At 39.0% G+C, this 71,311-nt stretch overlaps 5 protein-coding genes across 5 annotated transcripts; 1 reads left to right on the plus strand and 4 right to left on the minus strand.

Moving 5' to 3' along the window:
• Positions 1-1,213: 1,213 nt before the first annotated feature.
• Positions 1,214-4,145, minus strand: LOC128380289 (small integral membrane protein 28-like). The gene is made up of 2 exons (XM_053340050.1): positions 4,047-4,145; positions 1,214-1,630 (listed from the first exon to the last, which is right to left on the minus strand). Exons 1-2 carry the CDS (start codon positions 4,143-4,145, stop codon positions 1,214-1,216), a joined length of 516 nt encoding a protein of 171 aa, XP_053196025.1.
• Positions 4,146-10,299: 6,154 nt separating this feature from the next.
• On the plus strand, positions 10,300-20,175 carry ifngr1 (interferon gamma receptor 1). The gene is made up of 7 exons (XM_053340064.1): positions 10,300-10,354; positions 16,548-16,665; positions 17,374-17,555; positions 17,639-17,772; positions 17,874-18,036; positions 19,514-19,668; positions 19,765-20,175. Exons 1-7 carry the CDS (start codon positions 10,300-10,302, stop codon positions 20,173-20,175), a joined length of 1,218 nt encoding a protein of 405 aa, XP_053196039.1.
• A 2,561-nt stretch (positions 20,176-22,736) lies between these two features.
• ltv1 (LTV1 ribosome biogenesis factor) lies at positions 22,737-33,526 on the minus strand. The gene is made up of 11 exons (XM_053335161.1): positions 33,395-33,526; positions 32,463-32,594; positions 32,171-32,371; positions 31,939-32,026; positions 31,005-31,137; positions 30,309-30,528; positions 28,237-28,364; positions 27,986-28,131; positions 26,997-27,049; positions 26,232-26,432; positions 22,737-23,588 (listed from the first exon to the last, which is right to left on the minus strand). The coding sequence occupies exons 1-11, from the start codon at positions 33,395-33,397 to the stop codon at positions 23,475-23,477; spliced, it is 1,419 nt and encodes a 472-aa protein (XP_053191136.1). The 5' UTR covers positions 33,398-33,526; the 3' UTR covers positions 22,737-23,474.
• A 3,151-nt stretch (positions 33,527-36,677) lies between these two features.
• On the minus strand, positions 36,678-46,869 carry capn9 (calpain 9). Its single transcript, XM_053335120.1, has 20 exons — positions 46,663-46,869; positions 45,406-45,475; positions 45,190-45,308; positions 44,358-44,491; positions 43,642-43,810; positions 43,444-43,527; positions 43,038-43,123; positions 42,542-42,619; positions 41,845-42,005; positions 40,715-40,872; positions 40,152-40,360; positions 39,878-39,914; positions 39,711-39,791; positions 39,392-39,449; positions 38,738-38,802; positions 38,419-38,487; positions 38,240-38,318; positions 37,880-37,996; positions 36,951-37,009; positions 36,678-36,770 (listed from the first exon to the last, which is right to left on the minus strand). The coding sequence occupies exons 1-20, from the start codon at positions 46,867-46,869 to the stop codon at positions 36,744-36,746; spliced, it is 2,067 nt and encodes a 688-aa protein (XP_053191095.1). The 3' UTR covers positions 36,678-36,743.
• Positions 46,870-48,983: 2,114 nt separating this feature from the next.
• taf5l (TAF5-like RNA polymerase II, p300/CBP-associated factor (PCAF)-associated factor) lies at positions 48,984-54,718 on the minus strand. Its single transcript, XM_053335119.1, has 5 exons — positions 54,587-54,718; positions 53,080-53,221; positions 52,443-52,547; positions 51,443-52,203; positions 48,984-50,860 (listed from the first exon to the last, which is right to left on the minus strand). The coding sequence occupies exons 2-5, from the start codon at positions 53,216-53,218 to the stop codon at positions 50,063-50,065; spliced, it is 1,803 nt and encodes a 600-aa protein (XP_053191094.1). The 5' UTR covers positions 53,219-53,221; positions 54,587-54,718; the 3' UTR covers positions 48,984-50,062.
• Positions 54,719-71,311: the final 16,593 nt, after the last annotated feature.

Raw genomic sequence — 71,311 nt, forward strand, 5'->3', positions numbered from 1 at the left:
TTGGCGGCACTATGTGGCGTTAAGAGGTAATTGCAGGTATTTTTTTTGGGCTTCACTTGACCTCTCCCAGTGATCCAAACAGTGTTACTGGGTGACATTATGTTGGTATAAATCAGGCACGTCCATACTATCTCATAAAGGGCTGTATACCCGTGGGTTTTTGCATGACTTGACCAACCAACTGTCTGGAGAATCAGTTTATTAAATGAGTCGAACCTGGTGTGCTTCTGCTTGATTGGAGTGAAAACCTGTAGCCACATTATGGTCTCGTTATGGAATAGTTTTGACATCCCTGGCTTTACTGAATTGAGCGAATCTGTTGGGTTACATTACAAATAACCTTTCTGGTGGATCAGTCACCGTGTGATCACTAACTGCATCGCTTGTAATTTAAATGCATGGCGAGAAAGTCACCACAGACACCTGGTTCATAATAATCTTAATACTGTAAATACAAGGACTTTCATCAATGGGCCATAGGCTCAGTTGTGACTGTGTTACCATTCAGCAATAGATAGCAACTAACAGACATTTATTTAAATAAAAGTCTTCCAGATTATAAATTTAATACCTGGGACAGTCAGAACTGTAGAAGCAGCATTGCCCAGTTGCCCTTGATTTAACTCTATTGAATAATGTCTCAAAATTCTCTATTTGCTATTGGTCAAGTGATAGTAAAATGAGACATGTGACACCTTTTTAAAGCTGCATTTATTGATATTTTGGACAATAGAGGGCAGAAGAACAAACTGACAGTAGACAGATAGTTGCTTCTTAGACATCCAGCAGACGCAGAGCAACAACGTCAGCATCACATTGAAGTCGTGCTTGTGTTCACCAATAATCCTTCTTTGTTCAGCTCTGGTTTGGCTCTTTGGCTGTTTGATCCTTCACTTTCTTCACCAGCGAGTCCATTACTTTGTCTATCTGTTGTTTGGTGCTGGGCAGGTAGTGGAAAGTGGGTTTATCAGAGCTTCTATGTGGAAAACAGCTGACTGCTGCTGGTGGAAATGAGGTAATGAGAGCAGATTGAACCATACAGTAAATGTAACATGAAACCAAAACTGTAGGCTGAAAGAGGTTCAAAGTCTCTGTAAAGCTGCACAGTTGGGTGACAATTAAATAAGTATCATTTACAGACAACAAAGTAAAAAAAAACCACACCAAATATTGGGGTTATAAAGTCTTTTTACACTGCAGGATCAGCACCTTATCACACATAACGGCCGCTGGACTTGAGCTCTGGACACAACTTCGCCTCCAGATCTTCTATCTTTATGGACTCTGCATCTTTGGAGCTGGAGAGGCTGGCAGCTCGGGTGATCTTGGTGAGTGTGTCCTCATAGGGTGGAGGCAGGTAGACCATGACAAAGACCCCATCTGATCCATCGGAGCTGGTGCTAGTGTGGCGCTCTGCGTTCCTGGTGAGGGAAGAGAGGAACTCAGCGCTGCTCTCTGCATCCTCGAGGTCCAGGGCGATGATGTTGGCCAGGCTTAGCTTGCTGCGGGAGCATCGGCGGTAGACCAGGCCCACCAAGAGAGCCAGTAATAGGACGGAGACGATAGGGAGGACCACGTAGATCACCAGCTCTGGTTTTCTGTCTTCTCCTAGGTCATTCCAGTTGTGGCCCTGGAGATCAAAAACAAGGGTTGATTAAGAAGAAAAACCTTTATTTGACTTCCTATTTGCCAAATGCCAACATAACATACTGTATTACTGCTGTAAATTAATAATTATATGATAAGATAATCGATGACTAATTGTGATTCTTTTTGCTGTTAGTTGCGTGTATTACTAAGTCGGACTAGTCAGTGATGATGTTTACATGAACAAAATTTTCCAGTTTTTGTCCTGATTCTGAAAAAACAATATTTCTACTAAACTGTTTACATGGGCAATTAAAATATATACACCACTAATATTCCCATTTACATGCCACTGTATGTACTCTGATTCGTAGTCTCATTCATTCAATCACTTTTTTTGAAAAGGTTAGTGTTGGGATGTTTGAGCATATCTGGAAACCTGTTAATATCCAAATTTTTCAAAATGGGCATGCATCTTCCCTAATGCACAGAACTGACTGTAAACAGGCATGAGACTGAGTTCAAGTGATGGACTGGTGTGCATTCAAGATTTCAAGATATGACCATGTCACAATCACAGTTTCAATGGACTCATCTTTTATTTGCAGTAACATGAATGTTTTACAGATTCAGAGTCATCCTCTGTGAGAATGAACCGAGTCACTAATCACGTATTACAAACACGTCAAAGTCTGCGTTTGATCCCATCAAGAAGCTGTGAGAGAACAACATGTGGCGGGGCTGCTTATGTCCACTCACTCGTGTCCCAAATTCCCCCTGCCTCAGTTTTTCTAGCAATTAGTTAATGCTGCCTGGGTGACCCAGCACCCTGCAGACTCCTCTACAGGACTGGACAGTTTTAATGCTCAATCCGTCTGAGTGTCACCCGGCTGCTCTCACAACAAACTAAAATCTGAGTGTGTACGTCTGACATAGGCTACTTCTGGGGACAAATTTCAGATTTAGGACCCTTTCAGTAGGGGCAGCTTGAGATTTTTGGGTCAGTGGTTAAAGTTAGGGTTGGGGTAAGTCTCCAGGAAATGAATGTAAGTCTATGTAATGTCCCCAGAAGTGATGGTGAGCTGATTATGTGTGTGAGAGGGGCTTAAAGGACTTTCAAGCGACTAAAGAAGCACAGAAAGGGCTGTTTTTCCCCCATTTATGCCAGATGAATTCAGACACTTTTATATCAGTTCTTAAATGCACTGCACCTCTTTCTTTTTGGTTTCTCTTATTGAATTTAGATTTTTGATATTTTCACCATTTTAAATAACAAAGTTCCATCTAAGTATCTATAAATCGAACACAGACCTGTGCTTTCTTCACACTGAATTGTGCATTTTGTTTTCACTTTTGAATTAAACCAACAATATAATCAGCCCATTTTGCTGTAGAGTTTAATTTACAAGTGATATACAGACCTTTATTTATTCTATTGTTCACTGCACAAAGTTACACCACATTGTGTACAAATGTCAAACTATTTTTAATTTAATATATTATATATCTATAGCAAACAAATGTCAATACAGTGTGTCAGCTTTAGAAATCTACTGTGACTCTCAACTGCATTTATTGACCTCAGGTGGTCCAGAGTCAAAGGTTAACTAACTAACTAACTAACTAATAATACTTCTTCAACCATGCAGAGCAGATATATTCATCATTATTAATACATGTTGATATTTTATGACCATTTAACATGATTTAAAGCCACAGGTTGTTATTATAAGATCCTAAGAGTTCTGAACAAACAGATATTTTAGGCTGAATTTTAAGGTAATTATTGGAGTTGAGGGTCATTTTGTTTGATTTTTCCTGACTCCTCCTTTTAGCCTTTGTTTAGCACCTTTTAAACAGTCTTTACCCACATGTAAGGTATCTTTATTTTAAGCATAAACTCAGCTGTAAATGGAATTTAGCAATTTAAAGTTCTTCTTGAGTGATAATGACTACAAATATTATTATACATTACATATGAAAAGTTGTTGAATGTATTGTTTCACTATTTATACACACACATACAGCAGAAAAATGCATGAAATAAAGCTATAATACAATCTATTTGCATGTAAAATGATTTTATCCCATATTTGTTTGCCATTTTAAATTCTAATAATTCAGTCTGCACACATTGGAAATACTGCTCCACAACAACCCTTTCAACCAGCTTGTCTCCTCATGTTGCTATAAATAAAACACACTTTGCATTTTCACTGATGAATAGAAAGACTAAAGAGTAAGACTAAGACTAAAGAGAGTTTTACAATGATGCACAAGACATCTAACATATTTAACATTTGGTTGAATAGTGCAGCTTCAATGGATTAAACCCTGAAATGAACAGAAACACAAGGTGATGTGGAGTTTACTGTAATTTTAAACACATGTGGAGATTTTAAAGGTAAATGTTTAAATCTGTCAGAGTGAGCACAGTGCTGAACCTGAACTTTACACACCTGCTTCTCCTGTGTTGAAGGTGATCCTGTCACCCAGTCATACGAGCCTCTGCCAGCCGGTCCAAACCTCATCCAGCTGCTATCCAGTAGCACCCGCATGATGCTCAGGTGGTGGAGGTAGATTGGATGGACAGGGAGATAAATATGTGTGAAGGTTGTAGATTGTGATCAGCTAAAGCATCCAGTTGTTAGGCCAGTGGATTCAGGAGTAAACAGAGCAGGGAGGCTGGTGGTTGAGGGGGGGTGGGGGTGGGGGGTCTGGGGTGGGATGGGCGGGGTTGGGGGCCACCAGCTAAGCAGCTGCTCACATGCACACACATGCAGCAGAGCAGCATGATTCAGGCCAATGATGGGATTTAGAGCTGTGCAGCTGGCCTATATCATAGGAGAGAGTGTGTGTGCTTGTATATACTGTGTATGTATGTATGTATGTGTGCGTGTGTGTGTGTGTGTGTGTGTGTGTGTTTGTGTGTATGTATGTATGTGTGCGTGTGTGTGTGTGTGTGTGTGTTTGTGTGTGTGTGTGTATGTGTGTGTGTGTGTTTCCAGTTTGTGTGCCAGTAAAGCTCTGTGACAGAAAAAGGCGGGACTCCTCTTCACAACAAAGCTCAGGCACGTGGAACACACTTAAGGAAAAACACACACTGATAGTAAAAGTACACAGCTGTTGCACTGCGTGTGTGTGTGTGTGTGTGTGTGTGTGTGTGTGTACTTGTATTCAGGAGACATCTGAAGATATATCAGTTTTTTAGCAGTGGAGCAAACCAATAGACCCTCCAATAAAAGAGTCTTTAGATAAGGGTTGACATTTGCTATCTATCTCAGTAGGTATCAAACAACATTACATTCAGTGAAATATTGCAACAATAGTTTGACTCGGTGTGAGTCCTGGAGTCACAGCTGTCAATCAACGCCCACACAGCAAACAGCAAAGCTATGAGTCTTCAAATGTTATTAATGGAGCAATAATCAGCACAATGATTGGAGGGCCTGAATTTAGAGAGTGAGACCAAAATGACTTCCAAACTCAGCGTCAATTCAAAGTCAACTTTATTGTCAATTCTACCAAATGTACAGGACACACAGAGGACTGACATGCTGTTACTGCCCAAGTGTGTGTGTGTGTGTGTGTGTGCGTTAGTGTTATATAGGTGAGTAATGCTATGTTCAGTGGCACGTAGAGTGAGAAGGATGAGTCCACACAGGCTGCAGATATACAGTACATGTATGATGCTTGTGGTGTCATCACTTCTACGCCTTCTGATTGGACGGCACCACCTGACAGGAATCTGCTCATTATTGGTCGATACAATCAAGAGTTTCTCAACTATTTCCACCATTTTTAGATGCCAAAATGGTCTGTGTGTGTGTACCAGGTGTTCTTCATGTTATGGGGACATAAATCTGTCTGTCATAATCTTTTGGGGACAAAATGCAAGTCCCCATGAGGTAAATCATTAATTTTAGGTTGTGATGGGCACACACACACACACACACACACACACACACACACACTGCGGATGGCGTGTGGCCTCCTTACATTAATCCTCATTGAAATATTGCATGAGAGAGAAAATACCTGGAAATGTATTTTGATGAAATATCTATAGGATGGATTAAACACGAGATTTAACCGCACGTTTCACCGTCTATTAAATGTCTGGGTGTTAAGGTCAGGTCATCGCTGTCAGTGTCAGGATGAAAATAATCTTTGATCAGAGGAAAAAACATTGATTAGAACCAGGAATGCTTGTTTTTAATGCTAATTTCATATTATTATAAACTCTTACAGGGTTAGAGTTAGAAAGAACATACTATATATACAACATGCACCTGAGTACTTCTTCCACCTCTGGATTTGAACAATATTTTGTATCAGCTGAGAACATCCTACCACAGCCTTCATCAGACGTCACATAGAAGCTTAAGAAGCCTGATGGAGGCTGTTACTGTCACGAAACATAGCTGGAGCTGAAGTTTGACTTTCCAGCCAGATTTACAAATCAGCAGAATCTTAACTCACTCTGGCCTAAATCCTCAACACGCCTTCAATCAGCGGATTTAAAGAAGCCATCAAAGCTCTCACTGCTGATGGAGAGATGAGGACACACACACACACACACACACACACACACACACACACATACACACACACACACACACACACACTAACCCTAATTGACGTATAAACATGACTTCTTGCATCAGTATTTGGTGGAGCTGTTCTCACCTCATAGACATCTGAAATGTGAGTCGACTACACACTGCTTTTTGGTTTCATCTTTAATAATGTGTTGTATTTTAAAAGCTTGTTATATTATCCATTGTGTCAAATCTGCATCTGAAAAGTAACTAAAGCTGTTAAATAAATGTAGTGGAGTAGAAAGTCCAATATTTCCCTCTGAGATGTAGAAAGTAGCATCACATGGAAATACTACAGTAAAGTACAAATACCTCAAAATTGTGAATAACTACAGTTCTTGAGTAAATACTGATATTTACTTTTTAGTTGGATATTGAGTTTTGTCGGAGCGACTTGTTCAGACATCAATCAATCAATCAATCTTTATGTATAAAGTGCCAAATCACAACAAAGTCATCTCAAGGCACTTTACACATAGAGCAGGTTCTAAACCGAACTCTTCAGGTTTTAATTTTAAAGAAAAAATGATGAGAACAGTCGAACAAAAAGAGAAGAAAATTGAAACTGGTGCTTCAGTTGAATGAAACATCTCTTTATACTCTTTTATTACCTTTTCATTGTTGAAATGCAAAGATTGTCACCTTTGAATCGATGTTACTGATATACTCGATGACACATTCCAGCGAAGTTGAGCGTATGTTTGTGATTTCAGCAGCGACTTTTTTAATCAATCAAGGTTAATCTGAGCTCTGATGCTTTTAGCAGATGAAATAAATGGACAGATGGATTATCACCAAACACATTTCTGTCTGAGTAATCAGAAAAAAAGTCCCCCCCCAAAAAAACAACAACAAACAACTGTTACATTCCTCGATCACACTGAGGTCAATGATAAACTCCCTCCCACACTGGTGCACAGCTAATAATGATTAGCCTGTCTGGGTTGAGCTGTGAGCTTATTAGCCTACAGACGGTCTATCAAGAAATCATTGCTTCAGAGTTTTATATGTTTAGATAAATTTGGTTAATATATCTTTCTTTCCTGCTTTTTGGGCGCCTTATTTCCAATAATGGAAAATCTGAAAGGGCAGGTTTGCAGTTTTTTCTTGTGTGTGTCTTAAAACAACAGTCAGGAGTCAACATGGAGTTAATGACCATTAGGAAATAGCACATTTCTAAAAACTGGAGAGAATAAAAAATAATACAATTTGTTAAGTCACAGATGTTAATATGTATGTGCTGATTGTGGTGTTGTGACCTGAGTGTGAGTATACATGCTGTTGTGTAGGAGAGATGAGAGGTGCTTTTATTGTGAAAGTCCTAGAAGGGTTGTTGAACATGGCGTTTGTCCATAAAGTATTTGTTGGCCAACCACAAAAAGAGTAGTCTTCTTTCATGCAACATAAGTGACTACATGTTGCAGCTGTTGTGTAATGTTCAGGTTTACATGGACTTTAATGGAAAGCATTACATTTTAAAAAGATTTAGAGACACCTCTACATACTACATACTACTACTTTAAAAAAAAGATTGTTTAATGTGTTAATTTTATATTTGCTTCATCTATTTATGCTTGATGATTGTTTTTCTCAATTTTATTGTACTTTGGTTTACAATATTCTGTTTAAATGGTGTATATTGTATTATGTGGAGCACCTTGTAAGTTCAGGTTGGAAAGATGCTACAGAAATTAAGTTTATTATTATTATTATTTTGTCAATATGTATATTTATAAATTGGATGAGGAACAGGTCTTAAATTAGGGCCACCATCTATTTGTAAATACACATTTCTACTGCAGTGTATTTTAAATACATATAAAATTATTCTAAAGTTTTTTATGAATGCAACCTTTCTCTTAATAGAACAAATTGTGTCTGATGCATCACTCCAGATGTTACCAGTGCTGATGTGTCCAGATCAAAGACTCGCACTAACAAGTCCACGATCCAGCTGTCAGGTTCAACATCTGTCTGGAATCGACCCAGCGGGATGCTCGGTGCTCTGGGGGCTGGAGGAGAGGGAGGAGAGGGGGGGGGGGGGGGGGGGCGGTGAGATTTGTCCCTGCAGGATTACCGGCCTCGGAGGCGGGCAGACAGCAGCTGTAATTACTGCTCACGTGGCGAGCTGAGTGGACAGAAAAATATGCACGCCGTTTTCAAGTGTAGGATGCGAGTGGAGAAGAGGAGGATCATGGGTAGTGGCAGACCTGTCATGACACCACTGATGGAGGCCTGAGTAATCCCACCGAGCCCTCCGTGACACTGACATGCACAGAGTTCATCTTTCTACCAACTGTCACACAACTCTCACTTCAGACCTCTCTGTCATATTTATGTTTCTCCCATTTTTGAATCTATCTATCTATCTATCTATCTATCTATCTATCTATCTATCTATCTATCTATCTATCTATCTAATCTCTTTCTTTTTGGCCAATATGTGATATTGAATTAACCAGATGAGGGAATTTGTTCATAAAGCAATGCTTGTATTGTCTTCTGTTGCACAAAAATATTTATTTATGTATTTATATATTTTAATGTCTTTTTATGAACTAACACACACAGAAACATAAAGGAGCAGAGGGGTTGTGGAGAGAAAATAAAGCATATAATAATCCAACACACACGTGAACCAGCAAACAAACAAACAAAATCAATCAATCAATAAAAAGACCTTACTGTAACAAGTGGACAAATGTGAATCAGTCTGCATTACTAAAAATGAAAAGAGAAGAATGTTTTAAAATCACACTGAATGTATTTCTGTGATTTATTTCCCTGTTTGCAACCATATGAGTGAGAATAAGACGAGTGTGCAAGTTTCCTGTAGGTCCTAGTTATTCTCATCCAGAGCGGTACTTCTGCCTATCCAACAAATCTACACCTTTCTAGATTTTTAGGAACAGTTCTTAGTTTATTCTATTGTACACTACACTTCTACACTCCTACTACACTCCTACACACACTGGTCATTAAAACAAACAAATAAACAAGCAAACAAACAAAACAACAAGAAAAAAACAATTGGTTTGCAGTGATCCCAGACTTATGTGGCCGTTGGGATCTCTGTCTTTTTACTAAGCTTTTTTTTCTTCATATCTCTAGGAGTGTATAAAATCCAGCCTGTAGGCCTAAATAAATGTCATGTTGCAATGTGATCAGTAGGTGGCGACACAGATCAGCTTTCCTCACCTGCAATTAAAGGACCGGAAAGTAAAATATGTCTTTGCTTTCACAAATAAAACATCTACTAAGTTGTAAACCGTGAGTTGTCAAACACGAACCACAACATAGAGGTCCAGATGGGTTGTGGAAAGAGTAATAAAGCATATAAAAATCCAACACACACGACCGATTTGACTAATTCCCACGAGTTAGCTAGCAATGCTAATCAGCTGCTTCATTGGGACGTGTAGTTTAATGTCCCTTCAAAACAGTAGGAGCCCAGAGTTACATAAACAATATGAAGATATCACCTAAAACATCCAGCTAATACTAAAATAAGACAAAACGCCTCCACACAAAATAGGTCTTACTGTAATTCTTTATTATTTATGTTTTTGTGTTTCTATAGCCTACTTTGCTGTTTCTACCATGTTAAATATATCACTGTTTCTGGATGTCTTGCAATATTTTAATTGAAAAAAATAAATAAATGATGTAGCCTAGGTTGTGAAGTTTTAAATAAAAGTCATGTCTATTGGTTTAAATTATTCATTGGTCTATCCACATATTTTTCTACTTGATTATTTATTCTTCTTTATTCATTTCTCCATCTGATCAGTTTTTTCTGAATTGGTCTGTCTACAACTCTTATTTTGAAAGGAGTTTGTCGGTGACTCACTCAGGTATGTTTACAGATCGCGCAGGTGTGTTAGAAGACACTCATTGCCGGGTTTCCTGTACACACACCTGAACGTTCAGTTAACAGTGTGGTTGATCCTGACAGAGGGATTTTTTAAAGAGGAAATAAAGAAGTAAATTAGAACCTGTGCTGACCCAAAGTTCAACATGTTGGTTTCACCTGAGGTCCACCTGGGTTTTATTGATTAGTTCTGGACTCCTCTGATTGGGAAGGAAACCAGATCGACCGACGGCCTGAACCATGCTGCTGTACACTGCTGTGCTGCTTCTCATTGCTGCAGTCTCTGCTAAGATTGGTAAGTAGACTTAATTATAAGCAAGTTTAGACCTGCGATGATTAGTCGATTAATCAATTAGTTACCAATTGTTGAATTAACCTCCAACTATTGAGATATTCGATTAATAGTTTGGAGTCCATTTTTAACAAGAACATGTCCAAGTTCTCTGGTTCCAGCTTTTCAAATATGAATATTTTCTGGGTTCTTTAGTCCTCAATAATATAAAACTGAATATATTTTTGTTTGTGGACAAAACAATAAATTTGAAGATTCTACCTTGGGTTTTCAGAAACAGTGAAGAATATTTCCTGACATGTTATAGACCAAAGAACTAATGGATCAATTGACAAAGTGCTCTGCAGATTGATTGATACTAAAACATCAAAGTGCTTGTTGATGAACGGGCAGTGGAAATATTCAAAGCAGAAATGTCATCCTCTTCCTGGATCTGTATGAACTGATCACATGTTCTTGACTCACAGATGTAATCTGCCGACTAAATTAAACCTGTAACTTCCTCCAGGAGTAAAAACACAACTCACAGATTTGATAAATGGATTTATAAAGTCAAAACACTGTAAACGTCTTAGTTTCAGCCTCTGAAATGTGAGGATTTGCTGCTGTTGTTTGTCTCAAAGTAGAGACTTGTGATTGGCATCAGCACTGAGAGCAGTGGTGGAAAGTCCCTAAAAGTACCAGTAGTTTACATTAGTACTGAACTGAATACTGCATACTACATAATACTGCAGTACTTTTAATGTAATACTACATACTACATCACTCATAATACTGCAGTACTTTTAATGTAATACTACATACTACATCACTCATAATACTGCAGTACTTTTAATGTAATACTACATACTACATCACTTATAATACTGCAGTACTTTTACTGTAATACTGCATACTACATCACTCATAATACTGCAGTACTTTTAATGTAATACTGCGTACTACATCACTCATAATACTGCAGTACCTTTACTGTAATACTACATACTACATCACTCATAATACTGCAGTACTTTTACTGTAATACTGCATACTACATCACTCATAATACTGCAGTACTTTTAATGTAATACTGCATACTACATCACTCATAATACTGCAGTACTTTTACTGTAATACTGCATACTACATCACTCATAATACTGCAGTACTTGTAATGTAATACTGCATACTACATCACTCATAATACTGCAGTACTTTTAATGTAATACTACATACTACATCACTCATAATACTACAGTACTTTTACTGTAATACTGCATACTACATCACTCATAATACTGCAGTACTTTTACTGTAATACTGCATACTACGTCACTCATAATACTGCAGTACTTTTAATGTAATACTGCATACTACATCACTTATAATACTGCAGTACTTGTAATGTAATACTGCATACCACATCACTCATAATACTGCAGTACTTTTACTGTAATACTGCATACTACATCACTCATAATACTGCAGTACTTTTAATGTAATACTGCATACTACATCACTCATAATACTGCAGTACTTTACTGTAATACTGCATACTACATCACTCATAATACTGCAGTACTTTTAATGTAATACTGCATACTACATCACTATAATACTGCAGTACTTTTAATGTAATACTGCATACTACATCACTCATAATACTGCAGTACTTTTACTGTAATACTGCATACTACATCACTCATAATACTGCAGTACTTTTACTGTAATACTGCATACTACATCACTCATAATACTGCAGTACTTTTACTGTAATACTGCATACTACATCACTCATAATACTGCAGTACTTTTACTGTAATACTGCATACTACATCACTCATAATACTGCAGTACTTTTACTGTAATACTGCATACTACATCACTCATAATACTGCAGTACTTTTACTGTAATACTGCATACTACATCACTCATAATACTGCAGTACTTTTACTGTAATACTGCATACTGCATCACTCATAATACTGCAGTACTTTTACCGTAATACTTTAACTACAAGCTGATTAAAGTAAAGGATCTGAAAAAGGATCTGCAAAGTCATGCGTGTGAAGTCCAGGTTTCAATCAGCCATATCTGTTGATGTGTTTTCACCACACAGTGGATTTGTAGGCGTTTTATTATAGGCTTGATAAATTAGTAACTAACTAGGCAATTTCAACGCTGTGGTGTAAACAGCAGAGATTGTAAAGCAAAGGTCAACGCTTTTATAAGCTCTGAACAGGACAGGGTGAGGTTTTGGTCTATGTACAGTAAATTGGCCTCGAACTGATCCATAATCTCTTATCTCATCACTTATAGCTGCTCACGTGGTGTATTTGAGGAGGGGAAGACATGACTTTCCTATAATTACAACTCCAACTTAATTCAATTGAAGCTAAGTACTATATGTCTAAAAGCATGTCTGCTCTGGAGGTGCTCTGGTTTGGGATAGGTCATATACTAAATTTAACCTGATCTGACCTGAACTGCTTTTACGTGACACATCGCTTTCATGTCACCTCACGTGTCTTGTTCAAAACTACCCAAACAAAAAAAAGAAATGATGACGGTGAAAAACAGGCATTTAAGTACGAGAGCATTGTGTTTGATTTGTAATGAAACATAATGAAGAGTGGCAACTCCAAACGCCACTGAAACACAAAACCTGCCAAAACTACCCCAAAAACATGAAGGTAAGAATCTCAGCTGAAGTCATGATATGAGGACTCCAGCAGAATAATTGTAAAATCAAATATTTTCAACAGTGAATGCAGTAAAGAACACATTAATAAACTCTTACATCGGTGTGTCTTCCCTTCCATCGCACCTTTTGATGTCCATATTTAAGCACTTGGTTACACAGCAAAGGTATTGTCACATTAATATAAAAATACTATTCATGTGCAGAGTTGTGGAGTTTTTGTGCTGATATATCCTCATATAATGCACCCTTACATGAACTTTTAAATGCAGCGTTAATATTCTTCAACCTTCTTCTTCATCATCAACTTAATTTTCGTTTGGAGGAACATGACCTCAACCCATCCAACATATCTAGGATACCCAGTGCACAGACAGTAATCTGCAGCTCAGCACATTCACGGCAGCTTCATAATTTTCTAAAGTCTGCATTAAAATAACGGTCAGGTGTTCATGTGGACTTAAATGAATGACATTGATCATGGTTGGTCATGTGTTTTCTCATTGTTTGATTGCAGCCATGTCTGTATGTCATTGATGCATTGTTTGATGGGTGCAGCACTTTTCTTTTGTATTGTGTACCACTACTGTGTCTTCTTGTTTATGTATTATACAGTTCATGTATTGTTTGTTTGAAGGGTGCGTGCAACACTTTTTTCCACCAGTGCACCACTGCATTGTCTTGTCTCTTGTGTATTGTATTGCTTGGTTGCAGCTCAGTGTGGCAATTTTGGCTAAGACAAATTTCCCTCAGGACATTAAAGATTATCTTATCTCAAAACATTAAAAGATCTCTTTCAAATGTGCTTTCCTCACAGTCAAGTTAATGTTAAGCTTCTATTGAGCTTCAGCAGTATGAGTTAGTCATATCAAGTGATATCTGACACATTAACAGTCTTTTTAACATTAAATTCCCTCTTAGTGTTTCCTGTTGAGCTGTGGTGGAAGTATAGTAACAAAAAGACTTTGGCACTAAAAACACTGTAACGTTGAAAGATATCTAATTGATTTGACTCATTTGGACAGCTTCATATTAGCTTCAGATCAACTTTTAAATATATTTTTACATAGGAGGACTGTGGATTTTATCTCTTATCACTTATATTGTAAGAGCATCATGAAGGGATCTTCTAATGGTCAGTATGAACAGAAGGAATGATTACAGCAAGAAAAACATGTTTCTGTGTTAATTTTGGCACAGGACTTCAACCCATAGCGTCAGAAATGTCTATATAAGATTAAAAACGGGTGAGGCAATAGTTATTAAACTTGACTTGAGTGGAATGTAGAAGGGCAACCATAGTTTACCTGATGTTATAGGCTGAAGCTGTTTCCTTGTTGCGGGCACCTGGCACCACAATACTGCTATGTGGAACAAAGGGCGAGGTGTTTTTAGTGACGTGTTAACTAGAATTGTTTGGTCGAAGTTGCTCTCACCCACACACCCATACACTCCTGACTCATATGATAGTGAATTGTATTGCTTGACTGAAGCTCAGTTCTTTCCCAAGACAAACTCCCCTTGAGATATTAAAGTTTAACTTATCTGAAGTGCCTTTTGTTCTGTTTGTTGATGATGTGTAGTGACTTTGATAAAATATTTATAATAGGCTATAATGTTAGTAATCATTACCAATCAATAGTGAAAAGAATACTCATCATGTACTAAACATGGTGGGTATACATTTAATCTTTTTTCAGAAATTAGCTTAGCTTAGCACACATACTGGATGAATGTACTTGCTAACTTAGTTTGTCTTACCAGTACATCTTTAACACTAACATGAAACAATACCTGTGGTTTAAGGCAGCTATACCTCACACATTGGAGCTGTTTATTAGACATATTAGACGTTATGCCCTCATGGTGGAGTTGCCAGTATTGGACATTGTTGTAGCTATAAACAAATGATTTGATAGCTTGTTAGTCTAGGTTAGGCTATCTTTATCTAGTGCTCCATGACCACAAAATATGGTCAAACTATTGGTAATGAATGAGACGTAATGTGTGAATTAGAAGGATTCAGAGGTGCTGGTTGGGTTTGGTCAGCTAGCTAGCTGTTTAACCCCGTATCCAGTTTTTAAAAATCAGAATACAGTTTATTTCATTATCTACTTTGGTGTTGTGGTGCATAACAGTCAGAAATATACATAACATTTAATTTTAGTCTCAAATCCTAGTAGTGAGAAGAGTTACTATAGGTTTGAAATGTGCAAAATAGTTGCATTAATGTAATGCGCAATTAAAATTAAAAAAGCAAATCACTGGTATATTACCACTCAATAACAATATTATTCTTGTAAATAATATCACGATTATTATTTATTTTTACTATTATTCTTATTGTTTTTCGTACTTTATTATTTATTATTCTTTATTATTTTTCTTATTGCTGCTCTTCTTTTTTACTGTCCACTTCCTGCTGTAATAATGCAAATTTCCCCGTTGTGGGACTAATGAAGGAATATCTTATTTTACAAATTATGACATTTTATGTTTTATAAGTTGTAATGTCAATTGGAGGAATATAGTCTTTGTTCTTGGGGGTCTGGGCTCTTGTTGATGAAGCTGGCTGGATGTATAGGTGAACTACAGGGGGTCCAGGTGTGGATAATCTTTAAGTCCTGTAGACTTTGGGTTTTTGTGGACAGGGATGATGGTGGAGGATTTGAAGCAGGCTGGCATGTGACATTTCTTCATTGAGATGCTAAAGATGTTTGCGAACATCAGAAACAGCTGGTCAGCACATCCTGCTGTTAATACTTGCACTTTTACTTAAGTAGAATTGTTCATGCAGACTTTTGCATTGTTGTATTGGTACTTTTGACTTAAGTGATGGTCGCAAATCATTAACATACTTGAATATTTCCAATCTATCCATCCCATATGATGTACGCTGTAAGTGGCATCAGTGTTCTTAAAAAACCAATCTATATTTGTGTATATTGAGTCTTTCTGCAGTTGGGTAGGAAAAACAAATGTGAAAAAATACTGTTTCTAGCAAGACAAAAGGTTTAAAGCTCAGTTTACAGGCTGTTTTTAAACGTGGGCTAGAGTCATACATATACTGGAAACTAGCAGAGCTAACAATGTGTGAAACTGGTTTAGAGTGTGGCACCGTATCAAGAATTGGTTCCTGTAAACCTCAGCAGGTGATTTGAATTTCCCCCTCGGGTTAAATGCATGTTCAACAAAGCATGCAGTGTTTGGCTGGAATGGACCATGGTGGATTTTTGGTCTCCATGACTAATGGTTAGCTAGTCAGCACTCCTGGAGATCAAAAGAACAATCTGATAGTTGGACTACATGCATGGTTGCCATTTTGCCCAGAGGCTGATGCTTGAGAAAACAATGTATCCCAAATAAAAGGCTTTTCTGTTGAACTTGAATGTACTCAGGATTTCATGGCAATCTGCACATTTTTGTATATAAGCTAAACAAGTTGGTAGTTCCCAAACACTATTTCCTTTTACGTGTTTATTAATTTGTGTCTTCTATAATCTTTATTGCAGTTCCACCTCCAACAAACGTGACTGTGAGATGCCAAAATCTCACCACCACAGTCCACTGGGAATACAGCAAGCAGGAGCCACCAACCAGATTCAGGGTAAACATCGGAGGAGAGAACTGGTAAGACTCAACTTTTCCAAATTCGAATAAAGAAAATATAACTTGGCTAATACATGAATTAGTTGAATTCTTAGTGAAATTTAACTTCATATTTGCAGTTTATCATGTTAACCTACAATCTGATGTCCAAATTAAATTAAATGTCAGTGATCATCCTCCACAGCAGCAAATTAGGCTGAAATTTACAACTATTTCAACTATCAATGAATTTTAGGATTATTGTTTTAATCAATTGACTAATAGTTTGGTCATAAAACATAAAAAAAATCAAATGTCTTGTTTTATTTGACATACAGTACAAAATCCAAAGATGTTCAATTACTATGTAATTGTACTATGTAATAAAATGTAATGCATGCTGTAATGCAAGACAAAACAAGCAGCAAACTCATTTTAAATTTAAGAACTCTAAAACCAAAAAAATGCATATTTGCTCCAAAACTTATCTTGAACAACTGATTTTCAGAAATGTATCAGTTGTGCTGTTCATCAATACATGAACCTGTTTTTCTTATACCAGTAGTAACAAATGCATATATATCAGATTCTAATTATGATAATGGTTTGATTTATTATTTGCCACAGCATAAAAACACACAGAAGAAACTTACTGTTTTTGTTCCATATAGTTAAAATGTTAAAACAATTTTGTTGCTCAGAATAATTAACATGAAGGATTAATCTGCTGTTTCTTTGCTTTTATTTAAGGGAACGTGAAAACAGAACCTCTGACCATCAGTATGATCTGAGCCACTTCATCTGGGAATCTGAAGATCACTACATGGGATTTATTTCTGTCACTGTAACGGCCATACAAGGAGTCAATGAGTCCATATCAGTGGCGTCTAAATCATTCTCCTATAATGATAAAAAGACAGTTGATTTACTTTGTAAGTAATATGTTAATTTATAGATATGTTGATTGATGTGCAGCCGTTCCCCTGCAGAGATAAAACTATTCATTTCCTTTCAGGCAAGTTAGATTTCCCTCCTGTTGAACTGACTCTGGCGGATTCGGGGCCCATGGTGAGTTTCCAGAATCCGGTCCACTACAACAAACAACAGCGGGGTGATCCCATTTTTTTGTTCAAAGTGTGGGCAGATGGGGTAAGTGCAATTAAGTTTAGACACTTCAGTAGAGTTTGTAATAATACAAATATGATGAAAAGCTTTGTTAATATGAATTGTCCATGTGCTGTGATTTGCAGACTGAATATTCTGGGGACTGCAGACGAGCCCAGAACATCTGCAGACTCGATATCCCTGTGGTTAAGAATCCGTGTGTTAAGCTGACAGGAGAATTGTGGAGTAATGAAATTGGCTTTACGCCTTTCAGAGAGAAGGACAACGTCTGTGCCATTGAATCGGATGGTAAGGCTGACATTGGGCATGTTTCTTCAAACCTATGATACTACAAAGAAAATGTGTGTCGATTCTTTGTGGAAAACATGGTCTGTCACTCAGGCAGCAATGTTTGATCATGCTTGTGGAAGTAGAATGATAAACGGATCTGCCTCTAGTTCTTTGTCCTAAACAAAAACTTTGTGGAAAAACTTTTCATAACATCATTGGGCATAATTCACGAATATGTGTGCAGAAATGTTTACTCTCACACATATAAGTACTTGTACAAAATCACGTCTAGATTCATGACACGTGCGCACCAGCCAATTGTCTTCTCACCACCGTGTTCATGTTAGTGAATCAGAATCATTCTCAATTGACTGGCCCGCTATCTGCAATCAGCATACCACCATGCAGGGGGGTGAAAAGTTAGGATGAATCAAAGGGCTCATGACTGACAGAAAGTAACCATCCAAAGCCTCTGTGTTCAACAAAGGCCCACCACTATTTACGTGAAATGGTACAGTCCTGTCTCAAAAGCAGGTGCTGGTGTCTCAACATCTTCATAATATACAATCAGGGTTCCAAAAATGAAAAAGAAAGACAAGAGAGAACCAGGAGGGTGAAAGTATGTCTCACAATTTTGCATAAAAGGTGGGTTTAGTCCATGAGTGGAAACTAACCTGTTAGTTAAACTTAATCCACAGTGAAACAGGTTAATGTTACTTTTGCGCCCCTGATATGAGTTACTGCTCATATCTTCACAGAAAATTCAAAGTGTTTCAGCCAACATTTAATCAATGTAGGTAAACTTTTAGAAGATGTTCACATTACCTCAGTTGTCCCTGCTCCTGGTGCCAGACTCAGCAGTCCTGCTCCCCCTTATAATGATGAACCAACCCGAAGCCCTACTGTGTTGAATGTCTGTGGGAATTTCATAGATGATAATGTTAATTTATTTTAAATGAAGAGGCTTATTTCTATTTAGGTTTATTTGATGTTATTCATTCATATTAAGAGGACTTTCCATTTAAGAATTTGTGTGTAATGTGTTTGTGGCTCATATTAATGAACCTACAGAGACTCTGCAGCTCCTTTCAGTTTTACAGAGTGTTATAGTGAGTTTCAGTTCATTGTCTAACTGTCTGGCAGCAACTTTACTGTTTTGGTTCACTCTCAGCGCTCTCATAGCGTCCTTTTCAGAGAAAAAAAGGCTGTAAAAAATAACAATACCTGCTCAGCACCAAACAGCAAACAGACACAGTTAGCTGGGGAACATAGTGGAGCATTTAGATATTTCTCTCAGGAGTTGGTAGAAAGGAGTAAAAACAGAGCTAAAAGAGAGTGAATATTGGACTAATATTCAGCAGGTGGACAGAAACACGACTCTAAATGAATAATAACGTTGATCAGTACCTGCTGGATTTGGAAATATGTAGCTGTTTGCTGACAAGTTGAACATATTAGCTTTATACAGTGTTAGTATTGATGTTTTGTGTTTAAGATGAACTGATGCAGATTGAAACACATGCAGATCCCCATGTGATGACCCTGGTTATAATGCTGGTCGTCCTTCTCCTCATTATCATTGGGGTAACTTTCCTCATCTGCAAGGTGAAAGCATGGACAATGAAGACACCGCCTCAACCAAGTACTCTGGTAAGGTCTGAAACCCTCCCCTCCCCCAAAAAGGTTATCATGCTGCTTTACTTGTTTTTAACCTGTTTTGGCTATCCCTGTCTTGTTGTCACACAGGAACCTCTGATAAATAGAGGACCAGGGAATCACATTGTGTCTGAAAGTGACCCAGTAAGGGTTGAGGTGGTCGCCCCCAACCGCAAGAAGAGCCTCCCGGGCAGCTTGGAGGAGAGCAATCAGGAGATCGATCACTGCGGGAGATCCCAAGACGATAACAGCGCCGGCTCTGATCTCCAGCACGCTCCCGTGTCCTTGTACCAAGAGAGAAGACTTTCAGAGAGCAGCAGCAGTGAGGAACTGGAAGCTGGGGGGCAAAGGACAGATGACGACTCTCCAGATGACTCTGTGAAAACAGACGACACATCGGTTGATTCGATGGAAGAGGAGGACAGGTCACCCTACGACCGTCCACACGCTCACGTGGCCGTGGACGTGGGCGATGGAGAAATGGTAGAGGCATACAAGTAGAGGGTAAATTGACTACTTGAGGACTTCAGTTTCATTGAAGAATGATTATAACTCAGGTGATCCAGAAAGCTTTAATGACGATTCATGCCTCTGAGCTACAAGACCTAAACTAGTCACCTCAGGACGTCGTCTTGCTCTGAAGAACCTCAGCGTTGTACTCCCATCAATCTCAGACCTTCTTCTCTCTGAGTACACGTTAACATGGAACGCATGTATCTAATCTATACTTTCATTCTGTGAAGTCACTATTTTATGCGTCCATTGAAACGTCCAAAGAGATTTTCCAGCAGGATTATACGAGACATTAAGGTCGCCTTCCATCGGCTTTACGGAGCTTTTATAGTGATTTTCAGCTCATTGTTTAGCTGTCCAGTTGCAAAGTTACCATTTTGGTTCACTCTCAGCGCTCTCATAGTGTCATTTATAGAGAAAAGGCCACTGTGCTCTACCTGCTCAGCACCAAACAGCCAACAGACACAGTTAGCTGTAGACTAGCTGGTGAACACAGTGGAGCATTTAGCAGCTAAAGAGCCAGATATTTCCCTCAAGAGTTAGTAGAGAGTTAATATTTGACTAACATTCAGCAGGTGGACAGAAACACGACTCCAGGTGAATGATAATGTGCATAAAGTAACTGCTGGATGTGGAAATAAGTCCCAACACATCAACTTAGATGATATCTCAGTGTTTTGTTTAAACATGTTGAAGGGTATCCGTTTTCCCCTGTAGCAGGTTGTGCCAGTTTGAGGGAGAATCAGGGATGACTTTTCACCAACAAGAAATCTCAACCACATTCATACCCCTCTCCCCCTTTTTTTAAAAAAAAGAAGATAACACTGCTGTTGATCTCCTCTTAGTCTCAGGGTATTGAGCTGTTTGTGGTTACAGAAGCAGTTGGATGGCTCGGCCCTCATTCAGTCTGTATCCTAGTGGCATTTTGTCATGTTTCACTTCAGATTATTGAAGCTACAGGTTTGTTTGTTTTTAAAAGAAGAAGCTATTTTATCTTTTTAGCATCAGCAGAAACTTATGTTATGGTTATGTTTTTATTTTTGCTAACATTTGTAATTTTGTATTTAGCCAGTTCAGTCAAAAGCAACAACAACAAAATAACATCCACTCACTTACCTCCACTCATATCTAATCATACACATAGTTTTACTGAAGTTTTGGATGTTCCTCTGCAATGCCAACACAAAGGATGCATGTGAATGGAGGTTTGGTTGTAGAAACAAGTTTCACACTTCGTCATCAGGGGTTTTTTTTGGTAGAGAATAGTTTGATTGAAAACAGAGCAGTGAAGTCTTTGGGTTATTTAGAGAAAACATTGAAATTAAAGGATAAAGCTGATTGATTTTCTACGTTTTCCTTCTTATTAACAAATCTCATGTTCAGAGTTGAGCAATGAACTGATCTACTAACAAGTATTGTGTGTGTGTGTGTGTGTGTGTGTGTGTGTATCCAAAGTTTGATGTATCTTATCTCCCAAAAAATGATTTACAACATGTTGGTGAGTCACACCGCTGCACTGGGAGACACTTTCCCATTATGAAGAGATTATAAATGACTCAAAAGACTAATAACAGTGATGATGTTTTTTCAGTCTCAGAGTAGTTCTGAGCATGTGTGTCCTGACATGTTTTAATAGTTTTTGGACGATAACAGAGATCTGTGGCTCAGAGGAACAAGATATCAGGCTTTGATACACACATAATACTTGTTAGTAGTTTAGTTCATCTTTGGTTTGGACCTAAACTTGAGATTTGTTGACAGTTAAGAAAAATACAGCAAAATGGTCATTCTGATCTTTTAATGGTATTTCTGGTTGCAGTTGAAGCTTTTTTAAATGTCATTTTCAGCATTTTGAGCACTTTAGTTTCTTGTTCTGTGTCCCTTTCATTGTCCTAGGGTCAATTTTAAACCAGGAGGACAACAGATGTTAACTCTAAAATGAAGTATAGTTTCATTTAAATGAGGCCTAGTGACCATAATTTCCAAAAATGTGTAAAACCGTTGGTAAGAAGTAGAAAAGGAGTTTGCTAAGAAGGTCTAACGAGACCAGGCACATGTTGCTTCATTGACAGGAAAACAACAGGACGGTTAAATGAGACTTAATCTGAACTTTCCACTCTTGACAGCTGATGTCATAAATAGTTGCCAACAGTGCCACACCTGATCATTGGAAACTTCTAACCTGTGAAACTGGCTCTGGAGGGTTTTTTCTTTATGCTCTTGGTGAATCGAGTTTGTTTACAATGCTTCAGGGATTCTCTTTTTAATATTTAGTAGCAGTTAAAATTGTTGTAAAATTGGATTTTATACAAATGTGTGTGGTTATGTTATGTTGCACACTCGTTTCTATGATCATTGCTGCATTGTCTGTTTTTTTCTGGTTATATGCTAAAGAACTGCACTGAATGAAATGAGACATGCTCAGTGTGCTTAAATGAAGTTTAACTGGCCAATAAGCTTCCTGTTGTCCACTACAGCTGATTCAGTCTAACAGGGAAACATAGTGTATGAACACAACAACTTAAATGGTGTTTGAATCTTTTTTAATAAAGAATATTGAACAATATTGATATTTTCATTTATTAACTCAGGGCTGGGTTTAGCTTTAAACCTTTTGATACAAATCAGGTTTGGTAGAGATGCCAAACAATATTTCTTTTTAATCCAAAATGTTCATTGAGGTATTTTCCATTTAGCAGAAGGCGGCAGTGTTCTTGATTGTTGAATGTGGTTTAACATGAGCAGCTGTGCAAGATACACTGATAATAATCTGACCAGACAGGCCTGCAAATAAAGATTATTGATTAATCTGTAGAATATTTTAGTGATTTAATTGGACCCAAAGTCGTCCAGTTTAACATCACAGGAGACGAAGAAAACTATAAAATGCTCACGTCAGAGGCAGAAGCCAGAAGATGTTTCAGCATTTCTGCTTAAAAACTGAAATAGCTGCTGATTAGTCTTCTGTTGGTCAACTTTTGGTAAACAGGCGTAGAGAAAAAACAGTTTGCCTCGTATCACAGATTTTACGTTCAGTACCCAAAGTGATTTCAAACTCGGTGACCTGAGCTGGTTTACTGTAGATAAAGTTGCTCTTTTTTATTCAAAGCAGGGTTAAATTAATGGTCTCACACGGTGACCTGAGGAACCCTCGGCTCTGTTTTAAAGTCTGTCAGAAACCTGTCAGTCCTCTTTGTTTTGGGGCTGTTTGTCGTCCTGTCCGCTCCGCTGAAGCGTGACCGTCAGCAGATAGAAAAAGTCTGTGTGAGCCGAGCGTCTCTGGTCGGCTACGACAGCTTCAGGCCCTGAACGTTTGTCCTCAGGTTCAACATCTGCTTCTCCTGCCGGACTTTCTCCTCCTTGAACGCCAGCTTGTTGGCTTTCTTCTCGACTCTCCTCTCCTGTTAAAAACACAGAAACTCACGTTCAAATATTTTCTTACTGGCCTGTTGATCGCTTTCCCTGTGTGGCGGCTGCCGTCTTTCATCGCCACACCTTTCCTTATCACAATAGGTTTGACTGCAACACTGATGATGGATGTCTTGTGATAAATATTTGAATAAAAGGTGTTTGTGTTTAAAGAGCTAACCAACAACAGCTAACCACCAAATTGCTGACTTAAAATATCTTTAAGAGCCGATTGTTTCTCCTTTTGTTGGAGGATTAGGCCCATAAAAAGATCAACACCAACAAAGTTAGATTTTTCTAATCTCTTAGTATTTAAAAAAAAAACTGTTTATTTAAAGCTACTGATTTCTCTCTTTACTCTTTGGAGCCTGAAACAAAGTCTTCATAATGAAAGAACATGTGACTCACCAACCTGTTTTTAATCGTTTTACACACAATACTTGTTAGTAGAGGAGTTCATTGTTGGTTTCGATCCAAACGTGAGATTTATTAACTATATAAAAATAATCCTAGTTACAGAGAATTGTTGCCACGTCATTTGAGACAAGAATGAATTAACGTTTTTGAGTCACTAATGAGTTTAAAGGAAATTTACACACAAACGGCTCTACTGTCAGTCATGTACAGACAAGCAGGAGGGAAGGGCTTCCGGACTGTCTCAGTGAATGGAGCTGAACAAATATTACATCATTTATAGAAATCATTTAATATAGTTAGAATAGAAAAAGGAGATCATGCCTGAAAAGCCTGAATGTGTGTGATTTGCTTAAAGAGATACAGTAGTTAAAAGAGTAGTAATTGTTTTTATTTTTCTCTTTATTTATTTATTACCTACTGTAAAGCACTTTGGTACACCGCAAGGACTGTTATAAAGGGCTGTATAAATAAACTACATTACATTACATAGTTTTTGGGGGTTTTACTGTTTTGAGTCATAAATTAATAAATTCCTTAAATAGAGACTTTTTTTTAATGTACTGTTAAAAACTGGTGTGTAAGACGCACTTTATTTTGGTGGGGCTCATGCTGCTCCTTTTAATGATTTTAAAGCTAATTTATTATTTTATGCTGCAATCATTTTATTTATGTCTTTCTATTTTTCTGTACTTTGTTTTCATTATGGGGGGGGGGGGTTAATTGTATGTTTTAAGTTTCTCAAATTACATGTTTTTCTGTTTTTATGTAAAGCACATTGAGTTGCCATTGTGTATGAAATGCGCTATATAAATAAAACTGCCTTGCCTTGGGAAAAAAGCACCAGTAACTATTCATTTATAAACACATACGGTTTTACTTTTACTTTTATTTTGAAACACAAATAAAAGCACACACATTCCACCTGAAACAGTGTGTGAGGTTAATGGTTAGTGGTTCAGTAATGATTTAACTCAACTGGACCGCTATATTAACTCAGACCAGGTTCGGGTTAGACTAAAAGAACACAGTAACTTTACATCATTGATAAAGTGTGTAGCTGTGAGTTTACTGAGGATCACTAAACTCACTGTCTTCAGACTCTGTGGCAGTCAGAGTCAAACAGGCATCATCCTCTATTGCAGGGGTGTCAAACATGCGGCCCGTGGGCCAGAACCAGCCCGCCAAGGCGTCCAATCCGGCCCACTTTCCTTCCTGTCTTCTTTTCCTTCCTATACCCTCCTGTCATCTGTCCTTCTTTCTTTCTATCCTACCTTCCTTCCTTCATTTTCTTTTCCTTTCTCCCTTTCCTTCTTTCCTTCCTTGCTTCCTTTCCTTCCTTGCTTCTTTGCTTTCTTGTCTTCTTTCCTTCTTTGTTTCCTTCCCTCCATCTTTCCTTCATCTTCTTTTCCTTTCTTCGTTTCCTTCCTAATACCTTTTCCTTCCTTCCTTCCTTTTGTCTCTCCTTCCTAATCCCTTTTCCTTTTGTCTTTCCTTCCTATCACTTTTCCCTTCTTTCCATCCTTGTTTCCTTCCTCCCTTCCATCTTTTTATTGGTCGGGCCCACATGAGATCAAATTGGTCTGTATGTGGCCCTTGAATGAAAATGAGTTTGACCCCCCTGCTCTATAGTTATTATCTCTCTCTGTGTTGACGGCCCTTTACAGACCTAGAACCAAAACCAGATCAAACCTCTCTCTGTATTTCACTGCTGTATAGATGCACTTATATGCATTTATAAGATGCACCCTGTTTTTAAATGAAAACTATAAGTATCAAAGATGCAACTTATATACTAGTTTTTACGGTATTTGGTTCAGTCTGATGTCAAACAGCAATATCAGGCAATCTTAACTCAATTGTTCATGTCACATTTAGTATTGGCTCGGCTCGCTTGGAACCTCAGCAGAGCAGGTACTAAAAAAGTAGCAGGTACCAGGTACTATCCCTAGTGGAGACGCAAAGAAAACCCGAGTCGAGTCGTGCTGGAACTGTGTAGTGGAAAAGCGCCAATTTATGTATTTGGCGTCATCTGAAGTTATATCAAACTGCAAAATCAGGCTATCTTGGCTCAATTGTTGAATGTCTATGAGATCAAATAACATCATCCAGGAACTGAGAAACCTAAGGAAGTAAACTGAGAGGGAGTGGATCCACAAAAACCTCTTCTCTAACCAGATTCCTCTAAACTCTCCTCCCATCTCTCTCTCTGTCACTCTTACCTTGCGTTCCTCCTTGATGGCCTGCTTCCTGGCTTTCCTCTCCTCTTTGCTCTCCTCCTTGCATCGGGGCTGGGTGGAGACGCGGGGCAGGTCCGAGTCGTTGATCATGGTCATGCGCTCCGCCTGCTTGCTGGTCGGTCCTCTGGAGGGGAGAACGTCCAGCGGGATGCCGGTCTTACTGGACACCCGGATCGGCTTCGTCTGGCAACAGAATCAATCAATCCATCTTTATTTCCACAGAGCAGGTCTAGACTCGACTCTTTAGTTTCATTTCACTTAAAAACACCCAAAAAAGTAATAAAAGGTCTTTAATGTTCGTCAACTCTGCCTCAGTTTATTTGTCTTCTTCTCTGAAATCTTTCCCCTCCCTGATTCTTCTGATTAGCTGAAAACAAGCAGCCAGCACACGCAGCACATGTCTGAAAACCTGTTCTACATACCGCAGCACATTAAAGTTACTGTCTCTGATGTAATTATGTCTTAAATGTGCAGACTGGTTGGTGTCACAGTCCCAGTTTACAGCTGAGGCTCTACTACATTCCTAAGCAGTGTCACAGGTAGTGATGATGATGATGGTGATGATGATGATGGTGGTGTGAAGGGCGCCACCAGCTGGTCAAACACCTGTCCTCGCCACATTGCCCAGATGTGTGATAATACGCTCCTTCATCCTGGTTTCTATCTTTTTAGGGTGTGCATCTTATTAAATGTGTGGGGTTTTTTTTTTTGTCATTTTTAAAAACACAAAACGAACACTTTTCTTACCTTTGGAGGATCTTTGATGACTTTGGGTCTGTTATAGATGTTGGAATATGTGCCTGGAGGAGACAGGAAGCAGTCACATCAACATACTATCACCTCCTCAGCGTGAATTCAATTTAAACAAACATCTCATCAAGTTTTTCTCAAATCATTCATAAAGCAACGGAAACTAACAATAGGACCAATCATCACTGAAACTGATGGAAAATCAAACTATTTACTGGTGAGTCTGCATGACCAATCGCTCACCAGAAGAAACTAGAATCCATTATTTTGAAGGATGTCTTATAACAGTCTAGAGCCAAAATTAACATTAAGTGTGTTTATCTTGCTGTAATGATTCCTCCTGTTCATACTGACCATTAGATCCTTCATCATGTTTACAATGGAAGTGATGGAGGACTAAAGGACTAAATCCACAGTCCTCCTTCTGTGGAAACATGGATATAAAAGTTGATGTGAAGCTAATATGAAGCTTCAGCGTCCAAATGAGTCAAATCTTCATCTTCTATGTTTCAGCGTTACAGTGTTTTTAGTAGCAAAGTCTTTTTGTTACTATACTTCCACCACAGAGAAACAGGAAACACTAAGAGGAGATATGATGCTAAAAAGACTGTAAATGTGTCAGATATCACTTGATATGAATAACTCACACTGATGAAGCTCAATAGAAGCTGATCAGAGACTTTATAATGACTGTGTGGAAACACTGTGGATTTAGTCTCCATCACTTTACAATGGAAGCACATTAGAAGGTTTTAATAGTCAGTATGAACAGGAGGAATGATTACAGAGAGGAAAACCTCTTTCACCGCTCATATGAACACCTGACTGATGGTTTAAGACATTTGAAAATCTGTGAAACTGTCCTTTAAAATCAAGACACAGTTTTAAGTCTCTTCTAGAAGTCAAGTAATGAGTCAAAATGTCTGAAAATACCGTCTCATTGTATTAAAAGTTAAAAAGTGACCAGGATCACGTTTAAAACTCACTGATGATGGTTTCACAGTCCCACTTCTCATCTGGGGCTTTAATCACCAGAGTTTCCATTTCCTCATCCCCCTCTTCATCTTCTTCTTCCTCCTCCTCCTTCAGAACAGGAAGTTCTTTTGGACCCAGGTCATCAGGCCTCTGGTATCTGAACCACAAACCAGACCAGAATTCAATTAAAGTGATATTTTCAAACAAAAAGAAAGGAAAACATCTGATGACAATGAACTGTGTTGATTAGTGATCGGCTCACTCTTTCTCTTTCTGTTTGAAGTAGTCTTTGATAACTTCCTCCAGGCGAGCGCTGTCCGGTTCGATGAAGCCTTCCAGCTCAGCGTTGTCCAGAGCGCCGATCTCATCGTCGTCAAACTGTTCATAAAACTAAACAACAACACAGATGTGGTTTCTTACTAAGGTTCTGATAGTCAACAGATTTAAGGAGAAAAACAGACAAGTGAGTGGGGGAGTTTAGCTCAGTGGGAGGAGCACCCGCCACATGTGTTGAGGCTATAGTCCTCGCTGCAGGCGACCCCGGTTCGAATCCTACACCGAGCGGTCCTATCCTGCGTGTCATTGCCCCCCTCTCTGCCTCCTGTTTCCTGTCTGTCTCTACTAACCTGTCCATTAAAGGCAAAAAGCCCAAAAAATATATTAAAAAAAACAAAAAAACTAAACAAAAAAAAACACAAGTGAGTTTGACTTAATGTACTTTTATCGTTCTCTGCTCTGTTCAGTCTCTGCATTAGGGTTGGGCAATATATTGAAATTATATCGATATCATGATACAAGACTAGATATCCTCTTAGATTTTATATGTCATAATATCACGATATGTCATCAGAGTTTCTTTTCCTGGTTTTAAAGCTGCATTACAGTAAAATATGTAATGTTCTGAACTTACCACACTGTTCTAGCTGTTCTGTTATTTAATTTTTACCCACTTTGTCATTATATCCACATTACTGATGATTATTTATCAAAGATTTCATAGTGTAAATATTCTATGAAAGCATCGACAGTCATCTCTATAATATTGTTGTAATATCGATATCGAGGTATTTGGCCTTAAATATTGTGATACTTGATTTTGTCCATATCACCCAGCCCAACTCTGCATTATATATATATAGTTTTATTAATTGTGTTCTTTGTTTGTAAGCTGCAGCCACTAAACTGACCCTCTGGTACGACAATGCCAAGAATAAACATTCAATCTCAACATTTAAAGCCAACAAGGAACAAAATAAACGTCAACATCTACAATAATGTGATGATGAGGTAAATCTCATCTGCTGCAGTTCATGTTTTAATGTTAATGTTGTTTCATGTCTGAGTGTGTTTGAGCATTTAAAAACACTCCGATAACGTAGTCAGTGGTGTGCACCTAGTTAGTTTGTAGTGCATAAAATCTTTCATCATGAACTCTGCAGCATTTGTTTATCTAGTGGCTCCAGGGCAGAAAATCTGAATCCAGCTGCGATTGTTTCTTTTCTAAACAGCAGAACCACGTTTGTGTTTCAGTAGTTTTCACACCTGCTGAACCGAGCCGACAAAGACAAACATAAACACACACAGTCGTCTTTCTTTAATAAAAACCTGTCGTCATGTCAGGCGTTGCATCATATCACCTGTTCGCTGCCACCGCAGAGACATAACAATGGGCGTTGCCATGACAACGTGCCCGGGACTCTGTAAAAGGACATGCGGACTACGTTTCCGGAGGATGTGAGACGTGACGATGGCGACGGAGTGAACATCGAGGGATCTTTGTCCTTCGTTTAACGCGATTCTCCACAAGCGACGGACGATATCTAGAAGGATTTAAGGCGGGACGTGACTCGTTTCCTTCAACTGATCTGACTGATTCTATCGTGAGTACAGTTTCTTTACTCTGACTTGAAATAATCGATGTGCTATACGTGGGTTCAAAAACAACGGACAAGTAACCCGGGACCGTTTTGTGTTCTTCACAGACCGAGAAATGAACTTCTAACCAATCAGAGATCATTTTGTTTTGTTAATTAACTAAAGAACTGAACTTGTAATATGTTAATGTTACTTGGAAAGCTGAAGGTATCTCCGTTTTTGTGTTAATACATTTCTAAGCAATTGAGATACAACGTGGTGATTAGAGCCTGACCCATACTGGATTTTTTGGGCCGATACCATTATTAGGAAATAGATATCCGATAATATCTGTTGACCGATACACCGGTCGAACTGGACTTTGGGGTCAAATGGCCCGGGCCTGATCTGAAAACCTCCTTAGAAACTCTGTGTGAGAAAACGACGAAGGCAAAATAGATAAAAGGAGTTTGTCTTCACCTTTTCGAAGCGGTCGTCAAGCAGGGAGAGCTGCTCGTTCCTCCTCATCACCGACGACGACATCGAGTACTCCGTGAAGCGAGTCTTCGTCTCCTCGTCCATGAACATAAACTCGCGACCGCCGTCTTCCTCCCCCGAGAATCCACCCTCAGAGTCAAAGTCGCCTTCCTCGTCCGTGTCCTCCCACTCTTCGCCGTCATCTTCGTCTTCGTCGTCACCTCTGTCACAGGTTACACACAAACAGGAAGTCGGCAAAGAACATCCTGATTACAAAACTGTCATAGACGATCTGCTTCCATGAAATATTAAAACATTTGCTTTGAGTTTGTGTCTGATGTATTTAAGATGTAGAGACGGACATTATTGACAGAATTAATGTCCCAATAACGATAAAAATGTTTGGTTAACCTCAGTATACAATATAACATCATGGAAAAGTCATTGGGGAACCTTGTAAGTATCGAGAGAGTCACAAAAAACCTAAGTATGATTCAACATACAGTAACTGTTTTATCACATAACATATTTTGGGGGTGAAAGAAGCAGGAAGCCTTGAAAAATATGAATTAATGTGATGTGTGAAAATTTTGAGCAGAAATATCCATGAATCTAAAAATAAAATAATAAAGAGACACATCATGTTTAAGATACAATATAAAGCTCTAAAGGAAATAAAAACACAACTTCATGTCTTACCTCATGTGTCCTGCTGCGCTCGCGCTGTTGGCCTTGGTGATGAAGTCGTCGTCCAGGAGGTTGTCGGGGTCGTCGAAGTCAAAGTCTTCGTCGAGAGCGGCCACGATGTCGGGGTCCATGTCCAGACGGGGTCCTGAAGGAAAACACAGATCAAACTCAGGAGGAGGAAGACGGTCACATTTGATGCTGATGTCACATTTTTGCCCGTTTGGTGGAAGCAGAAGCAGAAACAACGACATTTCATCACTTCCACATCCAGCAGCTACTCATCAACATTATCAATCATGAAGAGTCGTTTTTCTGTCCACCTGCTGAATGTAAGTCCAATATTCACTTTCTTTTATCTCTGTTTTTACTCTCCACCAACTCCTGAGGGAAATATGTGGCTCTTTAATGGTGAACATAATGGAGCATTTAGCAGCTAGTCTACAGATAACTGTGTCTGTTCGACATTCGGTGCTTAGCAGGTAGTGTACAGTAGGAGTGGATGATATAGCCTCAAAATTATATAAGAACATTTTAAGGAACTTTGCGATAACGACATTTATGGTCATAACCACAAGGATAGACCGCCTACAAAAGCATCACAGAATGCATCTGCACCAAAATGACAGTGATCGGCAATGGCAGAGATTTTGGGCCAGGCCAAAAGTGGGTGTAAATTTTGCCAGATTCCCAGTTTGTGGTCAGTTCTTCCAATTGGAGCCTATTTGGAAACTTGTTCCAATATCTTCGGAGATGTGAGGAATTTTCGTTGCACATGGGGACTTGATCGCCACATATTACAAAATAAAAGCCCTGCAGCATTTCATACAAGTTGAAGCCATATACAAGATTTTGATCTTGTTTTCCCAGAGAAAGACGAGGAGAAGTGATTTACAGAGCAGATATGTTGTTTAACTTCAGTTGGACTTAACGCTGATGAGCTGCTTACCTGAGATGGGAGCAGCTTTGTTCAGAAGTCCGACATCCTCTTCAAATTCTGAGGCGAACACTGAAGAAGGCAGACTGATGGTTGCTCCCTGTAAAAGACAACAGGAAACATTTTAATGCTTTTTTTTAATCTTACAGTTTTCCAAAGCAGTTTCCGCTCAGTTAAACTGATTAATAAATCTCATATCTTTTCCCAGATTTCCACGACAGAGAGGCACTCTGAGTCAACTTACAGGAGCAGCAGTGTCCATGTCCCCTTCGTCCTCTTCCTCTTCATCGTGGAGCTGAAACTCTTGTCTCTCGGCATGCGAGGGGCCGGATGCCACCAGCTCCGTCTGGCTGGACGACTCCTTCAGGTGCTGCAGGTAATTGTAGTCGTCGTCAAAGAAGACGCCGAAATTCCTCTGCTCCTCACGCCTCTTCTCTACTTCCACCTGGGAAATATAGAGAGCACAAAATTAAAAGGAGTAAATAATGACTTTACAGAGGTCAGGGGTTATTGAATCTCTGGTGGTAAAGCTGTACCTTGGTGGTGGGCAGGAGGACATGCTGCGGGGCTTTCTCATCAGCAGCCAACGGGTCTCTCTGACTCCTGTGGACGAGGTGAAAGGTCACAGCCTTCTTCTTTTCAATGAACGATTTCTTCTTTCGATGAGGCTGAAACAGAAAAACACAGTGTTAGTGGTGAGTGACGATGGCTGGTGATGATATAACAGGGAAATCGTTGCACTGATTTCGAGGATGGTGTAAGGAAGTCAAAAAGCAGAATCTGCCCCTCTGTCACTACTATCAGTGACTTCAGCAATGTGATTATAATGAGGAGCTTTCCATCAAATATCACTGTCATCAGTATAGTAGTACTGTGAGATATACAGTTGACTTACATTTTACATTACTTGTATTTAGCGTGAGTATTTTCATTTGATTTCATTTAATCATCTCACCAGCCCTCACATTTATCTGCTGACCCTTTTGAGGGGCCCCACCGGACTATAGCTAACTGTATATAAAGTAGTATAAACTAGCTAACTGTATATAAAGTAGTATAAACTAGCTAACTGTATATAAAGTAGTATAAACTAGCTAACTGTATATAAAGTAGTATAAACTAGCTCCACCTCCAGCAGCTACAACAGTAACATGCTGCTTTGACACTGATGCTTCACTATTAATAATCTAATGATGTCATATATAATAATATATCAGTGGACCAAACTATTACCGATATTTCATGCTGGACTTGTGTTTGTAATGGAGTATTTTGTATCGCCGTATTGACACTTTTTACTGAAGGATCTGAGTACTTCTTCTATCTGTTATATATCGTTTAATTATAAAAGTATTGGACCTTTAATGAACACCTGTCACTACTGTGGATCTGTATTATTGATCAGACTGTTAGCTGCTCGCTAGCTCGTTAATGTTAGTAAACTCGTGTAGTTGAGATGTTGGCTCACCATGGTGTAAAGAGATCTCTGAAGGCTTTCTTCGACTTGTCGGGTTAAAGGTCGTCAAACCTCAAACTGTAGCTGTTAAATAATCGTTTAAAACGAGAAATTGTTGTAGTATTTAACCACGCTGTCTCCTCCGTCAGCATGCTACAGTGACTTCCTTTCTTTATGTTTATTTGCGGCTGGAAATCAACGTTTAGGTGCATTACCGCCGCCAACTGGTAAGGAGTGGATCAGAATATCTTATAGGACTTGAGAAAAAATAACATGTTCCTTAATTGCCCCAGCAGACAAGCCCATAAAAAACTACTTTACCCCCTCAGTGTCATAGAGAGTCCTGAGGACTGCCCTCCAAAAGACCTCAGTCCTCTGAGCAGGTACAGTCTGCTCTGGTTCTTCTCATATAGAGCAATGGTAATGTCAATCCAGTCCAGTTTATTGTTTGGTGAACACCCAGGTTCTTAGAAGATGTCACCATCTCAATGTCCATTCCCTGGTTGTTCACTGGTGTCAGAGGGAAGTGTCTCTGCCTGGGGAAATCCACCACCAGCTCTTTGGTCTTCCCCGTGTTGATCTGGATGTGGTTCCTCAGGCACCAGTCTGCAAAGTCCAGAGTCAATTCTTTGTACTCTCTGTCTTCATCTGTGATGAGTCAGACGATTGCAGATTAATCAGAGAACTTCTGCAGGTGACAGGCTGAGATACAGATGACTGTATCAGACACACAGTCCTGAGACCTCACATACTGTGGACAGTTTGTGAGGTAGTCCAGGATCCAGGATGTGAGAGCTTGTTCCTCATGAGGACAGGCTGTATTGTGTTGAAAGCACAGGAGAAAAAAACAAAAAACAAACATGATTCTCACAGGTGAGAAAGAGCTCTGTGTAGGAGGAAGATGATGGCATCATCCACCCTGATGACACGTTGGTCGGCAAACTGTGGCAGGTCCATAGATGGGCCCACCAGGATGCGGAGATGCACGAGGACCAGCCACTCCATGGTCTTCATCAGGTGAGATGTTAATGGATGTGGAGTCTTGGGCACAGGATGTTTTCCACAGCTGTAGTACTCCCAACCGCTTCAGGCTCATGTTGAAGATGAATTGAACTATCCTGCAGAGTTGGTCTGCACAGGACAGGAAAACAAAAAACGAAAAATTAAACAAACCATTCTGAGATAGCTGTGATACGTTTTGCGGTGAGACTGGGTTGCCATACCAGAGAGAAACCCGTATACCTGAGTTAATGTATGTAGGAAGAAATAGTAACCGTCCAGTGGATGCATTATTTAACATAACTTAAGAGTCATTTACACTGCTGAAAATTTTACCAGCATTTCTCCTGTGTAATCTTAGACTTCTTCATTTGTATATGAAATTCTAGCACAGTAAATGCCACTTCTACTTTATTATCTGAACTTTTTCATGCATCTGTGTAGATCTGGATGTAACTGTGGTATCTGTCAATATATTCCTGTACAGTATGTGGCCCTGAATTTTAATAATATAATAATCATAATTATGAATTATAAAACATGTAGACCTGTACATATTTTGATAAAATAATTTGTGTTATTGTAGTCTGTGATTGAATCTCTCTCCATTGGTACAGATAGTACAGTTGGAAAGATCTAAGCAATCAATTTACTTTGTTTTCGTAACAAATTTATTTTCAATACAACTTTTGATTTTGGTCCAAAAAATATTCATCTATCATATCCTCCTGACAACCAACGAAAAAAGTGCCTGCTCATCTGAGTCTCCTGCATCTTCTTCCTCTTCATCTTCTATCACGATGTTCAAACCCATCCTCACCTCTCTCCATCATCTGACAGCTCCAAAACTGAATCACCCTCAATGAAGAATCCTCTCTGTGTTAGTTCTGTCTACAGCAGATAAACAATGTTTGACTTACTGCACCTCCTCCTGCTATGCATCCATTTTGGATAGAAAGAGGAAGTCCCCAACATCCCAGCCTACCATATCACTGGAAAGCCCACAATGTCCTCTTTACAGCATGGATTGATAGAATAACTCCAACATTTCAGCAACAACAACTGCACTTCTCTGTGTGTCTGGCTGACTCTCTACTGGCAGCATAATGTCACAGTGCCCCCTAGTGGACTAGTATTCTACACTCTCCGTGGCAGCTGGTTTGTGGAAATCAAATAAAATGTAGCTTTAGTTGGATATAATACAAGCTGAATAATATGTAAGAGCCTGCATCATTACTACATCTTTTTGATAGGATCTCTATCGAAGTATAGCATTAAAAACTTTATATTCTATGTTGATATTGTGCTCACATGGTGCATGCTTTTTAAGGAATTTGTGTTCACTTAAATAACAACATCAGCAGCTCAAATGTGTCCAAAATCACCTCTTTATTTGCAACTCAATGCACTACATTTACTTTATTATTTTTATGTGAGGGTCCATATTCTGTGTAAAATGTAAGTGAAGGTTCTGGGTTGCAATTGAGAAAAGATTTCTCCATCATTTTCAGTCTAATGAGGTTTTACAGCCCAGATATGGTCTTTTCCCATATTTCACAGTAACATTAACGATTGCAAATTACTTTTAAGTGCAATTTACATTCTTCTTTTGACCAAGGTAACAAACTAGAACCTACACAGCATCAAAACTTATCTTCTTGCACAAAATGATTTCATTTTTTTCCATTTTCATGATACTTTGTGGCTGCTTCTATCAAAACCATCCCCCAAACCCCCCAAACAAACAAAACAAAAACAATTTACATGCTACCATGAATGAAAGACATTCAAAGAAATACAAAAAAACTGTGGATGCACCAATTGTAGAATAACAAAAAAAGTGGAAACATTTCAGTCCCTTTGCTTCATACAGGTCTTAATGGTTAAAAGCAGAGAGGAGGGTTAAAAGACAAACATTGAAAACTGTCCTGTCAACAGTATACCAAGTTTATAACTGCAGAATGAATGTTTTCTGAACATTCTGTAAGGCTGACTCTCACATATTAAGCAAAACTATGTTAATTTATTCCATAATTTTCCATGAAAATAAATGCTGTTAAATGCAACTTAAGTAACATTTCCCAAAATCAAAGACAAAAGTTTATTCAGAGTTTATTAGATCTTGGTTCACGCAGAGTGCAGTGAAAACAAAAGTCCTTCTTAAGCAAAAGTAAAATTTAATCCCCCAATCCCTCCTGATACTTTGGCACATGCCTCATCTTTCATTATCTGCTAAAATAATAATATAATAATAGTAATAACATGAAAAACAACATGCATTACTAAGGTCTGAGCATTTAAAATGTTTCACTCCAACGTCGTTATGTTCTTCTGGTGGCTTCTGGTTGCTTAGAGCATCTCCTCACACATTCATCGACAACATCAGGAACTGTGATGGAAAGAGAGAATAAAGTGCAATTATAAATCAACATAAAATACAATTAAACAAGCATTAAAAAGAAGGATGTGAATAAACCCCACCCGTCTGGAATGCTAAGGGTGGTAAAACAAAGACTTCAGAAGTATTTGCAGAGATGAATGCACTCAGGTCTGTCATGAATGTAGTTACCTGCATAATGTTCATCCTCACTCGTCCCCCTTTGTGTTGGTCCATAGCCTGGAAAACTCCTGGACAAGAGAGAAAGACCTTCAGTCAGCATGAACTTACTTTAAGTTGTTGTGTTTCACAATTTAACAACAATACATTTTTACTATAATTATTTTTAAACTTCCCCTACACTTAGAGATGTGTTTGTTTGAGCTTCACTGTGCAGAATGATGAATTTGTTTTCACATTCAACTTTTTTGAGCTGATTTGAATCTGATTTTAAGGGGCGGGCCTACAAGCATGATTTGTGAAATCATAGGAAAATGTTTGAAATGAAAAATATTTGCATTTTCATTGCTTCTGGATTGTGTAATGATGAGGAGTAGATGCAATTTTAAGGATTTTTAAGAGATAATTTCACTTTTCATCTTTTGATGTCTTACAAAAAGCAGTGTGTAGTCTGGTTCACATTGCAGATGTCTATGAGTTGTTAACAGCTCCACCAAATAGTGATTTTTCCCTCTAAACTTCTCACATGCTTTCATTTCAATAAATGTTTAAATGATCCAATATTTCAGCAAAAAATGAATTATGATTATATTCATAAATATTTTGGGATTTTTTAATTTATACTGATAGAGAAAGAGTAGATGTCATTTTAAAGTCCAGACATGACATTTCAAAGGGTATCTAACTTCCGTATAGTGACGTATTTCTGAGTAAAACAGGATAGAAAGGTGGGACATAACGTTAGGAAGGATTTAATTTGAACGTTCAAAAATGGGCATGTCATAATGAATCTGAGCTCTGTGCTCCTAAAGGTAAAAACTGATTAATGGGTAGATGATGTGATGTCTTACTACATGTCTGGAGGGGATCTTTAAGTCTTAAAGTTACTAACATAACAACATGAGGCCGAATCTCAGCTGACTTGTGGTGTTTTTACTTACTGAACATGTTCTCCATTCGGACGATGCAGGTGAGATAGTCGTCAAAGTCGATGTCATACTTGTCGTCAGCAAACCTCAAACCGAGCAGCTGCAGGAGCCGATTGTTCAGCTGCATTCCTTAATGGGACCAAAGCAGCACAAGGTACATGAAATTTAAGCCCAACAAATAATGACTATTATTTATACAATAGTGAATTAACTTAAATTTGGTAATTGCTGGTATTATGTTAATATACTATCAAAGAAATGTTCGTATATTCTTTCTATATTTTATTTGCATACACATGAACATATGAAAACATCAATGGCTGCCGACACTAAATTTCAAACAGGTTCAAACATCAATCGGTCGAGTCTCACCTGCAGCCTTGAGGGCCGATCGGAGCTCATAGGACGACATCTTCCCTGAACGGTCAGTGTCAAAGGACAGGAAGAGCATCTGTAACAACAGAAGTTCATCTTTACCAAAAAACTGCCCAAAACTCAAACTATACCAGATTTACAGTTTTACCAAAACTAGCACACAAACCAATACGTACAATCCACTTCTTCATCTTCTCCCAGAAAACTTTAAACTCTTGGAACTCAAGCTTCCCTGTGTTGTCCACCTGGTTTACTCTGTTAAGGGAAAAACCTTAAAAAAGCACTGTGGACACTTTAAAATCATACTTCTTTGAAATTTTAACATCTAACTTTTGCTGTGTTACGACTTAACTGCCAGGCATGTTCATAAACAGGCAGAAATGCTCAGGGAAATGATAAAAACAGCTCATAATGAAGCCATTAGGTATGTTTGTTAGCAATAAAGTAAAGTTAGGTGATACAAGTTTGAAATGCATCAGTGACATGGAAGGATACGTCCATTAGGTTGATGATACTGTGGCAGGTGCTGAGACTCAGGCCGTCAAATTTGATCTCTTTTCCTGAGGATGAAACACATTTATATGGTGAGAAGATTGTTCAACAAAATGATGATATGCAGTAATATTGCATGATGACTCAGTTACAAGTTACAGAGACAGATTGTCAGTTAAATAAATCTTTCATTAGCACATCAAAAATGATAAAACATACAGCGAAAAGAGGGAAAAATGCACATTATACAGATTATACAAGGAGTAGCTACTACTGTACTCAGATATATAATAATATTGTGTCCTCTGTGGCTCAGCAGGGAGTTTGATCATATCTGAGTCAGTATCTTGGATTGGGCTTGAGGCTTTTTTAACTACAAATGAAAAAGAAAGCCTGCATAAGACAGGAGCCAGCAAGATGTGGGCATTTACAAGGCAGGAAGCATAGGCCAAGTGGAAGTATATAAAGATAAAACAGAAGAAGAAGAACTATGTGGGATACGATACAATATGTAAAACGTGGATGTCTTTTGTTTAAGATAACATCTGAACTGTGCAGTAAAAGACCAATGGGGAAAAACCTTCTTCAGGAAATAGGAAAAAATTGAGTTATTGTCAAAAATAAGATGAATATGATTTTATCTCTACAGTCACTTACGTCTGCTGAGAACACCGTTCAGCATCTGCTGAAGCTCCCTGACAGAGATGGCATGGTCCTGCAGACACACAAGTGTTGAAAAGAAAACTTAAATACTTACTGACACTTGTTGAACTGAGAATAATAACCATATCTAAGTCTGAGCTTTTTAAAATATGACTATTGTACAGTATAAATCCCTGCAGGTTTAAAATTTGTATAATGTTTCTATACAAATATGAAAAATGTTTCTTTTACTGGGATTCACAGGTGTACATCCTGGAAACTATCCTTCCCAGTATCTGAAAAGGTAAATTCGACTGATAAGAAGATATCTTACTGCTCCAGCCAGCTGTTCAAACAGCCTCCTCAGGCCTTTCTCCTCATCTGTTTCCTCCTCTGGGGCACTGGGCATCGGTGGCTGGGGGAAACAACACAGCATAAGTACAAGTGAGCTTGGCTGGTTGATCTGGTGATTGATTATCAATATCTTGGTGATCTACTTACATCTGGCAGGTCGGCATCAATGGTGCTCCCCATCTCTCTGTGGAATAAAGCCAAACGTTGGAAAATAAATTAAACTGAAACAGCATTTAAACACAGGGCATTTAAACTTTCCATTAAAACCATACAGGTGAAATTTATTTTGGGCTCTTAAAAACTAAAATCTGTGCCTGTAATTTAGCAATGTCCTTTTTCAGTTTCTTCTAGCGTTCATTGTTTTAAATCAACCTTTGACTTTATATAACTCAACCCAGAACCACTGAGGCTGAACACTCACATAGCTTCGGCCTTCTTCTCGGAGAAGATGCGGATGATGAAGTCGGCCTCGTGGTGAGGCTGGAAGGTGGTGGGGACCAGCAGGTATTTCCCAGGAGGCAGCGTGAAGCGTTCTGACACCTCCCGCATGTTGATGTAGGTCCTGCTGCGAGCCTTAGAGGCGTGGTAGCGGAAGAAATCCTTTCCCTGCTGGTCTCCATCATCTGGGGCCTGATAAAGACAGATAAAGAAGACAGGAGATGATTTATTGATTAAATTGTGGTCAAAATGTGTAATTAAGCACATTAAAACACACATATTGTTTAGTAATAAAATATGAAAAGTAAAGGTAGGAGAGTGTGACAGAAACACAGCTGAAAATTGCCTTGAGGTGAGAGTGTTTTGTATTTCTAAGATCAAAAATGAACCTCCAATATCAACTTTCTTACCCAATCTATTATCTCAAGACCTCTCAGATTAATCTTGTGACGGGATTTACTTGTACATTGTAGCCTAATATTGATACTTCTACTTGAGTAAAGGATCTGAGTACTTCTTCAGCACCACTGTCAGTTTCTTTCTGACCTCGTAAACAGCAAAGCCGATGGTCTCCAGGTCCAGACCTTCCTTCCTCAGCTGGCGTCTGTTCTTCTGCATCAGGGCGATGACCACGCTGCACACATCGTCCTCGTCGTCGGCGTCCTCCAGAACCAGCTTGAACTGCGGGTTGGTCCAAAACGTGTCTGAGGGTTGCAGATGGAGAGCTTTAGAGGGCATCTGGAATATATGTACAAATGCTGAGATATGTCTTCATTAGGGATGTGCATGAGTCCATGTTTTCAGGGTCGGTTAACCGTAGGTTGGTCTGAACAACTAATCGAATATTTGCTGCATGGAGATATGCACAAGGGTTAAACGTGTCAAAAATAATTACCAATATTCGCAACAAACAACATTCTTTAACTGAACAAACTTGTATTTATTTAACGTATATTCAGTAATTTCTTTACAGGAACAAAAATAATAGACTTAAGGACCCCTAAAAATATAACGTGCTTTTTTTTTTTAGTATATCATTTACAATCGTGTTAACAATGAGAAATGTAAAGTTAGTTTTCTCTCTGAGACGTTTGTCACACTGTCAAAGTAGCTGAGGGCAGCAGTAAAAATTCACTCCGTGTCAGATTTACTTCAGCGCAAGGTGGAGGTGGTTTACAGAAGCTTACAGCTCCTCCTAGTGGCTGAAAGTGAGAATTGCTCTCCAGCAGCTGTAAATGAACCCTTCATACTACACCGCTATATCTTGATTAAAGTTTTTCAGTTGAAAATAAATAAATAAATAAATAAAATAATGACCCATCCCTAGTCTACATTTCAACCGTTTCATGCTAACATGCCTTAATTCAAATGTGAAGAAAGACAATTCAAAACGTAATTAGATCTAAAACTTTTTTTGTAGGCCATGTTGTCGAGCTCTCCAGAAGCTTAATTCCCAGATTAGTGTCTGTTATGGTTTATTTAATAGGGATAGATGCAATATACATGGACAGGCTAAAACGACTACCTGATGTAAGTATCACACACCTGTCCCTTGAAGGGCTTTTGTGAAAATAAGAAAATAAAATACTTTAAAGTGAGAAAGGAGGTAAACCAAGTACAGGCGAATAATAAATACAAAACCGCACAGAAAAAAATAATATGAGCAAAGATCTCACCGATGTAGTTCCTGCAGCCTCCTGCGGTGGAGCCACGGATCCAGCTTCCCTCAAACAGGCTGACCTCCCAGTGGCGCTTGGTGTTGTCCGTGAGGGAGTCAGGGGTCATGTTGCAGATCTCCACCTTGTCGTAGTTTGCCTGGAAGTCACTGAACTCCATCCTGGAAGCAAAAACAGCATCACTGGCATCTTTAAATACCGTAAATAAGCAGTTTCATTAACAGATATGAATGATTATTGAATATTGTTTAAAGGAGTTTTGGTGGCCTCCTGACCTTTTCTGCTAGCAACAAATCATGAGGTCAAAATTTGATCTTAAATGCAAGAAATGTGGACATATAATTGGGCACATGTCATGATACTGTACATCTGATACTTGAGTTATTGTTTCTTCATGTAAACAGAGTTTGGTTAGACTTATTCAACATCCAACATCCAATCATTTTTGAAATAATACTTTTAGTTTTTGTATGGAAACAGAACAGATGGAGTCAAAACAGTTCAATCAATAAATGAAACACAGTTCATATTGCATTTAAAAGGTCTAGGTCTAGGTGATTATAGTAGTGCCAATGTTTCCAGTATGTATCATTCTTCTCCTTTTGAAGTAAAAGGTCAGAATATGCACTTTTAATGCAAACAGAAGCTTGTGTTCAAAATCTCCCTTTTTAGGGGAAATTCATTGTGTTTTTCTCACCAGAATTCACCGTCGTCTGTTGAGTTTTGCAGGATGCGATTTTTCTCTGCTTTGTCGATGTAATCCCACTCTCTGGAGCTTTAACGGACAGAAGACAAAACAAATCTGTCACAGTTTGGCATGAATGACGAATAACACAGAGAACAAACTGACAGTTAATTACAAAAGCTAAAAAACAGCCTTACTGTGGATTGTCTTTCATTGTTTTTTGCTGTTAATATGCAGCATATCATGTTTTGTTTAATGCTGACATTTTAAAGAGAGGACTTCATAAACAGATTACCAAGAAAGAAAAACTAAAACAAATCTAGCAACATTTTTTGAAAAATATTGCCACATTAATGCATTTCCTAACCCTAACTCTTATGAAGAACAGTTATCGTTATATGCTCTCTCTCTTTATGAATCACAACTGAAACATGGACTATTGTTTAAAGACAGACGAGAAATTGTGAACTCATCCTTTTAAAATAAAAGTATCACTCTTTATTCTTACTTGTCGCTCCACGGGCCGTTCCACTCCACCTGACCCCAGGGGTTTCTGATCCGGATCAGCTTGACTGACCGCCCTCTGAAATTCAACTGTATCAGACAAAAAAAGCTTGGTTATTAAACTTTGGTTTATTAATTCAAGCAGATGATTTTTATATGTCCTCTAAAATGTGTGCAGGAAATCTTTAACAGTTTTGTTTTTACTGGTGCTTTGATATGAACGAATCCAACAAATCTATGCTACAGTCAAATATGCTTTATAGCATCAGTTATATGAGGTACATCTCCTTACATTATGATTATTTTTCTCTCATACAAGGAGGATTTGAAGCAAACTCTTAAATAGGCTTTTTGACTGGTTTCCTGACAGCAGTACTATGAGTAACAGAAAGCTGAATTTTAAATCTTACCTCCTCCAGGCCTGTGATGGAGTATGCATGTCCCTTCACCAGGCCGCTGCTCGTCTTAGCTTCAGACTCTGCAGAGCTGGAGATCTGAGGAAGAAAAATCCAAAATCAGATGGGTTTTAAAGCAGAGGAGCTGGGGTGGAAATCACAATGGAAATAATAAATTGTACTAAGAAAAGCTTTTTTTCTTTGGGTCTTTACATCGATAGAGCATCCCATCATGGAGCCTTTGTCCAGGGCCTTCTTCATGATGTAGAACAGATTGTCAGGGGCTTTCTTGGTGTCATACATTTCCGCTACACCACCGGTGAAATCCTCCATGGCCTCCAGAGTGCTGCCGCCCTTCAGGGACTCGTAGCTCCCATGCAGTCTGAAACAAACCGAAAAAATAATTTAGTAACTTTAGGCTGAAACGTTGTGTAGAGGTAGGTGACATTTAATGCTCAAAAGCTCAACAGGGAAACACTGTCCGAGGAAACACAAAGAGGGAATTTGATGCTAAAAAGATAATGTGTTAATGTGTCAGATATCCACTTGATATGACTAACTCACACTGATGAAGCTAAATAGAAGCTTCACATCTACTTTTATCCATCACTTACATTGAAAGCACATTTAAAATAGATCTTTTAGTCAGTATGAACAGGAGGGATGATTACAGTGAAGAAAACCTCTTTCACTGTTCATATGGACACTGGACTGCTGGTTTAAGATAGAGTTGAAAAGCTTCCCAGAGGATACACTATTCATTTTAATCACCTCATGATGCTTTCATTCAGCAAAGAATCACAAAATATGTATGTCCATGAATGCCAAAACTTTTTACATGAGAAAGCATCAAAATAAAAAGGTGAGGGAAGGTTTTTGGAGAAGAGCTATGAAGTGTTTCAGATGTAAACTGATGTAAATGTTCTTACTTGGCGTAGGCTTTCTCCAGCAGTGCGCTCCAGAACTCATTATTGGAGGCAGAGTGCAGCAGGACCAGTTGTCCCCTCACCGACGGCAGCCTGTCGTCCACCACCACGTCCAGCCACTGGTTGTGCTTCCAGAACTGAGGGAGCGACAGAGAGTGAGATGTCAAAAAACACTTGAGATCCTGTTGGTACAATACGATTCTGTACAGAGAGAAAATGTGATATAATTTGCTTTCCGCCACAGCTGAGTGTGATGCCTCCCAAACATACTTTAAGCTTTCATGCCTTTCCACAATTTGGCATGTTTATACTATATTACTGCTTCATTGCTTCATCCCTCAGCTTTATTAGACGCTGCAGTGTTTTGAATTTATTTGAAGTGTATTAAATTCATTCTTCTATGCTGTGGTGTGATGAGGAGGCAGCTCTAAGACGAGTGACGCTATGCAGCTGGCTCTGTGGATGGCACTGAGCTGGATTCCCGTATGTCAGCAGCAGAGTGAAGGAACCTAAATAAACTGTTGTCAGATGGACTGTGGCTGCCTCCCTCTGCACAGCATCATCTATCTATCTATCTATCTATCTATCTATCTATCTATCTATCTATCTATCTATCTATCTATTTATCTATCTATCTATCTATTCCCAACTATTCTGCATGACTTTGTGCTGTTTTTTATTTGTTTGTCTCTTCTTCAAGGTAGATTTTTATCTTTCTTCTTCCTGACAGACAAGACTAAATACTAAAATGTATGAAAAGTCCACAAACACAAAACAAAGAGACACACATACATGAGTTCCCTTATCAATCTGCAGCCAATCAGCTTCAGCATACCTGGAAGTGGAAGATGCCAGCATATCTGCGGTCAAAATCCTGGTCGTGGGGGACGACTCTGGCCAGTGCATCTTTCTTAAGGGTCAAGGATGCGATGGCTGCCAGGAGCCAGCAGTCTCCTACGGTGACAAACAGGTGCATCATGGGTAAATGAGTGAAATGTGAGTGCAGAAAAGACACAGAAGAACAGAAGAGGAAGATAAGTTGAGCACTAACCAAGCTGTCCTTGGCAAATGTCTGTCCTGCTTGCACCGCCGACAATGAACTTGGGGTTGTTGCAGAGCTCCTGTGAACAGGTGAAAAAAAACAAAACAGGTTGGTTTATTTATTTTTTTTTATAAGCACAACAGGTGAGAGGTGACACACTGCTGCCTTTGATAGGCGTGTTCACATTCCAGGCATGTTAATCACCTTGAAATCCCAGTGACTTTAACACAAGAAACACACCACATGCAGGTATGTGGCTGAAAGTATTCACTCTGCAGGAACGCCCAACAGAGAAATGTGTAGTAACAGTGACAGATATGAGTGGTGAGTTTCCTCTCGTTAATCCAGTTTATGTGTTTCAGCCTCACTGTTCACTGGTACACTGCTGCAGGTACGATATACTAACAGGTGTGAAATGAGAACTTAAAATACACACTGTGAGGGATACTGATGTTCAATTTTGAAGCCCAAACGCAATATTTTATGAGGAGACATCTTGAACAAAAAACAACCAAACTTCACCAAACTGTGGGTCAGCTCTCAGCTCATCTCAGTTTTACAGCAGAAAACACTCTGGCATGTGAGGGTACAGCTCAGATGGAAACAACCCCTGCACTTGGCTCTATTTATTTACACAGTTTTCTTGCAGAACTGGTTTTGCAGTGCTGGCTGGTTAAATACTTAATTGGCCCTTTTTTCTCTTATTGAAAACCAACTTCAAATAAACTTTAACCACATTTTACAATATATATCCAGCATAATATGAATGTTCTGGCTTTCGTATCTTGATTGTACTGAACCAGACTTAGAATTATGACTTTTTAATGCCAGATTTGTTTTATCACTGAAAACAGCTAGAATATGAAACCAACTGTTTGCCAATCATTAACTAGTCATAACCTTTTATCAGAGGAACAGTTTGCCTAGAAAATACAACATTTAACACTTCAAAAACTACATTTAAGATATAAATCGCCATGTTTGACTGATTTCAAGACCACTTAAAGCCTTTAAAAGACACTTTTCTAGGTTTTGAAGAAATTCTGTCAAGTGTAACACATATATTTGCTTTCACACCTTAAGTACAGTAAAGAATGGATTTTACAGTCTGTAATTACTGTATTGTCACCCATGATGAAGGGTCAGTTAGGTGCTGCATCACATAAGGAAAGGTTACAGGTTCAGATCCCTTTGACAGCTTTATTTCTCAGATGATCATCATCTTCCAACCCCCCCCCCTAAAAAAACAAATCTGGGTCTACACACCTTGGGCCTCTTCCATTCAAACTGGATGGGAACACTCTGGCTGTAGAAGAGTGAGGAGTCAACGGCGGGGAAGTCTGGATCCTCAAACAGTACCCCTCTCTGCAGACACTCCTGCCTCAGCTGCTCAAACGACTTCCCGTCCGACTGCGTGTTGATGGCCTTGGTCGAGCCGGAGCTCCTGCCCGACGGAGTGGACTGGAGAGGCATCTTCAGAAGGGAGAGGAGAGGAGAGGTGGTGTGATGGAGAGTCGCCTGCTGTGTGTCTGATGCGAGGACGAGCCTGTCAAGTTGGTAGGGCTGTGACGGTACACACCCTCCAGACAAAAACAGGTTTGTCCTCCTGGGCGAGGAACCTCTCCCCTTTTAACTCGTTCTCTCTCTCTCTCTGTCTCTCTTTCCTTCTTTCAGTCTCTTATCGCTCTCTCTCTCTCTTTGGGCTCGGCCTGCAGAAAAAAAGCAATTCATTCATTCCTGATGACTTGACAACAGCTAAATGATAATGGTGTTCTCATTGAAATCAGAGTTTCAGCACATTTAAATTACTCCAACCCTCAGTACCTCAAGACTCAAGACTGCTGTTTATTCTATTTAAGTGATCAAAAAATGAATTTTCTGGAGCCCAAATTAAAGACATGAGTGCATAAAAAGAAAAGTTTGACCCAGAATCATTTCATTTATATTTCCTAAATCTACAGTAGAAGCCACATATCTACAGAAGGAAAACAAAATGACGTTGGATTCAGAATGATGTGTAACTATGTTATTGAAAAACCCAAAAACTGCAGTTTTTTATGAACACTGATGAGTTCATAAAAAAAGGTGAAAGATATTTAAACAATTTCTTTCACAAAGTTTTATGTCAAGTGTTGGTTATTTTTTTCATACCTTTGTTTGGAAATTGAACTTTGAATTAATGAATGAAAATCTACATGGAGGAAAAGTCAGTGTGAGTTATTGATATCAAGTGATATCTGACACATTTACAGTCTTTTTAGCATCAAATTCCCTCTTAGTGTTTCCTGTTTCTCTGTGGTGGAAGTATAGTAACAAAAAGACTTTGCTACTAAAAACACTGTAACGTTGAAACATAGAAGATGAAGATTTGACTCATTTGGACAACTGTACTTCCATTGTAAGTGCATGATGAAGGGATCTTCTAATGGTCAGTATGAACAGGAGGAATGATTACAGCAAGAAAAACTGCTTTAATGTTCATTTGGGCTCTGATCCAACAACCTGCTGTAACATCAACTGTCCAGCAGGTGGCGAGACATATTTTTCCTGATCTTGATTACACAGAATTTAGTTATTTAAAATGAGGATTTGTTTACTTTGATTATGATTAACCCACATTTAAAGGTTTGCTCAGGTGTGTCTATGTGGAGTTTCATAAGCAGTGAAATTGAATCTTAGTGCACAACATGAAGCTCAGTAAGGAACTCAAACCAGCATGACACAGGCGACAGAACGGACTGAAGCATAACATCAAATAAATTCTGTTATTTATTTCTTGTTTCGGGCTACAGGAGCAATTCAAAAGTTTACTGAGGAACATAAAAAAGGACAACTTCCAGGCTGAATTCAACACAACATGAACAAAACCCCCCAATTATTCAGACTTTATATGAAAACAATCCAGGAAAATCAAATCAGTTTCTTTTTTACTCTCATAAAGCACAACCTGGATGGAAACTTTTGGTAGCCAAAATCTTACAAAAATACAGTATATTTACATTTTTTTTAAGCATTGCACAGTTAATGCCACTAGCAGAATAGTGCAGAAAACACACTATGAACAGTCTCTGAACTACACGGGCCTCAATGCAAAAAGTACTGAAATGTACTAGATGTACTAGATTTCTCTGACGACAGCGAATCTGATGTTAAAGCTGCAGTTCGTTGAATAAAAGTGTTTTTATATATCTAAAACTAAAGTACCGAATAAAGTATTGTTTTCTTGCTTTTAACAAATCTCTGTATATTAAAAAAAAAGTCTAATTACACTCTAATCATGATGTGATTAGTCTAGTTTAGCACAAAGACAGAAAATAAGGGGTAACTGCTACCGTAGCCACATCAAAAATGAAAAGAATACACCATCCAAATACTTTGAGTTGTCTTATTAATGTGTATTTTATTTTTTTTAACAATATAAGACTTTTAGGAGTTTGTGGAAGCTGCATTACTTAAGATGGAGATAGGCTAGTAGTTCCCCAGTGCTTCTTATCACATCCTGGATAAAGTGAGTATAATTAGATTTTTTTCAATATGTTGTAGATTTCATTTAAAGGCATCAAAATAATACTTAATTTCGATACTTTAGATTTAGAGACATAAACATGTTTTATGAGAAAATCAAACACTTTTTTCACTCCATTTAACAAAAGAAGTGACTGAATGTACGAAGATGAAACTTAACTGATTATCCATCCTGTTTCATCTTTACACGTTAATTGTGACAAACGAGGTGAAACTACAGACGGTCGACCACAGACTCTGGACTCCACTGATCCAGTTTATGCCACAATATCCATCAGTGTTCAGTCACATTTATATTATTTCCACAAACTGATGAATTCAAGCATCAAATAACCAAGAAAAGAAAAGAAAGGAAAAAGAAAACCCCACGTCTCTGCTCTCATCTTCTTCCAACAATCACATTTTATATACACTTTTCATATATTATATCAAACTTGTGCAGGACAGCAGAGTCAACAGTCAACCACCCGACCGTTTTCATCACGTACGAGAAACGGATGAAATCTTTAATACTGGGATCTAGTGCAGGAGCTTTGGTAATGAGAAAATACCACATGTGAGAAATTATGACAAATGCTTCAGAAGTGAATGATATAAATCAGTTTAGAGCTGCAACGAGAAGGTGATGGACAGAAAATTAATCAGCAACTATTGGATAAACTTTTTGAGTCTTTTTTTTTTAAAGGAAAAAAGAAGCAAAAAACTAAAATGGTCTTGTTTCAGCTTCTTAAATGGGAATATTATCTGACCTCTTTAGTCCTGCTTATCTTTGGGTGGTGCATGTTGGGATGTTGGAAACTCATTTTTTTTGTCATTTTCTGACATTTTAAAGACCAAACGACTCATTGATAAATGGAGACATTTGACAAAATTATCAGCAGTTCGTTAATCTGTTAATTGCAAAGTTTTTTGAAGGATAAGATGTATACTTTAATAAAAAAAGAAGTGATTTATAACCTTGCTTCCGTTTCTACGCTGAAAACTAATGAAGAAAACAAAAATCAGACCTGCAGCTCAGTTTGGCAAAAAGACGATTTTGTAGTTGGCTCAGAGTCTGACGGACGAGCACATCTTCAAACAAACACCTGCAGACATTCGAGCGTTCTCCCAAACACTCAACAAACACCACGAGATGCCGCGGCTACTGCTCTGCTTTCTCTTGAGCAGTTCCCGTCACCAGCAGCAGGTTGCAGGCCATGAACTGGACATTCAGCACGTTGCTGGTGTTTCCCGTGTACAGTCCGACCAGCTCGCTGGACGAGCCGTCAGCTGGCGTCCCGCCGTGGGAGTTCCTGATGTCCCACACCCTGACCGAGTTGTCCATAGACGACGACGCCACCAGGCTGCTGTCCGGGCTGAAAGACAGGCTGGTGACGCTGTCTGTGTGTCCCCGCAGGTCTTTGAACAACGTCCCCGAGGCCAAGTCCCACAGCTTCACTCTCTGGTCCTCGCCGGCAGACGCCAAGTACTTGCCGTTGGGTGAGAAAGCGAGCGACAGCACGGGGCCGCGGTGGCCTGTGAAGAGGCGAACCGACGCCCCCTGCTGGGTGCTCCACAGCCGGATAGTTTTGTCTGTGGAGCCGGTGGCCAGGTAGTTGGAGTTGGGGTGGAACTTGACGCAGTCGACGTCGGCGAGATGCCCGGCGTAGAGCCTCAGCGGGTAGGTGCAGGAGAACGTCCAGAGGCGGGCGGTGCGGTCGTGGGAGCCGCTGGCGAAATAGAGGCTGCAGGGGCTGACGTCCACGTCCCACACCGGGTAGGCGTGCCCCTGGTAGAGCACCGTGTTGGTGAAGCTGCCCAGGTCCCAGTAACGGATGGTCGTGTCCTCGGAGCAGGAGAGCAGGCCGGAGCTGTCGGTCAGGAAGGCGGTACGAAACACCGGACCGCTGTGACCTCGCAGAGTCTTTATCTCACTGCCGGAGACGTCTTCCTCGTCCACCTGAAGACAAACAGACAGCAGATGAGGTCTCAGTCCTGATGATTTGTAATTATGCAGAAGACAGTGAACTTCCTCAAACCAAACACTGACTCATTACAGCTTCACACATTAAATGTTTTTCCTTTAATGTCTTTATCAGAATACTGAAATTACTGCTGATAAGTTAGTAAAAATGAGTGAAACTGAATATAAATAGACTGATGAAAGCGATCAATTGTTACAGCAAAAAACTAAATATTTGTCAAGAAACATGAAACATTTATTGGTTCCAGCTTTTTAAATGTGAGGATATCATGTGTTATATGATTGTAAGTTGAATATTTTTTGGGTTTTTGGACAAAACAAGGACCTGAAGATTTCACTCAGGGTCTAAGAAACTGTATTTTCTGACTTTTTATAGACCAAATTGACAGAGACTGAAAGGGGGGAAAGTGTATGACAGATCAACTGATAGTGACAGTAATTGTTGAATGAAACCTGACAAATTAAGCAAGAAATATAAACACCAGCTTGACTCTCTACAATTGTGAAACATCTTTAAATTAACTCTGATGATTAAACTTGTTGAAGCTGTGTTCTCACTTCCTCCTCCAGTACGTCACACGCCAGGTGGATGTGTGACACGTCGGCCTGGTGCGGTTTAGCCTTCAGCTTCCGGGCTCGGAGGCTCCACAGTTTTACTGTGGAGCTGTCGAAGCCGGCGGCCAGCAGCCGGCTGTCAGCGGAGACCTCGGCGGTGTTCAACAGCTGCTCCGTGTGGTGGAAGGCGTAGAAACACACGGTGGTGAGCGACGGGGGACCCTCACGGACTTTCTTGATGCAGTCCTGCAGAGCCTCCAGAGCCGCCTCACTCTGTGGGATCCCTGCAGGGACGTCCACCCCTTCTCCTCCCTCTGCCCCGTCCACTCCCGCCCAGGAGGAGGTGGAGTTTGGGGCGGCGGTCGCCCCACCGGCTGCTCCGTACAGCTGGTAGTCTGTACGCCTGGAGGCGGTGACCTCCACCTGCAGGTGTGTGCTGAGCGCTCTGCAGAGGGCGCTGTTGTCCTCGCTCTGCAGGTAGCGCAGCAGGTAGCTGTAGGCCGGCTCCGTCAGGTGCACCACGTACTTGTGCTCCAGGAAAGCGCTCAGCTTGGGGTTGCCCGCTACGTCCTGAGCGGTGAGAACGTGCCGGAGCTGCTCCACGGTGGCGCGCTGCTCGCTGTCCTGAAGAAAGGCGCCGTGGAAACGACTGTAGAAACCATCTACTGCCCCCTTCAGGCCGCAGCGCACCATGTCCAGGTGGAGGTAGACGAAGAGCGGGTAGAGGATGCTGCTCACCTCCTTCGCCCACGATATCTCTGTTTCTAATTCAGAAGACATAAAAAATATTCAGAGTTTTATGATTAAAAACAAAATCACATAACATCCAAAAAGCTCTTGTGCATGTTATTTTAGGAACACGTTTATCCAAATCCCCAAAGAGTATAAATGACAGGTTGGTACAGGAAATGTCACAACTCAACACAAAGCTGTATAAACACACACTCATCTTCAGATATGTGAGGAATTCAGAGGCTCTGCAGCAGGAATGTGGACGTCGTACCTGACAGGAAGGAGCGCAGTCTGGAGTACTGCGTCTCGTACTGCTGCGGGTCCGACTGGCACGGTGCAGCCGAGACGATGTTGGCACAGCCCGACTCTGTCTGCACTGCTCACAGACAAACAGATGAGGAGGAGGAGGGGAGGAAGAGGAGGAGATTAGGGGCATGACTACTAAGTTACCTGTAACTATTACTATTTCACCAAGCTATTTTTTAACTAAATGTTAACAGCAATGCTCAGATTATTTAGTTATGTTAAAGTATAAATACGATCATGTAAGTTAGTAAAAGGTATTAATTAAGCAAAAATGCAAATGTCAAATTAATGGAAAACATCTACTATTACTATTTTTGATACCTGCATTCAAATCTAAGCTGATTTTTTACTGTAACCGGTTGTATGAAGCTAATAAGAAATATTGTAAAACCTATTGGTAGTTTAAAGAACATCCTGCAGGTGCTTTTACTAATTTCATTTAATTAGCCTTTTTCTTCTCAGGACTGTGCTGCTGTGCAAAGATTGGGCTTGTTGAGACTTGACAAATTGTGAACGTTTATTTTAAATTCGGTGTCTGACTGACTGTATTGTCCACAACTAAACTGAGTCAGTCGAGCTCTGCAACATGTCAGTGTTCTCACCCGTGAGGCTGGCAGCCATCTCCTCAGCTGACTGGAAGAGTTTGGCTCCTTTCAGGGAGGGTTCAGTGTCCACATACTGCCTCCGCTTCAGGTACTGAGCCACAGCATACTGGATCTGCTCCGTGCGAACCCGCTTCATGACCTGGGAACCAAGAACAGCTCTGTGTCACAAAACATGTGAGACCTGCACATCACTTTCACTCTCATCCCCTCAATAACAAGGACATTAATTATCTGACATAAACAGTAAGAGCATTACTGCAGCAATACTACAGTAAAGTACTAGTACCTCAAACTGTACTACAGTAAAGTACAAATACCTCAAACTGTACTACAGTAAAGTACTAGTACCTATAACTGTACTAAAGTAAAGAACAAGTACCTCTAACTGTACTACAGTAAAGAACAAGTACCTCAAACTGTACTACAGTAAAGAACAAGTACCTCAAACTGTACTACAGTAAAGTATTAGTACCTCAAACTGTACTACAGTAAAGTACAAGTACCTCAAACTGTACTACAGTAAAGTACAAGTACCTCAAACTGTAACGCAGTAAAGTACTAGTACCTCTAACTGTCCTACAGTAAAGTACTAGTACCTCAAACTGTACTACAGTAAAGTACTAGTACCTCAAACTGTACTACAGTAAAGAAGAAGTACCCCAAACTGCACTACAGTAAAGTACAAGTACCTCAAACTGTACTACAGGAAGGTACTAGTACTACAGTAAAGTACAAGTTGCCCAAACTGTACTACAGTAAAGTACTAGTACCTCAAACTGTACTACAATAAAGAACAAGTACCTCAAACTGTACTACAGGAAAGTACTAGTACTACAGTAAAGTACAAGTACCTCAAACTGTACTACAATAAAGAACAAGTACCTCAAACTGTACTACAGGAAAGTACTAGTACTACAGGAAAGAACAAGTACCTCAAACTGTACTACAGGAAAGTACTAGTACTACAGTAAAGAACAAGTACCTCAAACTGTACTACAGGAAAGTACTAGTACTACAGTAAAGAACAAGTACCTCAAACTGTACTACAGGAAAGTACTAGTACTACAGTAAAGTACAAGTACCTCAAACTGTACTACAGTAAAGAACAAGTACCTCAAACTGTACTACAGGAAAGTAATAGTACTACAGTAAAGAACAAGTACCTCAAACTGTACTACAGTAAAGAACAAGTACCTCTAATGGGTATTAAGTAGAAAAAATTAAACGTGTTTAACTCTGCAGTAGCTAAGCATCAGTTAGCAGATCAGCGATTTAATGAGTTAATTCAGTCTAAAAACACCAGAAACTCTCCTGCTGAGACTATAACTATAATAAAGTGATAGTGGAGAGTCTGTGTGAGCTGCAGCCGTGCACAGCTGCAGTGTAAACCCCGCTCAGGAGGCTGATCTCCGGCCATCTTCGCCCTACTGTCTGCGGGCCTGCAGCAGCTTTTAGCGGGATCCATCCGGCTCCGCTCCGCCGCCGGTTCCGGCTCGGTACTTACTGCATATCGTGCTGTTCCTCTCCGTCCTCTGTTACTGTATCCGAGCCGTGCAGGTTTGAGTGTTAGTCGGTTCCCAGATGAAACATTTCTCTATCAAATGATGCTAACACAGCTAGCGCGCTTTCATCTCTGATGGGTAATGTCTATCGGTGATAGACTACTTCCTCCTGATCATCGATCATCGACTGCTGAGGGCTTCTTATTCTTCTACTGCTTTATCTTTGTGCGGCGGTAGCAGACTATAATAGCGCATCATCGCCATCTCGTGGTATATAATGAGTACTGCAACGATTAATATTTCATTAATACAAAAAAGGCATTAATTAACCCTTAAACAGGCAGGAGTGAAAAATGAGATGTGATGAATAAAATCCTAGTTATCTAATTTGCACCTAAGTAAAACATAACATAAATATACAGTACTGTGAAAATGTCTTCAGCCACCATTAGATTAGTTGTTTTAGCAATGCTATAATAGCCATATATGATTATTTCTCAGTCTAGTTATTAGAATATAACCAGAAAATACAGGAAATGTATATGTGGTATTAAAAATAGAAAAAAAATCCTAAGTTTTTTTTGTTTTTAAATTTGCAAAAATAAAACAAAAAAGCAAAGTTGACTAAAGGCTGACAGCAATAGACTTACTTAGGATCAGTGAAGGATCAGTGGACACAAAATCCAGACTTTTCACATTCTGGACCACAATTTTTGACAGATGAGCTTTGAGATGTGGAGTGGAGAACAAGTTCGATGGAGAGCGGAGAAGACTGATAGAAGAGTTACAAAAAGATCAACATAAAAATATATAAATAACTATTTAATGTAACCTATATAAACACACACATAGTTTTACACAGAATTCACAGTATATTTGCATCTTAAAACAATTAAAACATTTCCCCACAGGGCTGAATAACGTACTTCACCATACAACACCAGATACTCTATGTTCCTACTGTATGTTTCCTCTATTCTGTACATGATCATGGTACATATTCACTTCCTTAGTAACAGGAAAAAAATGAAAAAATGGTTTTGTCAGCAGATCTGAGGGGTTGAGAGGTAGAATAAGGAATGAGTAATTCAGAGATGTAACCCAGTGCCACTCCATACAGTGTGTCAAAAACAAATAAAAGTCTTAAAATCCATTCTGTATCTCACCAGTGAAGAGAGACCACTACAGGGGAGTTATGGTCTCTTTTCTTGGTACTAGTGAGGAGTATAGCTAATGCTTTTTGAACCAGCTACAGGTGAGATAGAGCTGACAGACTGATTCCTACATAGAGAAAATTGGAGTCGTCAACTTGAAGGAAAAAAAGCATGAACTACACTCTCCAAATCATTAGCTGCTGAGAGATCTAAAAGCATTCATATAGTGTAATTTCTTGAATCTAAAGACAAGAATAAATCATTTGTTATGAGAGCAGAGTCTGTGCTATGGAGCATCCTGAAACCTGACTGTAATTTGTCCTGTATGCTGAATGTATCCAAAAAAGAGATGAGTTGAAAGAAAACCACTTTTTCAAGAACTTTGAATAAAAACTACAGCATTGTCAGTAATTGTCAGGAACAGACAGAGGGTGAATGACAGCATGTTGACATGGCAATAACAGGCAGGGATATAGCCACAGACCAAAGAGCTATTAATTATTGATAAAATGCTACACCCAGTGTCCAGCACCAGTAGGCATGAGGGAATAATATCCAAGGGACATGTATTTGGGGGGTTCATATGTGAGATGATGTGTCAAAGACGAAAGAGAAATAGTAAATGGACTGCACTTATATAGTGCCTTTCTAGTCTTCCAACCACTCAAAGTGCTTTTTTTTTTTTTTTTTATAAAAGTCATATTTACACATTTATACACTGATGGCAGGTGTCAACTGCTCATCCATTGGGAGCAATCTGGGGTTAAGTACCTTGCCGAGGACACTTAGAAATGTGGACTGGAGGAGCTGGTAACCACCCAATCTACCTCCTGTGCCCCAAAATCTGTTCAAAGTTGGTGAGGACTGAAGAGCATGAGCTTCATTTTGATGGATCATAGGTGGGTGGTGAGATCTGAGATTGTTGATTTTGATCATTGTAACTGCAGAGTTGCAGAAACAAATGGATCTACCTCACAGAAGGTATCCATCAAAATTTTACAGGCCTCTTTGCCCTTTCTCAGCACAGTGTCAATCAGCTCTCGTGCTTTGTCTGCCCTGGGCATTACTTGGATCGAATCCATTTCTCCGCTGTTGATAACCCTGTGTTGTAGAAGTGCATCCAGCAGGTCTTTAAGAACAGAACTGGACACTCGGTTAATAAACTCTGTCCGAACTGAGAACAGCCTCTTCTCTTCATCCTTTGGAAGGGTCTCAATATGTTGTAGATTTTCCCTCCTTGGGCCAGAACCTGAAAGATAAGGTGAGAGAGAGAGGAATCTTGCCTATTATCACCTCTGCAAACATGGTAAGTCACTGTATGAAGTGGGTATGAACATGAGATTGTTGGTCTTGGATTGTTTAGTGACTGCAGGTTTTTAAGGACAGGGTAATAACTTTTCAATTGTGTCTTAAACCAGCATTCAGGTGTCCATATGAACAGTAAAATAGGTTTTCCTCACTGTAATCATTCCTCCTGTTCATGCTGGCTATGAAAAGATCCCCTTCAAACCTACTTTCAGTACACATTGTATGCAAATCCATCAACATTTCAATTTTAAATGTTTATCGAAGCTTATATGAAGCCTCAGCAGTCTGAGCTAGTATAACAGTATAATATAAAGTGGATATTTACCATATTTACAATCTTTTTAGTGTCAAATTCCCTCCCTGTGTTTCCCAGTTGGAGCAGAAACAAAGATGTCTAATTAAATCTATTTGGTGAAATTTAAGGGGGATGAAATTAATGTGTTCAGTGTTAAGCTCTCGAAAGGCACATTTAGGCTTTTATTGTTTTTTCTCGTCAATAGAAAAAAAATCCTTTCTTTATTCCTGTGCAAACACTGTTTTTGTAGGTTATCTGAACAGAGTCTTGCTCACCTCTTCCAGCAGGGGCCAGCAGAAAGGGTGTAGACTGGGATGACACGGCAGTTGAGATTGAGGCTGACAATGAAACTGTATCAGAACCAGAAACAAAGGTATAGTTTGATATGATAAACTTCATGCATCCATTCATGGATTTATGTGGAATTAATATGGTAGGATATTAAACACAACAAATCTCGTGTAGAAGCAAACCAATAATGAATTGATAACGACTAACAAGTATAGTGCATATCCAAAGTCTGATATATTTGATCTCTCTATGCTGTAGGCCTCTGATGTTATTCAAAATATTAAAACACATCAATGAGTGACACCAACAGAAGAATTATCTGAATAAAAGGAATCTTGAATTTTCCAATGTGTGAATGAAAAATGTATAAATAATAAAGTTATACCTTCTTTACCAGGTAGTTCAACATCATACTCCCAGACTTGTTTCTTCTCTTCGTCTTGAACTGTCACAGTCACTTCATCTGTGCTTGGAGTCAGTCGAATCTCAAAAGTTGGGTGGTAATTTGGTCCATATCTTAAGTTAAATCGTGCACACTGTAAACCAACAACAAAGTCCCATTTAAAAAACATCTTGTTGCAGTGACAATATTTGTTTTTTGTTTTTGCATTCAAGAAAGTTACTTGATAATATCAAGTAACCACTCAACTTATACTCTGGATTGTTTTCCACTACCTCCTGAGAAAAACAGTACAGTGAATTTAATCTTATAACAAATTATATGTTTTTCATAGTGGTATAACACCTTCATTAACTGTATTGGGCTGTTATAGCAGTAATGGAGACAATCTGTATGGTGTAATTGGACATACTCACCTTAGGCTGTACTTTGTAGGACTCAGAACATCGCAGACTGTAGGTTTGGCCTTCAATGAGGTCACAAGAGGAAGGTACCACAATGTACTCAGCATTTTCATGTTGTTCTTTCACCTTCATTAGAACATCTTAATTAGACACTACTTCATTCCCCAATTATATTACCACAAGACATAATTCTAAAAGTGTCTCATGTTCATTTCATATATAATGAAATATATTTGTAAGTGAAAGGATGAGTTGGAGGCACACTGATGATTTTGATTTCCATGTGAGAGATATGCCTTTTATTACTTTATAAACATATTCATGATTTTTCTTTTTTTAACTGTATGTTGAACCCACTTGTTTCTGTGTTTTGGGTCAGGTGGGAATACAGAGCTAGTTTGAAATAGCCTATAATTTTTCTGTTACACGACGTTATATCAAAACAACAATGTAATAAGTCATAAAAAGTATTAATAATTTTTTGGAAGCTGTGACTTTAAAATATTAATGAACTGATTGTAAGTTATTAGAGACAGAGCTTTTACCTCTTCCACTAGCACGTTTTCTGGCAGTAGAAACACGTTGAGTTTTGGGCGTTGCCTCATGGACATAGGTCGGTGAAACAGCAGAACTTGGCCACATACTGGTGTTGGATCTGGGCTGATAATCCTGTTAATGAGATCCCTTACCAAGCCCCAGGCTGAGAGGTGAGAGACATCCACAACCACATGAGTGTCTGTAATCTCCAGAGGTTCAAGGATGCTCATTCCATCATTACTGATGTGAACAACAGACAGGATGTCAGAGAGAAATGCTGTAAACACAGAACCATGAACTGTTAATTTAATCTCAAAGTCATTTTAATTTAATTCATTTTTTGAAATATATTTTTTCCCAGTTTGTAATCATATTCAACAACACATCCAATTTGACCATTAATTAATCATATAGCAACAAAAAACAAAATATAACAAAACGGAAAAAATACTGTATACTGTACGCTGTCCTGCTACACTAATATTTCTTTCTGATCATCCAATTTATATATTTATTTCTCAACATTTTTATTTATTTTTAAATTATTATTATTATTATTGTTTTTTATTGAACATATTAAGTCTTCGATATGTTTTCAGTTCCTCACTACAGCTGTTCCATAAATTAACACATGGATCTGGTAGAATTTAACACAGCATAAATAATGTATAAAGTAAGAAATCATCTACTACGAGGTAATTTACAAAAAAAATGTATTCAACAGAGAGGGGGGTTATTTAATTCATTTGAATTTAATTTAAAGAAACTCTGTGTCCACACCACTAAAAAGAATATGCATATTTCAATCTGTAGGGTGAATTTGTGGACAGTCTGATTGTGGAAATAAAAAAAGACAAACATAAATCAGTTCAAGAAAAAACAAAAAACAAAATATTTAGAGAGCTATATGGATGACGAAGGCAGACATTTCCTACAAATCATAGGTTTAACAAAATCCAAGAGAGGAAATGACTGGGGTTTCTTTTTCCTCCACAACACTCTGAGTACTTACCAGGTTTTTTTCCACAGTGTGGGAAGTGCAGCTTAGAAACAGCTTCCTCTGAACACTTGATGTCAAACAGCGGACCTGCAGGTCTCTTTCCAGCTGACTGAAGAAGGCTGTAATCCCACCGGACAGTCCTGTATAACAACTCCCCCTCCCAATCCATAGTAAACACCAGCTTCGTCAGCATGCACTGGAACACACCTGGACCAGGACACGAGAACCTGAAGGACACAGAGCGACAGTGGTGGAGGAAGTATTCAGATCCTTTACTAAAAATAATATAAATTAATTCAACCATCACCACAATGCAATGTACTGTATAAGTAGTGACTGATAGAACATGATCTGTCTACTTAATAAAAACAAGTTCTTACTGTATTAAGAATGAAAACAATTAAAGTGGAAGAAACACATTTTGGTATTTCATGGTCTGATTACCTGTATGAAATGTGTCCAGATTCATTTAACACTTCAGGTGTAAAGCAGGATGGAGCCTTGATTTTTTAGAAAGGCACAACATTAGTTAGCATCAAACATAACAACTTTGTGTAGTTGTGTACTATCAAGTGATTAAATATATCCATTATACCTAGTGTTTCCAATACACTGATTTATTTGTGGTGTCTATTGCAGGTCACTGTGAGGATAAGGTGAGACCAAAAATTTACCACTTTATTTGTGTTAAATTATGTGCTGTGGAGGATAGAGGTCACTTAGAGGCACTGAGGTGTAGGTTAACTTACCTGAGAGGACTCGTAGGAAGGACTGGACTCAGACGCTTGGCTGGTCGGCTCATTCATAACTGTCAGAGGAAGAGATGCACGACACAGTCAGCAAGTCAAGATAACTCACAAAGTCCAATGTACATATTATGCCTAGATTCACTGTCTCTCTCGCATACACACCACTACCTGCCTAAATCTAACCCTTACCCTACCCTTAACCATTGACCCAGCGTTTTACCAACTGGGGACACAGCTTTTGTCCCCAATTACAAAAGAGATTGAGACACTTGACAACACACCTCATTAAAAGCAAATACAATATGTGTTATAAATTCCTTATTTATGCCTCTAACATTAAGGTTAAACATCAGTGACATCCACTGTCTTATAGTATGATGATAATCAGGTAAATAAAACATTAACATTTGTCTTTGACCTACACATTTACACAAGACTAAAAGCTAAGACTCTTTTTCTTCATTCTCCATTCATAAAATAATTCCAGACCTCATTTAAACAAAGGTAGACATTGGTGAACAACTGATTACAACTGAGTCACGTAGGCAGGAATAAAGTCACTGTATTTCAAAGGGTTTACTGAAATATGTTTGAAGAATCAGGTCCTACCTGATGCACTGTACTGGTTGCTCCCAAGTGTAGTGGACAAATTTGTCAGTTTTCTTTTAATTCGAGGGTACATCTGAAAGGAAGAATATGGACAGACGCCTACCATTACATCAACTAATAAACAGTATAGAAAAGTACAGAAGCAACACATTCATAATTTTTTCAGAATGCAGCTTATGAGTTAACTTTAAGGCTGCAAGTACTGATTAATGTCATTATGAATGATTTAATCGACATATTAATCAATGAAAATAATCTTTAGATGCAGTAGTTCTTTGGTCCATAACATTTTTTCCCAGAGCAACCTCAATTGTATTGTTTTATCCTGAACAGTTTGATTTACAGTTTACTATCAAATAAAACTGAAGAAACTAGAAGATATTCCAATTTGGGAAGCTGGAATCAGAGAATTTGCTCTTTTTTCTCTAAAAATCAACTTCAAGCAATTAACTGACTATCAAAATAATTGGTAGACAACCGATTGATTCATCGACTGATTAGTGCAATGCATTCACTTTTTTGTTGTTTATGTTTATGCTTGTTGAATAGGTGTATTGATTTGAATATTTTCTTGTTATTCACAAAGGTTTTACCGCATCTACAGAAATGAGCATCAGCTTGAGACATATCTTCACTTCACTTTATCCTGGTTCACTTTCTCGCAGAGCAGCTGTCTGTCACTGTTAGTGCTACTGGCATTAAGTCATAGAAGTTTGAATGCTACTAAAATATAGTAGTATATATAGTATATATAGTCCTTCTCTTTCCACCTGAATTCTTTTTACAAACAGATACCAAGAGATGACCTATAACTGTCACTTATTAGCTGGAACACACAATGGGACCACATCATGGAGCATTTCCAAGTCCAAGTTCAAATTTAATAACAGAAATACAGAAAATGAATATTTAACACATGTTCTTCTAGTTATATGTCTAGGTGTCTTCCAAAAGAAAGGCTATTTAGAGACACTAAATAACCCCTACTTCAGAGTAACTGAAGAATGAGCACATTATAGTGCTTTGTTCCCCTGTTGAAACAAAAGATTGTGAATATAAAAGAGTCAAAACAAATACTATGGTGGAAAAGCAGGTTATATAAAAGTAAATCACAGCAAGCTCTTTATATTTACATAATTTCCATGTTGTGGCTTTCATAAAAATCACTAAAGCAGGGTATAGTCATTTTCAGAATTACACTGGCTATTTAAAGTGCCAGTCATTGGCAGAGTCTGTTCCTATTGGCTTAGTCTTTACACAAAAGAAAATAGGCTCCAACTGCCATTTTGATACTAATGTTGGCTAATGTCTAATGTTTACATGCGAATGCAAGTTATGACTTGGAAGATTCATCATTGCTATTTTGAAATGATGCAACAGCCAGTTGTGGATATTTACTGAATGTGATGATGTGTTTTGAATGAAACAAGACTATTTCTGTTTGTATCGGTCAGTAGAGTAATATGAGGCTTCATACGTGAGTAGTGTGAATTCTGCAATTGTTTGTTTGTTGGTCAGATGTCTGATGGAGACCTTCAATGTACCTGCTGTTGTGAATGTATCTTGAAATGGTTCATCAATCAAATCACAAGAATCTTAGCTTTCTAAAGATGTGTCACGAGTACTCACTTAAAGACAAAAGGAGTATACATATCATAATTACTTAACAGTGTAGGACTTAACAGGACTTTGAGTGAATGTCAACTCACCCCCAGCAGGTTGCGAGGAATGTAGCCCTCGTGATCACCACATCGTGCCCACCACCACTCCGTTTCCACCTTGTCCTCCCGTCTCAGCACCGTCATGGAGTTACCCTCAATGAATCCAAGCTCGTCTTCACTCTGCGGCTCATAGTCCCACAGGGCGTACACAACACCACGGTTCATCACACCCATCTTCTCTTGAATGCCTGCCAGCACACACAGGAGGGAAGAGGAACCATTTACAATTGGATCATCAATGATCAAATTCGCCCTCATACTATGATTGTAACATTAGGTAGTGTGGTGGAACATCAACTTCCTTGGGAACCATAAAGCTTTAGATCTCATGACAGACCCTTAAGAACGCTAAAACTTCCTATAGTGTTCTTGACTCTTTTGACAAGTCTCCTGAAAGACTTAACTGGCTAATGAAACTTCCTCAGAAACCTTTCAAACCTCCCAGTGGACATCTTTAACCTCAATGAGGCCATTTGAACCTCATCAATGGTTCCTGGAATGCTGTTAGTGTTTCAATAAAAAAACTTCAAATCAACCATCGTATATATCCCTGAAACTTCACGTTGCCTTGAATCTCCCTCAAAGTGTCCCCAGAAACTCTGAAACCTCCTCACAGGCTCTTAAAACTTCTACATGGACTAGATAGATTCCTTTATTGTTATTGAATAAAATACAACGAAATTCAAAACCCAAGGCAGAGAACGGAGCTCAATTAAAAAGTTATACGTTCTGAAGTCTTCAAAAGTGCTGTTTCTCACTTCATGTAATGGTAGGAACCTCATTTGACTCCTTGAGGCTAACAAATTCCATTTGTTGATGTACAACTCAAACTTCCTCAAGTAACAGTCCTCCCTTACAATTCCCCAAATCTCCTAAATGAATCATGGATCCTCCAAAAAGCCTCTAAAACTACCTCACACATCTCTCTCTCTCGCTCTCCTCATAGACTTAAAAAATCTTCTAAAATTCCATCTGTCATTGAACTTAACAATATGCAGTCAGAACTCATGAACCCAGTGAACTCCCTCAACGATCTCCAAATTACCCTACGATGATCATTAAACATAGAACCTCCACATAGACCCTTAGAACTTCTTCTGAACCCCATCATGAACTTCCATTTTGAAAATTCTTTAATGCAATGAATTGTGTTGTGTCTCACCATAGAGGAACAGGGAGCACTGGGTGTAGCCATCCTCCATTTCCTCACACTTGTCAACAGCAATCTGCATGTCGCTGTAGGTAGCGGCATACACTGCCGCTCCAGATTCCACCAAGAGCTTACAAAATTGAACACTGTTACAGGAGGCAGCACAGTGGAGGGGAGTCCTGGGGACAAAGAGAGGAGGGGAAAGGGGTTTGTGAGGGTTGCTGATTGTCACTGGTCTGGTCATAGACCTCCAAATCACCTGAGATGATCCAGGCCTGGTATTATAGTCACTGACAGCTGTTTTCTTTTGTGGAGAAACAATCTATCAGGGCTTTCTTGGGGTTCTAAGGAATAACAATTGGGACATCATCTACCCACAGAGCTAGGTACAGAGCTACATTCATGATAAATGGTGAGGTGAAAATAACAAGAAGCATGGAGGAGATTTTTAAGCTATAAAAGGTTGTTGTAGGTCAAAATATTTCATTGGTTGCCTTGACAAAAATTAGGTTAATAGCTCTGACCAACTGTTACCATAGCTTCAGTATCAACTCACAATGACATCGACAGGACTGGTTAACACCAGCTTACTGGGAGTGCTGAACATGTAGGGTAACGTTAGCTGCTTAAGCTCAATTATGCTAACAGCGCTGCTGTCATAATCAAGTAACATTTAACTTATTGAAATATTGTGACAATAGTGCAACTCTGTGTGAGTCCCAGAGCTGGAGAGAGCAGCAGGTGAGCCAACTGTAAATCACAGCTGTCAATGAACGCCTGCACAGGCACACTTATTAGATGATCTGAATTAAAAAAAAAAAAAAAAAAAAAAATGTCTTTGTATTTCTAGAGAGAAGTTTAGTTTTCAATGAATCACATGGAGCATTTAGCACCCAATGGTGATACGTTAAAGGACTTCAGCCTGAAGATGTTGTAGCTGCTGGTTGGGTCAGACTCACCAGCCATCGCTGTCAGCAGCGTTAACGTTGACACCAAAGTCAAGCAGAAACTTGACGATCTCGCTGTGGCCGGCACAGACAGCGTTGTGAAGTGCTGTGATGCCCTCATCATTTGGCATACTGGGATCATCCACCTGTAGGGAGGACATGTGGTCAGATCAATGGTTTGTGTGAGGCAGGTTTTTCTTCAATGAAGTAAAGCTAATTATTTCTGGTATTAAATAATAATAAATAATAAATGAAGTATAAATAAGTCTGAACTAAAAAAAATCGAAGGACGTATTTTAGTCAAACCCATCTAAACATGATAATAGGTTGACATGACAGATTGGGAGGAAGTTACTGATAAAACAAACAAACAAACACTACAGCTATTCAACAGAAGATTCATTTTTACATAATTGTGGTTGATTCAACAAACTTCATGTGAATGAACACAAGGAAGTTAAGAGGAGTTAAAACCTGATTAGTAGTCTAAGCCAGGCCCTTCGTAATGAAACGAATTACAAGGATTTAGCTTTAGATTACCAGTATTACCCCATTTTGGCCATGCTACTTGTGGTGGTGACAACACCACTAAGGATAAAATTGGCCTTGGAGCAAGATGTAATAACATTGCACACACTAATGCAGCTAAATAGTTGTGATTAAAACAAGAAAAATCAAGAGGAGGCTTAATGAAAGTGTTTTCTGACAGTCAACAGGTAAGGTATGCCTGGAGGATCTGTTTTCATGGTGGATCCACAGAGTAGGACCGGAAGGCAGTAGGACTCACTTCATAGATGACCCTCTGGACGAGGTCGAACTCGCCCTCCAGGGATGAGTCCAGCAGGAGGGCCAGGGGGTTAATCTTGACCCGCATGCTGTGGGCGATCCGTTCTGAACCGGCTTTACGAAGCATAGATTTCTTATCCTGAAACATGTGACAGAGAAACAGTGAGAAAATAAGAACTTAACTGAATCTTTCATTAGAATACAATCACAGTTGAAAAACTGTAGCTGGACAGATGGCAGCTGTTTGACCTCTAGTTAAAATGGGTCTTGATCTATTTTAGCAGCTAAACATTTAGAGTAAGAGATGTGTTCATTGTAGAATAGACACATTTGCAGAAGCAGATATATCGGTACTAGTTTGTACATCAACTGAACTGAAATGTTTGACATATTTTAGATCTTCTTCATGTGAAATAACAATATGTGATTTGACTTTTATGATATAATCAATACTGGAGAAAATAAAAAGTAAAAGTGGTTATGGCTAATATCAAGTTAGAGCTATTGGGCCTACTGGCCATAAATTTGACATGGATGATAGAATATAAAATGTTCCATGTTCCCACAGTGAATTATTTTAGAAGAAAACTGTGACTAGTCTACATTTTTGTCATTTAAAAAATTTAAATGCTGTGTACTTTCAAAATCATGTTAAACAGATGTTAAGCTAAGAACTTTAGTACAGTGGTTACTGTAGGAAGAAAACATATCCTGATTTGTGACTGGTTGCTGCTTCAGTGGTGCTGCTGCTAATTTACATAAAGTTAAACTCTGTTCTTGGTGCTCTTGGCTCTGGCATCGCACTGCTCGCTGCTGCCAAGGCTTCTGAAGCCCTTGGTCACCAGCTTTCATTGAACTTGATTATGAATCTTTGGGTGTGAATGCACAGTTAGACTGTGACCACTCACCAGTGGCACAGTGACCTGTCCAATGACCTCTGGTGGCTGCAGGTTAAGGGTGGGGTCCGGTGGGGGTAGACAAGGGGGGTGATCCTCTGTAAAGGAATCCTGAAACAACAAGGGGTCCAGATACAACTCCTCCTCCTTGTCCTCCAGAGGAGGCGGCAGGATGTGGTGGGAGGCAGGATCAAGGATGGGTGAGTGGAAGGGAAGAGAAGAAGCAGTTTCCATGGCAGCCAGAGTGGTCTTCTGGTAGACCAGCTTCAGCATGGGGCCAACCCGTCCAATGGGCTTTGGGATGGAGCTGTATTTTTTCAGGGGCCGGGGGATCTGGTTACTGTGAGAGTTTGACAGGGAAGAGAGGAGCTTGGTGGGGCTGAGTGGTCGAGGGGTGGCACGGTCTGATGTCTCCGTTCCGACACCTTTGCTGTTGCCAAAGCAACTTGTGGTCAACTGGTCAAACTCACTAGCACCCTTCACACAAGACCCATACTTCACAGCACTGCTGTCTGAGCTGATGGACTGTTGTCCCTCGCTGGTTAGGAGGGCTGGTTTTCCATAAACTGGGGGGGACAGAGACTCTAACTTCAGCCGCAACATCAACAATCAAACATCTGTTTCATCACGAGGAAGTTGCAATTGTGGTTGTAATCGCATGTTATCAGTTATTTAATTGTTATTTGGAGAGAAATGCATGGTAATGACTACTCAGACTCTATATTTGACTTCAAATTATCCAATCTTTAAAATAAATCATGAGAAATCCTGATGAAAACTTATTCTAACCTATGCAAACATATATTTTTTCAATTCTCCAAAAACAAAGCCAACATTTTACATAATAACATAATTTTCATAGAATGAAATATGACATTTTGTTTCAGCTGTGGAAGAAGTACTGAGACATTTTACTTAGGTAAAAGAAGCAACACCACAATGTAAAAATACTATGTTACAAGTACCTCTGTTACTGAAGTGGGTGTAAGGTTGCACAGCAACAGCTGGCGGATTCACTTCTGGACTCCTAACGTGGCCCTTGACTGGACACACCTCATCGCTGTGAGGGGGCTTGGAGAAGGTTGACGAGCTGGACGAGGGGTATGGATTGGGCTTAACGGGAACTGGAGGGGGCTCCGCCATCTTGGCCAGACCTTTATCTGAGGCCTAAAGGTGACACACAGAGTCTACAGTGATGATACTGTGGGGAGATGGATCACTGCTGGTCAACTGTGATGTAAGATAAAACAACAACAAAAATAAATCAATACCTAGCTAGGGTTGGACCTTGCCATTGTACATGGCTGATGGCAGACAGTCATATTAACCACTAAGCCTCCACCACTACTGATTTAAAAGTACCCTCTCAAATCTCAGATCTACACGTGAAGGAGCTAAGTGATGAGTGGATCAGATTACTATATTTAATAAAAGATTAATGAACATGATCTTTGTAAATGCACTGATACCTGCTTGTCCATGAGCAGGTTATCACTGGTGGTTCACCACCTGCAGGAGAGAAAATCATCACTGTAACACCAACAACTCTATTTTCTTCTAAACACAGCTGGCTGAGTTTGTATCTGAACATCTAACAGAAAGTTGCTTTGTTTCTTCTCTTCAGGGTTTAATTTTTTAATAAACTCACTCATGACTGCAGCGCTTTCTAACAACCCTGTTCTCACAGCTATTAGGTTAAAGGACAAGCTCACAATTTTTCAAGTGTGTCTTGAAACAACATTCAGGACCCCTATAACATTTCCTTTAAATTCACTTTACTATTGAAGCATTTCTGTGTTTTATGGAGTACTAACATTTAACAGTCTTGGGTAATTCCATATTGACAGGTTTATAGCATATGCAGTGTGTTCTCACTCTCTGTCTGAGGGTCCAGGTTCATCTATGAAGTCTCCATCACCTAAAGATGAAAGAAGATCTGCAATGCTCGTGTCTCCTCTTCACCACCACAATCACACATCTTCTGGATTTCAGTCTGTCTGGGACATTAAGTAGTGACACTATAATCCAAAACATTGTAATATACCCCATACAGACAGCCTGATGGTAAAATCTTCCCAGAATGGATAAATTTTTAAGACTTCTCAGTTCAGCAGTTTCAAAAAGATGTACTTGTGTCTGCTGGAAGGATTTACTTTTGTGTGTAATATGAGCAGTAGTGTGAAAAGTTATGAAGATGTGGACTCAGTATTCAACCATGAAAAAAAAGTTAAATAATCCTTGATTGTCAGAAGTTGATTGCCTGTTGGGAGCACTCAAATTATTTACTTAACTAAAGTAGGCTATAATGCTTTAATGCAGAAGTAATAGTGATGAAACTAGTGGTCGAATAAATATTGTTTCTTTATACCAATACAACAATATAAAAATACTCCTTACCTTACTCGATTAAAAGTACTGCAGTATTATGAGTGATGTAGTATGCAGTATTACAGTAAAAGTACTGCAGTATTATGAGTGATGTAGTATGCAGTATTACAGTAAAAGTACTGCAGTATTATGAGTGATGTAGTATGCAGTATTACAGTAAATGTACTGCAGTATTATAGTGATGTAGTATGCAGTATTACAGTAAACGTACTGCAGTATTATGAGTGATGTAGTATGCAGTATTACAGTAAACGTACTGCAGTATTATGAGTGATGTAGTATGCAGTATTACAGTAAACGTAGTGGTTTGGTCCCTCTGACTGATGTATTATTAAACATGACAAAAACAGTTGTGAAGCAGAAGTGTGCAGAACTTTACTTAGAAGTTAAAAAACTTAAGTTAGATAGATATTGTATTGCTAATTTAAGATTCGGTTTTAGTTTTTTAAGAATTATACTTTTGGTTTCTGAAGATTTGTTAAGTGGATTAATTCCTTCTTGGTTGTGTGCAGTCAGCAAGGTACGTTTATTTCTGTGTTATGATGTTGTATCATATGCATTTGTTTACATTCTGTATGTGATTTAAAAAAAGTCTATTTTGCACACTGTGTATTTAAACAGTTCGACGGCGGAAAGGAAAATAAAGCCATCTGACACTGAGGAACCTTGGTCCCGTGTATTTCCTGGCTGGAGGGAGTGGTAGTTTCAGTTCCTCCCTCTCCCTCAGTGACTCTTTTTCTGTGGGTATTTTTTTGTTGTTGATGGAACTAGCAAATTAAATGTGTGAATACATCTGAATCTCTGTGTCAGCTGGAACATTACTGATTAGATCACACGTCTGTTGTCTGCAGCTTGCTCCAAGTTTACCAGCTGGCTTCGGTAGTTTGGTGTAGTACTTCCTCTACACCAGCTGTGATTGTTTCTTTCCTGGTGTGGTGATTTCTGTTCACTCTCTGTCGCTTTCCTATCGCCGTCTTACAGAAGTTTATCTGTAACTTGTCATCTTGCAACAAAAAACATAGAACACGAACAGTTACAGACTTACCTTAAAATGGACACACAGGTATTTGTTTAGGTTATTTGCGCCCCTATACGTCACCGTCTGCTACGTCCTCCAGGGCTCTTACGTCATCATTTCCTTCTTTCCTCAATTTTTCAATCCCCAATGAAACACAATCACACAAATGCTGTATCTCATAATCATGCCTTGCAAAAAAAAACAACCCATCATATTTATAAGCACAGATAATACAATCATCTAATTACAAGAAAGTATTTTATAATTACAATGTTAAGGGTTAGGGTTAGGAGAAAATACTTTTCAATATAATGCACTTTATTTCATCACCACCCACCCACTAGCATCTCAGTAATTAAAATGAATTATCACCTTTCAAACAATGTCAACAAAACTGAAAATGTATGTGAATATATACCTACAGAATATCATAAAGGTAGGGTGGGGTCCGGTGGGGGTAGTGTTCTTTCTGAATCAGCAGGGAATCACTGGTTGAAGTAAAATTTGAAGGATGAGTTTCCAAACATACTTTAAACCGCATTAGGCTTGTCTGTCTTGTGTTTGATTATACTGCCAGAGGTTAGATGTCTTAGAAATATGTCTATGTGTGAATCAATGCAACGCCGTGCGATATATTTAGGAAGATATTTCCTGGGTGTAGAAATATGCAACTAAGACGGCCATATAGTGGGAGACATGGGATGATAATAACAACTTTATTTGTATAGCACCTTTCATACAAGAGATGCAGGTCGAAGTGCTTTACAACAAAAGAAATGACATGCAACAAGTGCTTCACATAAAAGAAACATAAAAGCATGTAACAAGCATTAATGCAACATAAGATGGAAAATAAACCACACTTGATAACATTAGTAGGAATAAGATCATGCAAAGTTAAAAAAACAATAATAATGGCCAAGTCATAAGTTGTTCACCAGCTACGTTTTCATAGAAACCCTTTTGTGGTCGCTTCCTAGGATTTAAAGTAAAACGAGGTGAAAATGGCAAATTGTTCTGCTGAACAATATTTTACCCACTAACCATTGCTGATCTTTTCTAAATGAAATGGAA

The sequence above is a fragment of the Scomber japonicus genome, chromosome 2 (assembly GCF_027409825.1).
Source record: "Scomber japonicus isolate fScoJap1 chromosome 2, fScoJap1.pri, whole genome shotgun sequence".
NCBI classification, from domain to species: domain Eukaryota; kingdom Metazoa; phylum Chordata; class Actinopteri; order Scombriformes; family Scombridae; genus Scomber; species Scomber japonicus.

Coding starts and splice junctions, on each gene's coding strand:
- ltv1 (XM_053335161.1), bottom strand. Junction 28,365..30,308: donor TTGACGACCGCTTCGAAAAG/GTGAAGACAAAC, acceptor GTTGTTGTTTAG/TTTTATGAACAGTTTGACGA. Junction 27,050..27,985: donor GGACTGTGAAACCATCATCA/GTGAGTTTTAAA, acceptor TGTCTCCTCCAG/GCACATATTCCAACATCTAT.
- capn9 (XM_053335120.1), bottom strand. CDS start 46,869: ATGCCTCTCCAGTCCACTCCGTCGGGCAGGAGCTCCGGCTCGACCAAG. Junction 44,492..45,189: donor CTGGCATCTTCCACTTCCAG/GTATGCTGAAGC, acceptor TCGCTCCCTCAG/TTCTGGAAGCACAACCAGTG. Junction 39,792..39,877: donor TTGATGCCGACCTGCCAGAT/GTAAGTAGATCA, acceptor TGTTTCCCCCAG/CCACCGATGCCCAGTGCCCC.
- LOC128380289 (XM_053340050.1), bottom strand. CDS start 4,145: ATGCGGGTGCTACTGGATAGCAGCTGGATGAGGTTTGGACCGGCTGGC. Junction 1,631..4,046: donor CTTCAACACAGGAGAAGCAG/GTGTGTAAAGTT, acceptor TTTGATCTCCAG/GGCCACAACTGGAATGACCT.
- ifngr1 (XM_053340064.1), top strand. CDS start 10,300: ATGCTGCTGTACACTGCTGTGCTGCTTCTCATTGCTGCAGTCTCTGCT. Junction 16,666..17,373: donor AACATCGGAGGAGAGAACTG/GTAAGACTCAAC, acceptor CTTTTATTTAAG/GGAACGTGAAAACAGAACCT. Junction 17,773..17,873: donor TCAAAGTGTGGGCAGATGGG/GTAAGTGCAATT, acceptor TGTGATTTGCAG/ACTGAATATTCTGGGGACTG.
- taf5l (XM_053335119.1), bottom strand. CDS start 53,218: ATGAAGCGGGTTCGCACGGAGCAGATCCAGTATGCTGTGGCTCAGTAC. Junction 52,548..53,079: donor GATGGCTGCCAGCCTCACGG/GTGAGAACACTG, acceptor GTCTGTGAGCAG/TGCAGACAGAGTCGGGCTGT. Junction 52,204..52,442: donor ACTGCGCTCCTTCCTGTCAG/GTACGACGTCCA, acceptor CTTCTGAATTAG/AAACAGAGATATCGTGGGCG.